The 72,089-nt window shown below is 42.9% G+C and overlaps 1 long non-coding RNA gene across 2 annotated transcripts; it reads right to left on the bottom strand.

The window, feature by feature from the left end:
* Positions 1 to 35,015: 35,015 nt before the first annotated feature.
* LOC121823750 (uncharacterized) lies at positions 35,016 to 49,880 on the bottom strand. 2 transcript variants are annotated; one of them, XR_013045734.1, is made up of 4 exons: positions 49,593 to 49,880; positions 46,345 to 46,427; positions 38,218 to 38,372; positions 35,016 to 37,077 (listed from the first exon to the last, which is right to left on the bottom strand). It is a non-coding gene; the product is annotated as an uncharacterized LOC121823750 (long non-coding RNA). The 2 variants fall into 2 exon arrangements; XR_013045735.1 differs by lacking the exon at positions 49,593 to 49,880 and adding an exon at positions 48,884 to 49,069.
* Positions 49,881 to 72,089: the final 22,209 nt, after the last annotated feature.

The following is a 72,089-nucleotide window of genomic DNA, read 5'->3' as shown; positions in this document are numbered from 1 at the left end:
GACAATGTCTCACTGTATAGCCCAGGTTAACCTTGATCTTGCTATCCTCCTGCATCAAAATTTGGCACACTGAGATTAAAGACATGCGCCCATATGCCTGGCAACATGACATTCTTGCGTCAACTTGGCAGGAGGCTGCTTGTGAGGTCTATAGAAAGCCCAACATGCCTAAAATAAAGGAAACACCGAAACACACAATTTCCCCCATTTTGCTTCACAGGGATCCAAGATGTGTGGTTTTGTGGTTATTCTCTTGAACTAACCTAAACATCTCACAATGTAAGTTATACAATAAAATTGACATGGCGTGATGGAAATCTCTTTATTTTACAAGTCACGGCAAAGGTTATGATGGTTCAGGGGTGTTTGCAGTGGCACACGGATTAACACAAGTCCAGAGACATGAGTCATCCTTTGATGACATCACTATCACCACAAGGAAAAATGATTTAGAAATTCCACGTCCCACCAGCTCATTCTTCAAAATGTTCTGATGTAAAGACTATTTTCAAAAGTTAAGAATCTGGGGATTTTTAATGTTTTTAAATCATATCTTTCTAACAATTGCACCTGTTTAAAAAAAAAAATCATGTGAGCCTGACCATGCTTGTGCCCAGCATATGTCAGCTTAAGCTTGCCAACAATGTCACCTCCATAATAACCCAAAGCCATCTCTCGGCTTTCTTCTAGAAAACTCGGCTCCAGGCAGGGAACATGATTTGTAGTCTCCGGAGGCAACTGCAGAGGAATAGATTTCTGTTACAACAGCCCCATGACAAGTACAATGTGTTAATTTCACAAACACCTTGCTTGACATAAATGACCCTGTCCCAGGAGTCCTTTTAAACGGTCCTCTCGTGGCACATTGATGCCCAGAGCATACGGCTGAGAACAGAAAGAAAAATGCTGCTCAAAGGTAGTTGAGTGTATTTGTGTGGGGGAAGAAAACCAAAAAAACCAACAACACCCGTGACATGTTTCCTTATTCCTCAGAAAAGGTCCTGCCACTGTGGCAGCCTCAATGCCAGCGATGTTATCTGTGAGCGCTGCAGAGAGACATGTCTGTATTTGCTCCTCCATCATGTGATGTCTTCCTCCAGTAACACGACAAACCACTCAGAACTAACTGTCTTAGGGACGCTCAAATTATGCTGATGGTCTGATTCATCACAGAGAAGTCTCCCCAGCTGCCTCACACAAATGCTGCCAGCAGCAAGAAATATTAATACTCTGTGTAAGCCACTATGACACGTGAAGAAGAAAAAAATCACCGTAACGGACCTGTACAACGTGCACAAATTTAAATACTAATGGCCTTGCGACGAAGCCATTTGACCGAGGCTTTCCAATCCAGGAGTTGCATGTGGCATAGGAAAACGGAGAAGTTTTAATTAGAAAGAAAAAGTAATTACAGTGTTGAGAAGTGGGGGAATGGGAGGACTGTTGGGGTACACTCTGGGACGGGGTATCGGTTAGGAGAGAGTTGGCAAGCCCGGAGAGCAATTTAATAACTGTATTCATGCAGGCTGTCCTCTCCTAATAGATACAACAGCACAACATTTTCCCCAGCCTTTTCAACATATTCAAACACTTATTTTTTTCCACTGAACCCAGGTTAAGTCCTGCTCAGCACAAACAAGAAGAGGCATGGGTTTAGTTTGATTTGCCATTATGACCCAGACTTCAGCAGCTCTCTCTCTCTTATTTAAAAAAACCAGAGCTGAGGACCGAACCCAGGGCCTTTCGCTTGCTAGGCAAGCGCTCTACCACTGAGCTAAACCCTCAGCAGTCTTTCAAACTAAACTTCTCTGTTGTTTCTAATCCACATCTTGGCGAGTCTATCGCTTATGGAAGAGGCCGTCCATATGATTAATACATGTGCTGTTCTGTAAGCAAATGCATAATGGAATGCCCATGGAAGCAGTTTGCTCCTCAGGTGGCCATCTTGTTTTAGGAATGGTCCTCTCACTTGCTCCCAACTTGGTGCTGAAATGTCAGAAGGTAAGAGGACCCGAGTCTCCTAGCAACAGGTAGGATTTGCATGCATCAGCCCTTAGAGATTGTTTTAGGATGTTGTATTGAGTACTGATGACTATGGCCTGTGTGTAAGTAGAGCATCATTAGAGGTGTGTGTGTGTGTGTGTGTGTGTGTGTGTCCACACCATGTATACAACCATGCATATACATATTACAAAAGGCACTTAGCATCGATACTCTTGTCATTAAATTATATCTCTCCAGAAAGATATTTCATTCAGACTTCCAAATACACTTTATGGGGTAGACAGTCTTAGATGGCTGTACTAAGTGGTATTTCATCCATGTATTTATATCTAATCATTGCATACATGTGTCCATAAATAGTATGTTAGTATTTAGACCGATTTTTCTATTGTTGAAGAACCAGGCTCACAAAAGTTCTAAAAAAAAAATCAGCTGCCCTTGGCTTATAATGCTTGCTCTTCTCTCCAGATCACACTGTATTTAAAGGGTGAAAAGATAATTTTCTGTACAATAACTTGCTGAGTTTGGGGGAGTATGAAACCCTGTGAGGAAGATGAGTCGTTGGCATCACCAGGTAGAGTTGAGACTGCTTCACTTCATGGAAATTCCTTCCTTTCTTTCTTCTTGTTCCCATTTGCACAGGTGCCTTTCTCCACTGTTCCAGTGTCAGGGTTACGCGCTGCGATTATTTTTCATATCAAGAAAGTACAGCAAAAGATTTCCAGTGTTTGACAACGATTTATTTTGCAGCTGGTGGGATACAAAGAAATCTCTGTGGACTGTTTACATGACAGCATCACACGGGGAACCCAGAGGATGGAGCGGCTTCAGGGGCAGAGCTGCACTGGGTGCACTTGAGGGCAAGAAGGGTTGCAATGCATTTGCTCCATGCTGCATGCTTTCATTTGTGAAGAGGACATTGGTCTCTCCTTGGAAACAAGACATCATCTAAGGAGATGCTCTGTGCAGTTCATTCGGGGGAAAACAACAACAACAACAAAAAAAAAAACCATTTCCATGGGTCAAAAAAAGGAGAAAACTCGAATTTACAGTTTAAACACTCCATCTACTTAGAACAAAAAAAATTGTCTTCTCTTTCAAGAAAGAATGAGCAATAGAAGATGTTCTATAAAGTTCAAAAGAAAAAACACATATAAAAGAACATCAAACAGTCTTGTGTCCAACATCTCAACACTAGATCCGCAGACATAGAGAAAAATGCCAGTATTCACTGAGCCTGTTCCATCCATGTGCTATGAACTAAACTTTTGGAAAAGGGAATCGAATGCCAGAGCTGACCAGACTGGCAGCGTGTCTCCATAATGCCTTGAAATGCTTTGCCCAATCTGTAACAGAGCAGATCTGTTTTCTCACAAGGGAATATGCACGTAAGGAAAAACAGAAAACAAATCTTGTATAGTGTCTGGATTGTCAAATAAATTCTTCCTCTGGGTGGAATCTATGCAGTTTGGTAATAAAACCAACTAAACCATCTAAAATCTGTCTTGAGACAAGCGAGCCCCTGCAGGATGGCTTGGCTTCAACACAGCGCTCAGCTGCTACCACGCAGATGCCAGACGTAAAAGCCACCAGAACTCCCTTCCGGAGCACAGCTCTGTGCACGTGTTACTGAGAGTTCTCTGTTATTTTTGCCTCCGTCCCGAGGCCTAGAAGTGAAAAACTCTCACATTTATATTGTGCCCTGAAAAGGAAAGCGTGTAACCTTGAACTCCTGACCCCAATCCCAAATGCCAGGATCGCACAGCCTTGCTTTGTGTAAAGTTTTGGTCTAGCCAGCTGTACCTCCCTTTTATGTTGCCTTCTCTAAGTGCCCCATGAGCTACTTTTCCCTGCTTCTCACCCTCACTGAACCAAAGCGCCAAACGCACAGCCTGACTCCATGCCGTCTAACGCCGATCTCTCCAAAGCCTGACCGTGAATACCTCACTGTTATTTTACCCCAAAACTTGAGCCACCTTTCAAAACCCAGCACAAATACCCCAGCGAGATGAAACCCTGCGTTTTTCCTTCACTTTCCTGTGAAAAGTCCATGATTGTCTCCTCTCTGCTGCACAACCTCTTCTTTGTACGTCCACTGGGGCAGCGGCTCTCAAACTGTGCGTGGTGACCCCGAACAGAGCAGGTACCCTGCATATCAGATGTTTACCTTACGATTCATAACAACAGCAAAATTACAGTTATGAAGTAGTAATGACATAATTTTATGGTTGGGGGGTCACCACGAGGTGAGGAACTATATTAAAGAGTCACAGCGTCAGTAAAATTGAGAACCACCTCACCAGAGCATGTCATATTTTACTATGATTTTCAGTGTATATATCCACATTTTAATGGACTTCCGTTCTCAGGATTTATCAGTGCACTCTCCCACGTCTACACTTGGCACAGAGTAGATGTGCAATAAATATGTGTTGAATCAGTTGTTATTTGCAAAATGTTTCTATCAAAAGTTTCAATAAATGACCAAGAAGAATAAATGAGTTTCAAAAAAAATAATGTATAAAACTGAACAGATTCAAACAGCCTCACAGGTAGCGGTTAGACTATTACATATTAACTACTTTTTATAAATGTAGTTTTTTTCCCTCTGCATCCACTTTTAGACATGTTGTGTAACACTACTCCTGTAGAGACACAAAAAACATCCACTTAATACCATCAAAGTCCAATTTGGTGAATCAATGGGTTTATATGGGTTATGGTAGGAATATGGGTAAGGGATTGCCAAAAAGAACAGATATGACTCAAAGACAACTGTCTAACCGAAAGCCCACCCAGCATAGTGACAGCCCCTTAATGCTAGAAACCCGGAGCACACTGTACAGCCTGCGGGCAGCTTAACAAGTTGGAGAATGTCCTTTCCTGGCGTCTCAGCTGCTCTGTGTCTCTCCCAGGCAGCCTAGCTGGTCTCTGTCTTTCAGGTGGCTTGTCTCCCCTTAGAGTGTCTCTCAGCAGTCCTTATGGCTGATAGATGGGTGGGGAGGGAGGAACCAGTCAGTGTATCTGTTTAGTTTCAGGGACTTCCTGAAGCTTTTCGGTTGTTTACTTTCTGAGCTTAAGGAGCTTCCTACAGTGTAGAATGTTTCATCTCCCTTTAGAACATTCTACATCTTGAGGAGCTTTCCTCTAAGGTGGGAAGGTTTGTTTTTAAGAGGAAACAGCCGAACAACAAGATCCAACAAGAGTAGTTTGAAAGCCATCCCGTGTGCCTACTTCTGTGACTTTGTTTGTCTGTACCTTAGCCGCTGTTCCAGCATCTCATGACCCCAAATCTAACACACTCCACAGCTCTGCTCCTGCATCATCAGAGCAAAACCTGATGATCAAACAATAAAATAAGTTCTCCTGTGGGCCTGCCTTTCCTTTACACTAACCAATCCACAGCTCCATGACAAAGCCTGAGGGACAATCTTGTGGACATCTATGTCCATAAAAGCTCAGATTTATGGGTCCTTCTTGTCTCTCCCCTGTCTCATAGGTGGAGCTCCCTGCTGCCTCCTGTTTTCCAGGTGATCTCCTGCACGTACTCTTAGCCTCCCCAGAGCCCGTGAGGCACAGCTGTCTTCTCTGGCATGCACTTCACTTTTCCCATCATGGTTCTCCCGGGGAGTGGCCACCTCTATCTGTAGCAATTCTCAGGAGGGATATCTCAAGTCCAAACCAGAAAGAGATCACATGGTAGGAGCTATTATATACCATGCGCAGTAAAGGAGTTCACAATTATAAACTTTCAAACACGTCTTTTCTCAAGGGGTTAGTTCCATATCTTACATGTATATTGACATTGGCTGAGTGAATGCTAGCAAGTGCAAACTTTATTTTCAGCCTTATTCTGTTTATGAAACCATTGTTTTTATTGTGTGTGTTTATATGGTATCTATGTATGTATATGGTATGGGAGTAGGGTGCACAAATGCCATGCTGGACATGTGGAGGTCAGAAGGTAATATTTCTGGGCATCGGCTCTCTTCCTTCGCCCTGTTTGAGGTAGGATCACTCTTGTTTCTGCTGCACTGCATGATTCAGGCTAGTCCCCTCACAAGCTTCTGGTCTCTTTGGTTGGTCTCTGATGGTCAGAGTGTTGGGATTACAGATACACACTTCATCCTTCTCATGCTGACAACTTCAATTGTCAGGCTTGTGTACAGTGCCTCTACCTGGTGAACCGTCTGGCTGGCCTTTGCTTAAGAAAATACTGAATCTAGTGATCAATAATAGTTATTTCTCAACGAACAAGTTTCACATGGCTTTTGTTTTGTATTTACACTCATATATACTGAGACACATTGTATAGAACTATAAGCGCTAAAATGTCCCCTTTGCGCTGTTTAATGGCACACCTGTGAACTGCAAAATTTTAACTTATAAAGACAACTAGTGAAATTTTACAAGCCTATCAACCAGACTCAACGTTTATCAATTTGGTATATTGAGGACCATTTTGTCTTTACTAAAGCACTTAAAAATATGACGTTATTCTTCCCCCAAGTCCTCCATTTTGCAAATAAAAATTTGATTTTTGTTCTGTATGTCAGGAACATTCAGAATTTTTAAGGAAGAACAAATAATCCTTCAGTGTCATCTATTATCCACAGATATAGTTTATCAATTCTGTTAAGTTGGCTAACTTGAAGCAGGATCAACACAAGATCCATACTTTACATCTATATGATGGAACCTTCAAGCCTGCATTAAATAAACCCACCTTCCACTCCTATCTCTTTTCCATTCCTCTGTATAGTTTACTTGTTGCAAAAACAAAACATTCAGTGCCCTAGGTTAGCTGTTTGGTTCCTCCTGGGGTCACTTAACTTCCTTCTCCGTGACCTGTATTTTTACTTTCTATATGAAGAAATTAACTTCTGGAATTATGATGAAGTTTAGGCTCAATGTTTCTGGTAAGAATGGAGTTTTAGATGGTGCTACCTGCTTCAAACGTATCACATCAGAGACCTACAATGCCTGGCCGTTCCACTCTCAGAGATGCAGGGACTGACCAGCCATTTCAGACGGTGACAGTCTGCTTCTGTTTGTCTTCGCACAAACTGGGATCTGACATCGACATCCACCAATGACAGTGGCCTGGGTTAGCTACATCGTTGGTTGCAAAGATGGTGATTTATTTTCTTTCTAATTTTATTAGGCTTCCAGAAATTGATTACCTAGAAGATTGTCCGCTAAGAACTTGGTGTCCTTCACATGCAAGGAAAGATGTCAACTTAGTTCTTTCTTTAAACTCTCCACTTTCCAGGAGTCAGTCCAGTTACCGCCAGTGATGTCAGATCACTTAAACTCATCACCTCTCAGATCTCTCACTCAGATACAGCTTAGTGCAGCCGATGTTTTAATTACAGCAGTAGCTCTTGCTCAGGTTGCACCATTGCTGTCTTGACTTGGCATGAGTTCTTCAGGTTTGGCCCAGTCACCAACCAGCCCTTGTTATCTTTGCCATAGACTCTCTCACCCTCAAGCTGTAGGCTCTCTGTGCTAGCACTTGACTCAGCCATTTTCTCCAGGATCTCTGGCTCCTCTCTGTGGGGGGTGAGATGCTGAGGCCAGAGTCCAGTTCAGTGAGTTCATCAGCATTGAGCCTTTATTTTTCCTAGGCTTTCTCCAGGACCAGAGATAGGAAAACATACTTTTAAAAAGAAAAAAAAATCATATAGGTAGCTGGAAATTAATTAAAGAATGAATAAAGAAAATTTAAAAATGAATTTTACACTTACACAAATGCACCCCTGTTTGTAGACAACTGTTGTAATGGAAAATAAGTCCGCAGCATACTCAGCATGCTTATCCCGTCACAGCTTGGCAGCCAAGCACAGCACGCTGTACAACATCGGTTGTTCTCCTGATCTGTGGCTGGATGGGAGCTGTGACCTAGGGCAGCATCCAGCAGTGCAAGAATACCGTGTAGCCTGTCGTCGGCCTGGGAAACCATCCAGATTCACGCCCTGAAGTATTGTGTCTACTGAATTCACACATTTTGCACCAATGTAAAATTAAAAAAAAAAAAATTAGTTGAACCATTTTAGTTGGTGATCATCCGTACCTCTTTTCTGCTGCTTTCTAGATTTTGAACACTAAAAGGTTAATGTCATTTGTGTTTACATTATTCTATAATATGTAAAATGGCTGATAATAATGAATTATTATTGCTATTAACAAGTATGTCATTAAGTTCAGCATTGTTTTGTAACTCTACTTGGCTTTAGAAGTAACTGTGTCACAAACTGGATACCCATAGTCATTCAATTTATTTTCAATGCTAAGTTTGACTCAATCTTCTATATTTTTTGTCAATTTTAAACTTAATTTTGTCTGATCCTTAAAACATAAGGGTACATAGTCACAGGGCACCATGTTTTGATGCCTATAAGTATTTTATAATATCAAATCAGGTTAATGTCTGTCCTCTCAAGTACTTATCATGGAATTATGAAGGTAACATCCAAAATTACCTTTTCCAACTTGTTGGAATGTAGTTACTCTTCTGTTACCCATCGTCAACCTACTGACTGAGACCCATATAGTCCTAATTGGAGCTTAGTACCCTTTGGTCAGACTCTCTCATCTCCATCCACACTTTCAGTCTTCACCAACTATCATTCTGCTATCAGCTTCTACAGAGTCAATTTTCTTAGATCCCACATGTGAGTGTGCTTAGGTAGCATTTGTTCCTCTGTGCCTGGCTGATTTCACTTAGCACGATGATTTTTCAGTTCTAGGCATAAATGACAGGACCTCAATTTTCATGGCTAAATACCACTCTACTGTGTACACATAGGTACTGTATTTTCTTCACTCGTCTGTTGATGGAAGTTTATGCTGGTCCACACCATGGCAACTGTGAATAGTCACTATAACAAACACGAGCATATAGATGCTTCTTCGACATACAAATTTTTTTAATTGCATGTACTTATTTGGGGGGCTCAGGTGTGCGCCTCAGTGCACATGGGGATGTCAGAGGACAACTTGCAGGAGTCAGATCTCCCTATAATATGGGTCTGGCAGATCAAATTCAGGTCATCGGCACGGTGAAAAGTGCCTTTACTTGTATCTCATCAGCCCATATACAGTTTCCCCCCTTTGGATATACACCCAGTTCTGGCATGCTGAATCATGTGGTAGATCTATTTTTTTCTCTTGGCAGGAACATTGACTCCTTATGAATAAAGCACGCATGCACACACACTCACACACACACACACACACACACACACACACACACACACACACATATTGGGGAAAATTATTAAGGCCACTCCACGTAGTTAAAAGGAAGATTTATTTAGTGGATGACTTACAAATGAAGGAATGGATAGGTTGCAGGGGTCTGGGCTACCCACTACACACACACACGACACAAATACATATAGATAGCTTATTACATTCAGTGCTTGAGCTGATTGGCTGGTGAAATATCTCAGCAGGTAAAGATAATCGCTGTCAAGCAATAGATCTATTTTTTTTTTTTTAAATTTTTGAGGACCCTACAAACTGTTCCCATAATGACCGTGAAGATTTACATCTCTGCCAAGAGCACAAAGGGGTCGCATTCCTCCTCATCTTTTCCAGAACTGGTTACCTTCCCCTGCTTTGGAAAGATAGCCATATAGTCCTGTTAGTAGAAAAGAAAAGACAAAAAAAAAGGAAAACAGCGTTCTTCCTGATGTGATCTCTCACCGCGATTCTGAATTGTGTTCCCTTGATGAGCGCTGACACCCTCTCCTGAATGTTTGCCGGCCTTTTGTCTTTCTCTCTTAGAGAAATACTCATGCACAAACCGCACCCTAGTTTACTGGTTTGTTTCTTTTAGCTTTGAGCTTTTTGTGACTTTGTAAAGAAGGATCATCCACGTTGTATTAAGCTTAAGGCTTAAGGTCCTTCCAAACACGGATTCTGCTGTAGTTCCGACGCAGAGCTAACTGATCACCAATACTAACATGAGAGCCCGAGAAAGGAGAATGAAGAAAAGACACAGAGACTTTGGGGGGGGGGTAAAAGAAAAAAAAGATAAACAACACTTTCCTGGAAAGCTACAGAGTCGAGCGTGCACCTTTGGAGTCACAGGGATTCTGTTTACTGAAACACTTTCACGCTCATTACAAGCGAGCAGTAGATTAATACGGTGGCCTTGAAAGCACAGACAGTTAAATAGAGACAGGCTTAAAAGTCACAAGAGCAATAACAGATTAAGAATATGTGGTCGAGTTTGTGGGATGGCTCAATGGGTAGAGCTTCTTGCCATGCAAGCCTGAGGACCCGAATTCAATTCCTGAAACCTGTATAGGGAAAGGAAAGGACTCTGCTAAGTTGTCCTTTGACCTCTACACACTCACCCTGGCACATGTGCATATACATGTGCACACACACACACACACACACCCCACAGAACCTACTGCACAATAATTAATAAATAAATAAATAATTTTTAAAAGACTACAAGATCACAAAGCCAAAACTCTTTTCAGGCCATGGGAATTGGCATAGGCCTTTCCCTCATTGCCATTCAGACTCCAAACTTCTTCACAGTGAAGGCAGGGAAAACATAGCATACACATAACTTTCCTGTCAAAATCAAAATCAGATCGCTCCCCCCCCCCCAGGCATCCCCACTTCACAGGGTACTCATGTTTACAGGGACACTCTAATGGAGAGCATCCCAAGTGGCACAGCACATGGAGGTTTCCACGTGAACCCTAACTTTGAGTTGCCTGTGTCTAGAAAAGTTCTCCTGTGTGCTTGTTGCCTTGTGAAGGTTGTGGAGAGCACCTGCAAATTCGGGTGCCCAGAATGGATTTGGTTTTGGAGGGTAGTTCTTGTTCCTCGTGTTTTTCTTTGTATTGTTTTGTCTGAGACCGGGTCTCACAGTGTAACACAGGCTGGCCTCAAACTTAATAATCCTCCTGTCCCAGCCTCTCTCCTCTGTAAGTGGACGTTTCTGTCCCACCAGCAACTCCCAAATACCCAGCACCTGTTTTCCAAATAATTGACTCAGAGGCTTAATATTATTTGCAAATGCTCGACCAGTAGCTCAGGCTTATTACTGACTAGCTCTTACACTTAAATTAACCCGTAATTCTTATCTATGTTTAGCCACGTGGCTTGGCACCTTTTCTCGGTACTGAATTCTCATCCTGCTTCCTCCGCATCCAGCTGGGGATGCCCGACTCCGCCCTGCTCCTTCCCAGCTTTCTCAGTTTGGCTTTCTCGCCTAACTTCCTGTCCAGTTACCAGCCTGTCAGCTTTTTATTAACCAATGAGAGTAATGCATATTCATAGTGTAGAAAAGGATTGTTCTACAGCACTCCCTATGGCTTGGATTAGAAGCATTCATAACCATAACTGGTTTCACAATTTGAAGAAATTTCAACCTTCTGTTGAGAACAGTCATCATCTCTGACGTCATGTCCTCTGTAGGTTGGGTGTACATGTTAAGATCAATTGTAGGCAGAAACCCTCAAAATACAAGACACAGCTCATTTATTTCCCTCTTTCACAGCAGTAACCATTAAAACTGGCAGATCCTTGTTGTTACAAGACCATCCTTGGCGCCATGTCCTTCCACATCATTGCTCTGTGGTCCTCGAGGGTACCATCATCACCTGCTGTATTACCAGTCACAGCTCACATGCACCGTATTTTCATATTTCTGTACATGAAAATTTAAAAAAGCAAATCCTGAGAGGAAGGAGCTTTATCTTTAAGAAACCAAGAAATTGTCTTTTTCTGTTACCAGGAACTAACAAGGTCATGTCTTGACTGAAAAGAACATGTCACCTGTGGCCTCATAGCCAGTATCCAGGGACAATGCAAGATTTCTGCTTTGGGCAGGAAAGAGGAATAAAATGACGCAGACAGTTGGCACTCGTCACCACCTCAAGGAAAGGATGCAAGTTAATCGGAGGGAAACCAGCTAGATACCCCTTCTCTGAAGCTTTCGGTTAGAAAACCCAGAAAGGTTGCAGAGTTTCAGCACTTGGGTGCATTATCAACCAGCTTGTCAAACATTGCCACCAGCACCCACGGGGTTGCCGAAAGTCTGGCTCCTCGCGAGTCTTTTGAGTTCAGGTCAATCTCCCACACAGTCCAAGAAATCCCTGCCAGCTGAAGAGAGAGAGGCAGTCACCAGCAGCAAGACCATCTCAAAGGGCGAAAGGACAGCCCATGAAAGTACTACACAGGAGGAAATGTGTATTTTTTTCCCCTTTCATCCTTTACAAGGGACTGGATTTTGTCCTAGAAGAAGGTTGGCTCTATTATTTTAAAAGTATCATCATTTTGATTCTTTAACATGGAAAGACACCTAATCTTCTAATCTTCTGCGCCATCCCAGACAAACCACAGAGAAAATGTTTTCAAGTGCACCCCCCCCCCCGGACTCAAGAGATTCTGAGCTATTGATTTAAATGGCGAATTAGCCAAGAAGAAGGGGATAGCCGAAGAGTTAAGACAATAGTGGCCAGAATCTCCAGTGACAAATACGCACCAAAGCAGAACTGATTTTGGAGACTAACTCCAGATACCAGGCATTGTGCTTCCTCAGTTAAGATTGGTTCACAGAGTTGGATTATTTCACACCGTTCCCCTAAGTAAGATATTCTCGGCCAACAATGGAAAAGCAAAATTACAAAATTTTTCAGCTACGGCAGCATCATGTTGAGGTAAGTGACATGTGAGAGTCAGATGACAAGACTTGATTGTGGAAGGTAAATTCACTTGAAAAAAAAATCTTACTTCATTTACCTGTGATGAAAATTACAGTGTAAGAGATAAAGAAAGTCAAAACAAGCCTGACATCCTCTCACTAAAGTAGCTATTTGAAGACTGTTTCCCTGAGGCTGAAAGAGAGTGGCCTGTGGACCACGGTCCCTTGCAGCTCATGCTGTGGACAAGAAGTGATGCCCTGGCAAAGAGGATGTTCTCAAAATTTCCACCCAAGTAGTCTGAAATAGTGTATCATGATGAGTTGCTCCCCTCATTCATAGCGGAAGTGGCTAAGAGGAATGAAATGTTTTTCAAGTGTTGCTACTTATATCCATATGAACCTCAAAGTATTGTTAATGGGAATGAAAAGGAGAATTTATATATTAAATCTGATAGCTAATATGAGCTCTGTCTGATTCCTTTGTTTTAAGAACATCAATAGTTGTTCAAAGTATCCATCTGTCAATGACATGAGTGAGTATCACTTTCCTTTGAAAGTCTATTTGGCACAAATTTAATTTTTACAACTAAAAATACATAGAAAATTAAATGCACATAGGGCCATTCTGAGGAGAGCAGGGTCTTTGTTTTCAGTGGCCAGGGCTATGTAGTTGAAGTGGACAAGCCGTATTTCCCAGGCTGAAACAATACACATCTCATGATTTCAAGTGGCCTACAGATGTCTGCTAATTTGAGTCCGACGCATTCCGAAGACTATTTCAGACCGTTGCGTTCAAGTGCTGCTTGATAAACAGTGAGCGCTGAAGAGCACTGATGAGTTTAATTATACGTGTGCTTTCTGAGCATAGCCAGGACGCCCGTAGCCCGTCTCTCCTAGGAAATCTTAGCTCTGCAGAGAGCAAGCACCCGCATTCTCTCTGCAGCCTTTGTGTGCCATGAAAGCTCCTTGAGGACCATGACTAATACTTGGTTGCCCCTTGTGATGACTAAAAATGCACAGAGCAATGCCAAGTTGCATTTGGGGAACAAATGAATGACTCGCTGCCAACCTTACTCCAAAGCAGAGATTCTGGGAAGTCATGTGGTGACTGGAGGATTGCGCACAGCTGTTGGCTCACTGAAAAAAAATAATTGGGAAGCATCCCACAGGATGAGCATTTCATCTTATCCTTGGGGCTCTGACAAAGCAATCCCATACTTCGTGATTTAGATTGAGATCAGCTGACCCACAAAGACCTCTTGGACACACGGTTAACATGGAGGAGGTTCAGAACTAAGACTTGACAGCGAGAGGGGTGAACCTCTTCCACTTCCATCTGGGATCCTAAGCAATTCCTCAACCTCTACAAGGTTCCATTACTTTCAAAGCAGAAGACAATGAGAATAATGGCAGTGTATGCTCCACTCGGTGTTTGAAAAAATGAAGTGATCTAGAATGAAGAAGTACCAAGTACTGGAATTAGTTTAGTACTTGGGGCTTAGTAAACGCCTACTAAAAGATAGGCACTACTCAGTGCTGGGTTTTAGAGACTAGAAAGAAGCATCAGCCTAGAGTTCTGCTTGAGACTTAGCTATCTGATTTGAATAGGGAAGGTTTGCACACATGTAAATACAAACTCCAAACAGAAAGAGAAAGCCCTGTGTTCCAGCATAGAGGAAACTATGATATAAGTTTAGACAAAAGAAAGATAGAAGAATATAGAAAGGCACAAAGGAAGGAAGGGGGAGACAAAGAAGAATGAACAGAACCCCAACAAGGAGATAGACAAGTCCAGGTTCAATCCAAGGCACCCAGCAAGAGCAGTGAGTGCGTGAGCGAGAGAAGCCGCAGTGAGTCTGGTGAGAAGGAGAATGGGGAGCAAGGAGAGGGTGGGGGAGCAGAGGAGGCTGAGAGAGATCGAGTCAGGCCCTGGATAACGGGAAGATGAGAAGCTGACATTTACTGTTTCATATTAGAGTAAAACAATGGCATGAAAACACGTTGACAGAAAACTAATGTTTTGTCTATTAGTCCTGTGAATACCCATTCATGATGCTTGGGTAGCGGAAGACGTTATTGCAAAGATTCAGTCCACCGTAGACGTCACTGAAGCAGGAAGACACTTTAGAGTTGTCCCCAGTGAGGTGATGGGACTAAGACGAATGTCTCACATGGATGAGCCGGTAGATACAGCCCACTGTGGGAAAGAAGCATGTCTGAGAGGCGGCTTCTTGAGCTGAGAGAATGCCGTGAAGGGGGCTGACAGCTGAGAGACACATCTGGCTGCAGAAATAAAGTCCTGCAACTGCAAAGGAGAATTGGGACGTAGCCTGGCACCCACTGGGACTCAATACACAGCAAATGGGTACATACGCCATTCTTATTAGAATGGTGACTTAAAGCCTGCCTGGCCCCTACCCATGTTCTCAATGGAATACTCTTCCACGTGTGTTTACAACGGGGAAAAGAAATTACCACAAATTTGGGGCAAATAAAATGGAGCAAAATAATAGCACCTCTACCATGGGTTCTTGAAATAAACAAATAAATGAATAAATAAAAAATAAATAAATAAAAATAAACAAACAAATAAGTAAATAAATAAATAAATAATAAACAAACAAACAAGTAAGTAAATAATTAGATAAATAAATAAATAAGTAAGTAAATAAATAAAACATAATATTGATCCATAAGATTAAGATTCTATTGTGGGGTTGAAGAGATGGCTCAGTAGTCCTCTGCATGTCCAGAGGACACAAGCTTGGTTCCCAGCACCCACAGATGACTCAGTAACTCTAGCCTCAGGGAATCCACACCCTTTTCTGATCATGGCCTAGACCGACTGACAGAGAGACAAACAGATACAGGCATGCATGTACACACAAATAAAGAATAAAAATTATCTTTCAAAAGATTTCATTTGCTACAACAACAACAAAAGCCAGGTGGTGGTGTAGCTAGAGTTTTCCTGCCTGGCCCATGGTCAGGACACATCTTTGTCACCTGCCAGTCCCACAGCTGCTCAGACCCAACCAAGTAAACACAGAGACTTATATTGCTTACAAACTGTATGGCCGTGGCAGGCTTCTTGCTAACTGTTCTTATAGCTTAAATTAATCCATTTCCATAAATCTATACCTTGCCACGTGGCTCGTGGCTTACCGGCATCTTCACATGCTGCTTATCATGGTGGTGGCTGGCAGTGTCTCTGACTCAGCCTTTTACTTCCCCGAATTCTTCTCTTCCTTGTTCCGCCTATATTTCCTCCTGCCTGACTACTGGCCAATCAGTGTTTTATTTACTAACCAATGAGAGCAACATATTTGCCATACAGAACATCCCACAGCATGGTGGTGGCGGCACATGCCTTTAATCACAGCATTCAAGAGGCAGAGGCAGGTAGATCTCTGTGAGTTCAAGGCCAGCCTGGTCTACAAAGTGAGTTCCAGGACAGCCAGGGCTGTTACACAGAGAAACCCTGTCTAAAAACAAACAAACAAACAAAAACAAAAAAAAATTCCATTTGGTTTTTTTTTCTCCCTCTTGTTCATATCAGCATTAGGCCCCTCTGTTCTCTCTCTCCCACCAGAATTCAAGGTCAGTTTGTTGATGAGGTTTCACTGCCTACCTCTCGGCAAACTGATTCCATTTGTTTTTTTTTTCCTCCCCTTGTTCATACCAACATTAGCCAAGCAGTGTAGACCTCGAGATAAGCCAACCTGTGTAGACGATCCCTCACTGAAACTCTTCCCAAGTGATTTCTGGTTGTGTCAAATTGGCAATTAAAGCAGACCATCACAACTTTCAAAGAAAACGATCTGTACAGAATTCTTTTCTCAAGCTCTGTGTATTCGAGCGCACTGAGGATGAGGGAAAAAAATAATACAGTGAAGGGATGGATATAAAAGAAAACTCTTCCCCACCCTTCGCAGGAGACCTGGCCCTGCCCCTTAGGAAGAGCTGACCCCACCCCCCACATGGCAGGAGAACTCTTACACCTCGCTGTCCCACAGCCCTGTGGTGCGGTGGTGGAGTGGACACAAGAGAGCTGGCTCCGGCCACCACAAGGCTCTCCTCACTAGATGTGTCCTCTGGCATGGCTTTAGGCAGAGAAAAGACTCATTCTCCCTTAGGAGGTCGGCCACTAGGAATTTAACTAAACTCCAGTGAATACACACAGAAAACTATTGGGGGGGGGATAGACATGGGAGGACTAGGAGGTGAGCGCCGTCAGGGCGCATGGATGGCCTTCAAGGGATCTGAAAATTACCCTGTTAAAGTTTTTAGGTCAATTACGTATCTTGAATAACTTTTCGAAAAGCAAAAAAAAAAAAAAAAAAGCAAAAAGAATTCAGTAGGAGAATCAGGATAGACACCAAAGATGTGTACATAGCCAGGTGGTGGTTATATCAGCCACATTGCCCTGAAGCCCCCCCCCCCCCCCCCCCCCCCCCCCGCCAGATATTGTTCTGTTAAAGAAGGTAACTGTTAAATAAATGTGGATATTAACTGGAAAGAAAAGAGAGAACGCTTGACTGGACACATTTCCCCCCAAAGTCAGAGAAACTCTATAAGGATTAATTCCTTGTTATTTCAGCCACCTGGAAAGAGGATTGTGCTTCCTTTGGTCCATCTAGCACTTTAAATGGATATGTGTGAGGACAGATCTCTGTTACACCACCCCCCACCCCCGTGTGTGTGCGTGTGTGTGTGTGTGTGTGTGTGTGTGTGTGTGTGTGTGTGTGTGTGTGTGGTGTGGTATGGTGTGTGGTGTGTGTGTGTTCCAATGTGCTCTGAGACTCAGGACAGAGTTTCAAGACATCAAGATTGTTTTTGTCAAGTCCCCTCTGTCTGTCTGCCTCTTCCTCTCTCCCTGCCCCCTACCCCTCCAGGTGAACAAGAAGGAGACAGACCACGGCTCCCTTACGAGGGCTCTGCAAACACTGGTAACCCCCAAGTGTAAGTGGAATCATTGTCCATGCTGTTACTGACCCTTCAGTGACACGCTAGGGAAGCAAAACACTTGGACTACGTAAACCCCTGTCATTCTGATAAACCGCTAACGCTGAGCATGTGTATGGAAAACACAAGCTCTCTGTTGATAAGAAAGGCTTATAAAATTGTTGTAGCCCCTTTTAGTGCTCTTTTTATGATGCTCATTTAAAAAGACTTAATTTCCCCAAGCCTTTGAAATGGGTGATGAGTGAGTGTGAACAGGTCGCCTACATCCAGAACCATACCCTCAGTGTGATCACATTTGATACCGTTTTCCAGGGCCAGCCACCACCCCTCCACTCCGTAAGTCCTGGTTTATTTATACAATTGCTGGCAATCTTTCCTGGGCGCTTGTTTTAGAACACTGAATTAACACACACACACAGAGAGAGAGAGAGAGAGAGAGAGAGAGAGAGAGAGAGAGAGAGAGAGAGAGAGAGAGAGAGAGAGAGAAATATTTTCAAAATCAGCTTAATTTAACGTGCTGTTAAAATGTATACTCAGTAGACTGGAGAGGTCTAAACGGGATTATAAGTTCCTGTCAGTATTGGGTTAGAAGGGAGATGCTCAGCCTTGCCTGATGACAAATCCTCAGACATGTGACAGTTGCTCTGGGTGAAACACTGTGTCAGAGTCACGACTACCACAGAGATCCTCCCATCACTGTGAAATCCTTTGTACAAAATGCAAGCAGACAGAGATTTATGGAGCCTTTCTCTTTGCTCAGGGCTAAGGACTCCTTCCCATGGCTCCTGCTGGAGTTGCTCAGGGCTAAGGAGTCCTTCCCATGGCTCCTGCTGGAGTTGCTCAGGCCTTATATTGTGGTTCTGCCTCAGATTGAAAGTGAGGGGTGTTATTCCCTCCTCATCATTACCTCCCCCATTTTCTCCTCCCCATCCATTTCCCTTCCTCTTCATCTTCTTTTACCCTTCAGCCAAATCCCTTCTTCCTAAGCCTCTTACCTACATTCATGTCTTTTTGTGTGCCACCCATTGCATTTAACCAGGGCTGCTGTCGTGAACATGGATGGAGGGCTGTCTGTTTGAGTATGGGCAGTGATTTTGTTTAATTAGGGTTGCTATCATGAGGGCTGTCTGTTTGAGTATGGGCAATGAATTTGCTAGTATTAACAGGTTTACTTCTTCTCATGAATAACAAGTGTGTGTGTGTGTGTGTGTGTGTGTGTGTGTGTGTGTGTGTGGTGTAATGGAGACTAGATGTCAACTTGAATATTATTCCTCAAAAGCCATCCATCTTATTTTTGAGACAGGGTCTCTCACTAGGACCTGGAGCTTACTGGAATAGGTAGATTGGCTGGTTACTGAGTCCCACAGAAAGCCTGCCTGTGCTTCCCAGTGTTATGATTACAAATGGCTGCACCAAGCCCTGCTTTTTAAATGGATACCAGGGATGAACCTCAGAGTACCACATTGGTGTTGTGAACACTTTACCAGCTGAGCCATTGCCTCAGCCCCTTAAATGTTCCTAAAAGTGTTTAGAATGATGAACCCTTTTCAGAAGGATTACAATTTACTTTACCCAGATCTACCGAGAACTCATTCATATGGTCTACGACAGCCTTAACTTTGTCAAAGGCATAAGTTTAGACGACTCCTTGATGTTTGAGCTGAAGAATAGATGCTGTGGTACCAGGCATGAAGACAATACTAATGTCTCTGTGTACCTCCATCATAGTTCTGGAGTGCCCCAGCACGTTGTCAATTAGGAGACTAAAAAGGAAAGGAATCTCTGTTGGAGAGGGAGATCTCAACAACATGCCTGAAGTTTTCAGTAGATCATGTTGCGAGCAGATGTGCCTCGTGGTTCCATTTACAGAACACAAACAGATTATATTTAGTAAAATTCCTCAAAGTCTTGGGATATTTTGAAATGGCAAGTGAGTGCTGACTTTGCATTAAAGTTGCAGCGGCATGAACCCTAAGGAAAGACACTGCCCTTTGGAACTTGGAAGTCCAGCACTGAATTCTCCCCTCCAGCTCTGACAGTCTTAAATGGCTTCTTCATCCGATGTAAGGCTGCTTCAGCCACACTGAGAGCTGTTGGCAGCATGGCTGCCTTCACCAATCATCTCAGTTGGGATGCTTTGGGTGACTTGCCCACGTGTCCTTCAAACCTTGCTACCTTGCCACCGTGCTTTTGACATATTTTCTTCAGTGTTAATCTTTCCTGAATTTTATTTAAAGCGAGATGTGTGGCAATTTTCTTTCCCTTGGTTGCTAAGGGGCCCCTCTGGGGTTACTAATTGACACAATTTCAATATTGTCATCTCTCAGGGTGTAGTGAGGCCCAGGGAAGGGGAAGAAGTGAGAACAGTGGTTGGAGCAGGCAGAGCACACAGTATTTGCTGGATGTGTCGGCCATCCCATGGCGAGCATGGGTGCACCCAAATCATGGCAATAAGCAATAACACATACTGTAGAAAACAACTATAATAATAATAAAAAGGTTTGGAGTCTTGTGAGAGTTATCTTAGCGTGACATAGTGGCACAGTGAGCATTAGCTGTTTGAGAAACAATGGTGAGAAACCCGCTTCACGCGGGGTTGCCTCAGCCTTACATCTGCAGGAGAAGTTAACATCGACGAAGCAGAACGATGTGAGTGCAATGAGGTGAACTATCCCAGGATACTGTTCTTTTTCTCTTAGTCTTCTGCCCTGACTATAGATATTGGTTCTTTGTGGTGACCACAGAGCTGGCATAAAACAACAGTAGGAGTCTATTTAAACCTAATAAACTCAGTCACGTACAAAACTCCCATATGTTTTCTCTCCCTGTATCTTTAATGTCAATGACACAGTTTACTTTTTCTTTAATACTGTGGACCCACTGATAAAATGCCATGGCTGCAGTTACTCCTCATGCCGTGTCTTTTTTCATGAGTAAATATTCAATCTTAAATTAATGGTTTCAGGGCTATTCTTTAACTAATGATCGGAAGACCTCTTCCCGCAGACCCAACACCTCTGTGTTAGATCAGATTTTCTCTGTCCTTCCAGGCAGAAACCACAGCATAGACGTCACTGTGGCAAAGCCCTCATTTTTTCCCCCAATCTGCCTCATCATAATCCTTCAAATTAAATCCCAGCGAGGACACTAATGGGACCACGAAATATTTATAATCGTATCGTTATCTATTGAACATGAAATAATGAAAATGAAAGCAAGATAATTTTGAAATTTAACCTGAACTGTGGGACCATAATGAGCTCTGAAGGCAAAGGAAGAGGTTGATTGCTTTATTTATTTATTTTTTTGAAGCTTCTAAGTTTGAGTAATCGGCAGCAGCACCAAGACACTCGTGATGGAGGCTTTGCAAACAGTATCCCTTCTAATGACTCTAAGTCCGAGTCCCTCTGATGGATGCTTCCTAGAGCGTCCTGCTGACTCTGGGCTCTGCATCATTTCGCTTAAGACACGGTACCAAATGAGACCTTAGAACAAAAATCTCCCAATGAAATAGTCTTGAAATACCTTTGCTTCGGTCTCTACAATTGGCATCCCTATCGGTATCCCTGAAGTTTCTGTAACTGCACACATTGCTTCTCGTTGTGATTCAGCGTCGTAACAGCAGTGACCTTTCTCACAGTGGACTCTGCAATCATTTCCAATTTGCATTTCGTAAGTGTGTTTTCACAACATTTCAATATTTCACCGAAACCAAAGGGTAGTGATCATGAGGTCCTTGGATAATGTCCTGAACTCAGTAACAGCGAAAGAGGTTTTGTTGTTGTTGTTGTTTACTTCACTGTTTACCACCAAGGTTAAACAACATAAAAAACAAAGATTTAGAATGCTTCAGAATTAATTTTTCAAGGACATTTTGCACATATCATTCATTATATTTGGATCCTAACTCTTTTGACTTAGATTTATTCTATTATTTTTCTCCCTCAAACAAGACACAATGTTGCAATATTACAGTTTGTTAGTGTTTGTATTCTACAGGAAAGTTCTTCTTTTGTGCTCTCTAATCCGACTTTGTCCTTCTGCTAAATGAGTACAGTTCCTGTTGTCAGGCATACAAGTGTCCTGGATGGCTTTCTGTAGAGCTGACCCCTCCCCTACCTCCTTGCCCAAACCTGAATCATGTATCATGAGTTTGAAAATGGTACACCAATATTTTCTATCATAGTGTATGATGTCTTTGTTCCACCACTGACAGTTATAGCTGTGGAATTATTTCAATGTATGAACAATAACATTAATGAGTATTTTTGCTTTGCTCATGTTTACTGGTAAACTGTAAGCACTATCAACAGTGTGTTCAATTTCTGTCTTGGCTTCGATTTTAGAAGCCCAAGCAATCGATGTTTAACACCTTCAGAATCACTGGAAAGAACTCATCATGCAGATCAGGATGTCATGGGCTTTTCATCTCTTTTAAGGCTTTATGTGCAATAACTTTCTGTGAGCTCCTCATTAGTACAGTCTTTGGCACAACGAAAATTTTATCCTGGTTCTGCAGACAGGATATTTGTATAACAAATCCTTCATGATGTTGGGAAGGTTCTTCATTTTCTTGAAGTCCTGCTGTGGTGGTTTTTGCATAGGGTGACAGTAGGTTCACCCAAGGTTCACACATGCTCTGACTGTGATTGCATGCTATATACACCGGGAATCTAAAGTGCTACTCATTAGTTAGATTTAACTTTCTATTATGGCTTGAATCTGAAATGTCCTCCATATGCTGATATATTTGAACATCTGGTCCACAGCTGGTGGTGATGTCTTAGAAGGTCATGGGACCTGGTTGGTGAAGATGAGTCACCAGGGGCAAATTTTTGAGAGTTGTAGTCTGGCCCTGCTGTGGTCTTGTCCTCTGCTTCCTGATCTGATCACCATATGAGAAACAGCAATCACAGAGTCCAGCACTACAGAGCCTCTCCATGACACCTTCCCAACAATGATGGACTCAAACCACAGGCCAGGTAGGTTTCTCCTTTCTCAAGTTGACTGCTCCAGGTTCTTAGAGCGATGAGTGAACATTGGAACTGAGAAGTGAGGTTGGTACTGTGATACTGGCATTCTTACGTCTTCAGAACTGATTTGTGGGAAGATGGTGGAAAAACTTGAAGCAGAAAGCTAGAGAAGCCCAAGGGTGTTGTCAAAGAGCTTAATGGGCCAATCTGGTGGGACTTCGGAAGACCAGAACACTTATGGAAACATGGACAGTGAATTCTTGGTACATTCTGACAAAGAACCTGGCTAACATTTTTGTCCTGCTCATGGCCTGAAAATCCGAGTGAGCTTTATTCCAAAAGTAAAATAGTCTAATTATTTTGACAGAGGGAATTTCAAGACAAGGATTCAAGATACTTTCAGCCGGGATTATAGTGAAAATGAGGGCCAAAAGTAGAATAAAATATAAAACAAAATCGCTCAGTTTTGGCAAGAAAGGGAGTGTGACAAATTAAAGCTGGGGACAACGTGGGTTTGGATGGTATAGCTCTGATTGTTGCAGAGATAAGCATTACTAGAGCAAAAGTGAACGCCTTGCACTAGGCTATGGGAAGGTGCACTAGAGACAAGACAGGGTCCCTTCCATCAAAGTCTCCAGTGAAAGCAAATTTGAGAGCTGTCCTTTACACAGACCAGACCTGAGAACATAGCATTCCAGGGCTGTCTTTCTGTCTAGGGAGATATTTTCTTCCGCTCAGCTGCACCGGTTGCTGACGTCTGGTCTAACAGGGCTTGGGGACATCTCAAACTTGTTTTATCCACATGGCACCGTGTGCAGGATACAACGGATGATGTTCTTCTGAAGACTTGCACCAACGTTCTGGAGGAAAGGCTGTGAGACCAGCCCATGTGTGACAAGTCCAGACTCCCTGCCAGAGTTGCCCTGGGAGGCCAATGTGCACAGTTTGAAGAGTGGGTACCAAACTACAATAGACACATGAAGATGCTCAAGATGTCAGGGGTGTGGGGCATCTTCTAAACAGGAACAGTGAAGAGTCTGCATGAGAGAAAACCCATGCATGCTGTAGACCGCAAGGCCATAGACGCCTACAGAAGCCAAGGAGAACGTCCTGGATGCCAGACACAGGCTGCAAGCTGTGTTTACCCTGCTGGCGTTGGAGTTTGCTTTGGTTCAACCTTGGAGCAATGTTCTTTGCTATGTCCCAATTTATCTCCTGTGAAATGGACACGTGTGCCCTGTGCCTTTTACATCACTGTGCTAGCAGTTAAAGTTTGCTTTAAGTCTTAGAAGAAACTAAGGAGGTTTTTTACAGTGTTAGGATTACCAGAACCATGAGGATTCTTGAATTTGGACTGGCGTATTTTGCATTATGAGATGGCCATGAGCCTGTGGAGATTAAGGGCAGAATATTACGGGTCGAATCTGAAATGTCCCCTCTAGGCTGTTATGATTCAATATCTGGTCCCTAGCCACTAGTGCCGTTCTGGGAGTTTATAGAGCCTGGATGGTAGAGGTGGCTCACTGCCAGGAGGCCTCTGAGTTACAGTCTGGCCATGTTTCTGTTCTAGCCCCTCTACTTCTGACACTGCACGATGTAAGAGGCCTAAGCCACATGCTCCCACTGTCAGCTCTGCCTGGCTGTCTACGACAGACCAAAACCATGAGCCAAAATAAATCTCCCCACACGGCTTGCTTCTCTCGGGTGTTTTGTTACAACAAGAAAGGACGCTCATACACAGTTCGTTCATTTTCTTTGAAACTTTATTGGATGGTTTCAGTACTTCAGTTATTTTTTTTTTAAGCATAATGTTTTCTATTTTCTGACAGGATCCACTTAATTTTTTATACCTAGTACAACTTTGGCATTTTATTACTTAACATAACTTCAAATATGTCCAGGTAACACACTGCTGAATTGTATGAGAAATTAATTTTGTGTTAAAACTGATGAATCTTTTTGCAGCTATCATTTAATTTATAGATTCTCCCCCGGACATCTTCATCTCTAACTTAGTGCATGCAGGACTTTAAAGATTACTAATTGCATGTGAATACTGATTATTGCATAGTGCTTTATAAAATCCATGTGTATGTGCATGTCTGTGTTTGTGCATGCCACGTGTGTGCAGGGCCTGTGGAGGCCCTCGACTCCTGGAGTTGGAGTCACGGGCAATTGTGAGCTGCCCACCATGTGTGCTAACTGAATGCAAGTCCTCTGAAAGAGAAATAGGCACTCATATGGCTGAGGCATCTCCCCAGCCCCCGCACAGCCATCTATAGTGGAGGAAAATAGTTGTATACACAAATCAAGAACTCACCAATATCATCAGGGTACAGTAAATGGACACCAGATGAAATAAGCCAAAATATAAAATGTCAGACTTGAACATGGACTAATATTAATAAGAGGTTCATATTTTAGATGGATGTTCAATGGGTGTATCATCTGCCAAAATAGCTCCTTACATAGAGGCAGTGTGTATTTTAGATATGGTTAGCTCGTCTCATAGATGATTACAATCCTGTCAAACTGGCAATCAGCACCAACCATCACACATGGTGTGTGCCCATGTGTCTGACATTGTGTTTGATTCGCCTCCGTGAGCACAGAGTTGCTATTATATATGTATTTATCTTTCTAGTGTAGTACCCTACAACTATCAGAAAATTACCAATGTAAATAAATAGCCCAACTCTGAAGCCAATAATTATCGTAAAAAAGGGTGGTGCTGCCACTCAGGAACGGAGACATGTGTGTGAAATAATCTGATGTGATGCTCTTTTATAGGGAACAACCTGAACATGACAGCCCTGTGGATTCATATTGGAAACTTAATTTAAAGCTGGAAATAATGGGTGTGCATTTTAAACAGGGTGTCCGTGACTCTGAACAAAACAGACTGAGGCTCAGATGAACAACCCATCGTTATCTGTAATTAATCTACGCCAAGAAAACGCTGAGGGAATAAAACAAGTAGAAAAAAATAGATTTTTCAGAGGGTAAAAACATGAAGAGTGTTGATGTCACCCAGGGCCAAGGTCTCTCGCATACAAGGTCTGCCTGCATTTCTGTCTCTCGGCCCCATAATCAACCTTCCAGTTGCTGATAAACAGATACATGAAAAGACGGAGAGATACATATATGCGTGCACACACACACACACACTGTGCACATGACATACAAAACACACCACAAACATGTACACTATACACACAGTACACATAAACACACTACACACATGAACACACACACAAAACACACCACACACATGTACACACACATGCCACACACAACACATGCATACCACACACACACATAGACCATACGCACACAACACACATACCCTCACCATACTCACATGCACACCACACACACAACACACACACACTTACACATCATTTCATTTGATTGCTTGTAACTAAGAAGCACTGTTGGCCACAATCCTTTTTCAGCAGATAGAATTACAAAGAGGAATTTTTTTTTTCTGATTTTTCCCCCAAATACTTGAGTACTGATACTTTTGCTGTGTTTTCCTACTGTTGGTTTTGGTTGTTGGAAGGGCTGTGTTGTTGTTGTGAGAGTGTCTTAGTTTGTAGTATAGGCTGGCCTTGAACTCATCATCCTCAGTATTCTCAAATACTGGGACAGAGGCATATGCTGCCGCACCTAGGTAGAGCATTGACTCTTTATTATTAGGATCTAAAACCACTTGAGAAGTGCATACTGTTATGCGATCCAGTCAAATCAGATCGCCTTAAACGTGTTCTCTGCTAAAATGCCAGGCCAGGTGTGGGCTAGGTCAGGCCCCGGGGGCAATATGCACATAACGGGAATCAGAGTGTGGTGGCTTCTCTTCTGAGGTCTCACATAACTGCAGCTTTCCTGGCCAACTTAGCTGGTGCCTGGAGAGAGAGCCCAGCTCTTTGGATGGAGGTGGAATAGCAGTGGTGGAGAAGGTATTTCTTCAAGGAGAGGGTCAGACTTTCTAGTGCTTGCAGGGATAGACAGAGAGCTGAACTGAAAAGTAAGAAGCATATCCTTGCTCCCACCGAAAGAAGTTCGTGTAAGCCACAATCCAGACCCATTTCTATTTTGGACTAAGTTACTTACAGTAATCTTCGTTAGAGGAGACCGCGGAAGTCTCCATTAGCATAGAAAAGTTGTATCTAGGGTACAGTAAACCCATCCCAGTTGCTTTTTCTGTCAGAGAATTCCATCCCCAACTGTGAACACTTTGCAAGTCTGTAAACTGAGTCTTACGTTCAGCAATGTACCAAGGAACTATGAAAACGTAAAGCCCTGAGCTCCCTCTTACCCATATCCCCCCTTGGAAATTGAGAGCCAACTCGAACATCTCCTGTAAGCCGCCAGCAATGATTTCTGACTCCAGCAGCATCTCCGATTGTAAAAATAAGCGCACGGCAACACCTTGTCTGCAAGGTGGCTGTTTCAAACCTACTCCTCTGTTTATTCAATGATTTCCCAATAAATCAACGGCCTTCCCCAGGCAGGAAAGGAATTCTGTTAAGTACCAGGTCGATTGCCTAAGCATCACTATTTTGTTGTTCTCCGTAAAATGTTACAGTGAGTAAAATTATATCTTTATGGTTACGCCTTTAAAAAAAAAAAAAAAAACACTGGAGGAGTCACTCTGATTTACTAACCTAATTTACACGTGTATGAACTGCTTCTTCCAGCAACGTTTATCTTTTCCCCTAGCCACTTCTGTCATCTCTAAATACCACAGCTATAGCTCCCCGTAAAACCATTATTTTTCTTTAATCTTGAAGGGGACCGACACAGCTTCACAAATAAGTTTTATATATATATTTATATTATATATATTTATATTTATTTTATATTATATTTATATATATAAAACTTATTTGTGAAGCTGTCTAGGTATATATATATATATATATATATATCCGGAGAGTCATGAGCTGTGAGCAGAGCTGTGAGCACAGTATCTCGAGGCTGTTCGGAGCCCCATGCTTGTTTCTGGGCTAATGAAAGGGTCTCTTCAACCGAGTTGCTTCCCATAAGACCACACTCAAATGGCTTGTGTGCCTTTCAAACATGAGATCATCCTTTGTAGGTCTCCCTGTGGAAAGCAAACCATTGGGAAGGTCACTGCGAGTAAGTTTGATATTTATCTAAGCAGCGGATATAATGACTTTTATCTTGCCGTTTTAGTCCTCTCATAAGAGGAACGGGATACTTCCCACACTGACATAAAATGGTAGTGGCCCTGGCTATGGGCTTGATAATGTCTTGGCAAGTTCTGCTAAAACGAGGATGTGTTTCTGGGTCAAGAGACCCAAGGTGTATTTTTTTCTAGCACCCCGACGCCACCTATTGGTGGGAGATTCTCTGCAAAGCACAACTGAAGGAACAAAACAGAACCAAGTCATATACAGGCAGGGTAAGTCATCGACTTTTCTTTCGCCAGACTGTAAACCTTACATGGTCAGGAACATTTGTTCCACTGGATGTCCTGTCTTCAGCATCTAGAAGAGGGGTTGGCACACAGGAGGTGTTCAGTAAGTATCTACTCAGTAAACAACTATGAACATTCCATTTGTTCTCCGTGTATGTATTCAACAGATGTTGATAAAGGACCCACTAGGGAGTGTGTCCTCTTTCACCCAGCTACCAATCCCCGAGACTTTGTCCGGTCACAGGTACATTAACGGTCATTCTTAGAGCAAGGGACATCTTAAGGGAGGGACAAGTGGATTAGGTTCATGGTTTGAGGGGGTATAGACCATCATGTTAGGGCAGACATGGCCTTGTTGAACATAATTTAATTTACAAATGTGCATGGCCATCTTTCTATTGACCTCTTTACATGTGGAAAGTCAAGAGCAAGGGGGAAAAGGTGCAAGGCCACAGAAATGCCAGCCAGGTGAATTTTTAAAAGACCAATACAAAATCATAATTCCTTCATCCTAATGGATTGCACTGTGATGTGCAAATAAATGCGGTCAGGAGACGTAGACAGCAACCTACAGAGCCTAGCATTGTATCTATTAAAGATGGCCTACTATTCACAGCTGGAGTTCAATAAATGTTAGCCATAGCTATTTTCTATGCAAACCCGCCAATTCCTTCCCTTCCTTCCTTCCTTCCTTCCTTCCTTCCTTCCTTCCTTCCTTCCTTCCTCCCTTTCTATAATAGGTCTCATGTAGCCTGTGCTGGCCTCAAACTTGCTAGGAAGCTGAAGATAATCATGAAATTCTGACTCTCTTACCTCTACCCCAGAGCGCAGAGTACAGGTGTCTGTTGTTATTTATGCCTGGTTTATTCAGAGCCTCTTGCCTGCTAGGTAGTCCCTCTACCAGCTGAGTTACACCCACATCCTGATGTGTTTCATGTCTGTTGTGTTCCGTGCATGCATCACACATACAGAATCGTTTGATAAATGGTGGGCTGCTTACCATGGTGATAGACACTCAACTGTAAATAGAATTATATGGGTCACACACAAGGGCACTATCCTTTGAAGCTTAGACTTAGAAATCATTTTTCCATGTCACCTAGGACAATTACTATTTTCAAATTCTATCTGACAGCCACCCCTTTAAATGTGGCAGCTCTTTAAATGTGCTGGGTGATCCGGACCAGAAAAGGCAAGACCACACTCACTCCAAAGCAATAAGGAATCACGTATCTTCTTTTACACTCCACAGACTGGATTTTGCGGGAACAGAGACATTCCAGACAGCACCCTAGACTCATGCAAAAGTATTTTGCTCTTCCTGAGGGTTCTGCTCTTAAGAGGAACTCTCAGTGGAATCCTGGGGCAAAGAGCAGAAGGAGACTGAGTTCTGAGGATCTCTATCCATCTGTTGCCATGTTGCCTGCTGGAGGGAAGTGACCATGTGTCTGAGGGAAGACAAGAAAGTTCTGGCGAAGGTAGTCACTATTCATCTTCCCTAATCCCTGTCCTGGGAGTGCCCAGAGGCAGAGCAACAAGCTGCTGACTCCATCGCTCACCCAGCAGCCCTCTTCAGTTGGGTCTGGACCCCTTTTCTATATACTTTCTACTAGGAATTGTGTGATAATGAGAGGCTATGCTGTATTTTAGACACCATAATTCTGCCCACACATCCAACCAGCAATTTGCTTGCCACAAATGTGTTTGGCCTACATATGACATCGGTAAATCCTCTGCCATTATTTAGAATTGCGACATTAACGCAAACCTACAGGTAGTGGTAAGTCTGTCCTTGAGAGACTTCTCTTCTAAAGCCATTTGTGATGAGGAAACAGGGCTCCTTCTAGTGGGGCAGGAATCCCCGGGATGAGCAGGGCCCTGGATATAATTATTTGGTTTCTCTGATCCTCCCTCTCTACACACTAAATCTTGTGCTGTGGTTATATGTGGAAGTCCGCTGACTGTAGAACAGTCAGCGTCGTTAGAAGAGTGTATTTCCACACTGCTTCAGGGAAGTAAAATAGGAGCAGAATAAGGTCAAAGTCAGAGTCTAAATATGATTATATTATTATTACATAAATATTATTTCATATTTTTGGTTTAAATATTTAAATTACCGATTGTCACCTGAATGCCTTCATTGATTTTGTCTTTTTGATAAGAACATGGAAATTAAAATGAAAATAATTGCAGTGCTGTTAGCCTTTGGGATTACTAATTACTAATTAAGTTGTTAATGAGATTATGCCAGTAGAGATACACATTTTATTCTAATCCATAGATGCCAAAGGGTCCTGAAAGCATTTCACCCAGTGATAAGCTTAGGAAGTAATGTTAGCAGCTGGATTTGGGTATTTCTCAGTACATTTGTTTCTATGTTGAGTATTTTATCTTGCTTCTAAGACTACATTGGGAAGTTCAGATTATTGTTGAGTTCCTACATGGATCCTTTGGTTCATTCACTTATTCATCCTCTCTATCAGTTAACTTTCTTTGGCTTCAGCTTGCAGAAATCAACCTTGGAAGACTAATTAATTAATTGAAACTATTATTACCATTATAATATATTAATATAATACTATAAGTATTAATTATAATTAATTGAATGAACACTGAGCAGCACAGGAAAGATGATCAGCCATTGCTTTTCAATTTTCTTTAAATCAGAACCAGAGACTCCTCACAAACAAATGTTGGGTCGTCTCTGTAAGGTGTCATTTACAGCTGCTACCTGGGCAGGGCGATGGGGGGAAGTGAGCGCACTTGGGAGCAAGCCCACTTTGACTTCTTAGTCATGTATGTAAATGCTCTTGAAAGCGCTGTCCAGTGAAGGAGAGCAGTCCCTCAAAGCACACTGGGATGCAACTGATACTAGAACAGAGGGCTGATGCTGTATGAAGTAGAGCATCAAGTGACCACTGCGTGACATCTTTTCACGGTGTTGAGCCCCATCCTTCCTACTGCATGCTGAAGATGCGCAGGCGCAATAGAACTGCAAGCCCTCCTTTCTAGAGGCTCCTAGGCGGACAGAAGAGCTCGTTGCATTTTCACAATCTCCGGCCCATCTCCCTATGTGCTTCCCCTCCTCTGCCGGGAGCCACGCTGTGGTAACACAGGCTCTTAGACATGCCAGCAGGGCTTGTGGTGACTCTTTCTTGTGCTTACATCTTTGTTTTGGTTGATCCACAATAGCAGTGCATGCTCACAGGGTCCGGTATGATATTTTGATTTATATTTACCTTGTTCGATGATTAAGTGCGCTTAGCACATCCAATACCAGAAACTGACATCACTTCTCTAGCTGAGCATATTCAGCTCCATCCCCTCACTACCTGAAGTATGAAGGACATTAGTGTCATCCATATCCACCCTACAGGAGAAGAGAAGAACATTAAATTTTATTCCTCTTGTTTGATATAGCTCATTAGCCAATCCCTCCCTATAAGTCCCCTCCATTGTCCCATCTTCTGAAAACTGCTCTGCTCTCAACTTCCTCTAGCTTCTTTAGATTCCACAGATGAGTTAGGTCAGGTGATGCTTACCTTTTTTTTTTTTTGCCTGGTTTATTTTACTTCCCATACATCCTTCAAGATCACATCCTCTTCGTGGCTGAGCAGTATTTCTTTCAGCAAATGTTTGATGTTTTCTTCATCCATTCATCTATTGATAGACATTTTCCATAACTTAATATGTGGAATATTCTTTAGTTCAAAGATCCTCAGATTTTATATCTGAAATATATGTATTGAAATATAGAAAAATATCCAGAAGGATCTAAAACATGACCGATACCTGCTTCAGTGTGTTTCTGTTTGTGAAAAGGACTCTCATTAAAGCAAAACTGGATATGTACTAGAGAAAGACTCCCACACAAATCTAGACCATCTCTAGATTCTGCAAGACTAAGGCAAGATCATGGCACATTTCTGCTGTCCATGACACTGACATTGATGCATAAGAAGCAATGCACAAAGCTTTGTACTATTTATGGTTTGGAAACAGGGAAGTTCTCTCTGGAGTCAGGCTTGCTTGGGATCTTGCCTAAAAGAGATACCAAGTTCCCATCTCCCCTGGGACAAATCTGTCTCTGCCTCTCGGTGAAGTCACCCCGTAGCCTCAAATGCTTTTTAAAAGCTATGGCTCTAAACGTGGTTTCCAGTGATAGTGACATTGTTACAAGAGTCTGGACTAACAAATGGTTTTCTCGTTGCCATGGAAACCATTGGGATTTTTTTTTAAGTAAACATGTACTCCTGCCATGATCAGAAAATAAGCAGAATAAAGTTATGTCCATTGAAACAGTGTGCCTCATCAGTCTTGGTACTGAGACCCGCACAGGTTTTGATGTTTTGGGTAGTACTGGGGATATAATTCAGAGGTAAGACATGCTAGGCAAGCCCTCTGCCACTCAGCCACCTCCCTAGTCTGAAGGCAGAGTCTTGAAAGAGTGGAGGACACCTAGTGTCCTTCTGTCCCATTCAGGTCTGTAGTGACTGTGGGACCATTTCACCCTCTCTTCTCTCCTTCCCCTGGCATCTGACTGAGCACGGTCCTTATTTAGATGCATGGCAGACAGTAGTGAACAGAGCTCTTCCTCAGGCTTGACGGCTAACATCCAGCCAGGCCCTGCTCATCCCTTGTGCGGATGTCGGATGTCTGGCTGAGTCCAGTCTCTGTGGCCCCCACTCCCCTCCCCAGTTGTGCCCGAGGCTGTTGGTCACACTGAGGGTCCAATGGGGGCAGACCCCAATAATGATAACCCTCCTCTATCTCCCAGCCTTCGATTTGTTAGATTTATTAAGAACTTGGTCAAAAATGGCTTTGTTTTTATATTCATATTTAAGTATGTTTATGACAAATTTCTTAAATGTGTCTGTACAAAGTTGTTTTAAAACAAAGAAAAAACGTTTTCCAGGGCTTGCGAGATGGCTCACTGGGCAAAGGCATTTGCCAGGCAAGCTTAGACGCCTGCGTTCAATCCCTGGAATCCACGACAAGGTGGAAGGAAAGAACTGATTCCATAAAGTTGTCCCCTGACCTCCATATGTGCATCATTGTACACTCACACCTGCATTCATCACACGCACACGTGCACTTGCACACACACACACACATATATGTAGTGTGTGTATATATATGTATGTATGTATGTATATACACTTTTCCTCAATTTTGAAGTCCAAGGCATTATTTAGTTTTATTATATTAGTTTATTTACTGTGGCACACACACACATACAGTAGCACTCTGTGTGGAAGTCGGAGGACCACCTGGGGGAGTTGATTCTTTCCTCCACCACATGGGTTCAGGGAATGGAACTCACAACATCAGGCTTATGCATAGGCACCTGTATCTGGGGAGCCATTTTTTCCACCCCTAAAGCAATTACTTAAAGATTTGGGGCCTCATGTGATGTCTCATGCCTGTAACCCCAATACTGGTAGGGTACAAGTTGGAGGATTTTGGGTTTGAGAGCAGCCTGGGAACTATAGTATGATCCTACAAAACCATCTTGGGCCTAGTGAAAAGTTTTACACTAGTTCATAAAGAAATCGTTTTACACGTTTCAGAAATTCCAGTGCTAGCTGCCACTTTCAAATTCCCTCAGATAGCATCCTGACCACATCTGTCCCAAGCTCCGGTTACTTTCGGTAGGCTATTCAAAGTTTTCTTCCTTCACTTTGCTGGGAAAACAGTCGGAGAAGAACGCTGTAAGGTTTGTATTTCATTTATCTGATTCTTGATTTACTGTCGGGTCCCTAGTGAAGGTCCAGGCATTCCAATGCCTCCCTTGGGATTTCCACTTGCAGCCACGACACACCACCGTCTTCCATCCTATTTATCCCTGCCTCATTTCTCACACAGGACTCACTTTTCTATGTAAACCCTACATCCAGGCCATTTTCCTTACCACCAACCTGTTCCTGTAAGTGAGCTGCTCTGGGGTGTAAACACGACTTCTCCCCACACATGGCTCAGCCTCGTTCTGAAAACCTGCCGGTCGGTCCATGAGGTTCGTGGGAAACTTCCACCCTCCAGCAGAATACGGCAGAAATGGAAGCTCCCACCCTGAGAGCAGTGAGCGTGTTGGCTGGACCCCTAAGAACACCATCCCCTCGCAGATCACTGTGGCCACTGCAGAGGCTGACGTCACATGTCTCACGTGCACCCCAACGCGCATCCCTGCTTCCCTGGGAACGCCTCGCAGGGTGCCCCCTCACTCCGCAGCACACGCCAGCCAGCTCGGGAGACTCGAGACAATCAATAACTTGTCCTCGGAGTCCCTAAAGCAGCTTTACCACCACCATGGTTCCAGCAGGAATTCAGAGCGTGTTTAGTTACTCGTAACACTCAGAGAGAAACTCCAACGAACTGCTGAATGTTTCTCTCAATATATGCAAACCCCAACCATAGTTACGATATCATTCCTTCAATATTGAGCATAATTAACATTTTTTTTAAAGAAATGTTTATCAGCATTGAAAATACTTAGGCTGGAAACAGCACATTGACACCGAGGGGAATGAGAAGCAAGAATGAGTCAAGTCAGGATGGGTTGTTGTTTAAAAAGATGGAGTAAAAGTCAGGGGTGGGGAAGGGGAGGAGAGGGGAAGAGAATGTGATGCGCACTGTGGATCCACGATATTTCAATGTATTCTGATATGACTGCTTGGCCAGCACAGTATCCACATGATCTGAGCACTAATTTGGTTAAGATATGAGACAAACCGCTTCATATTAAGATGAGCTTTTCTATAATTTAATAAGAAGAGAAAAAAATGGCAGAGGAGGCAGGAGAGGTGGGCAGGGGACAGATCCTCAGAGCTTCCTACATCTTTGCCAAATGACCAACCTTCTTCAAGGGAAAAAAGAGAAAGTTGAGAAGTTGGTGTGTGTGTGTGTGTGTGTGTGTGTGTGTGTGTGTGTGCGCGCGCGCGCGCGCGCGCGCGCTTCCTTTGGGCTGCAGACCATTTGCAAATGGTGAGGTGAAAGGGAGACAGCTAGCTTTAGGAAGACAGAGATGAAACCCTCAGGAGTTGGCGCCCTCTCAACATTCTCCTCCTTAGACGTAGGGGAGGGATCAGCCAGAGGGAGGAACTTGAAGAGCTGTGGATCAAGGCCACCATGGACAGATGACGCCAGAGGAAGACGAGCAGGCACGGTGCACAGCTTTGTGTTTAAACACATTCGTGTTTGGGGCTGCACAGAACCTTTTCTTCTGTGGTCGCACTGAGGATCTGTCATGGGCAAACAAAGGGAATTCTTAGCGTTCCTTCAATTACTGTCAAACTGTAAGCAGACTGGAAGGAACATTTTGTTAAAATTAAACATATTCTCCCGTCTGAAGAAAATTATTTTTATATTTTTCTCTCTTAACCATCTTTTGGACAATTTCGTCAGTGATTAAAAAAAATAATAATGACATTTAAAAACAGTGTTTTAATTATTTGGTAATTGAGCTAACATATGGGACTGGACTGTCAAGTTTCACTGCCAAGGGTCAGAGAGGTTTAAAATTAATTTTCTTTATTCTTAAGAATTTCCTACATGTATACAATGAAATGTGATCACATCCACTCCCAATATCCCCACTTCAGCTTCCCCCAAGACTCTTCAATGTGGCACCCTGACAACTTCATGCACTTTTATAGGTGGGGGGGAGGTGGTACTAAGTCCAGTGTTGCTCATATGTGGGGGGGGGCAGGCACCCACTGCAGCCCAGGAAATCTACCAGCAGGCACACATTTACATAAAGGGAGAACGATCTTCAGTCCCAACAGCTGTCTATCGCTGGTAGCTCCTCGGTAAGAGACGGGGACTGGAAGGCACCACCCTCATCTATGACAGAATTTTTCCTGGACTGATACTGTAGAGGTGGCCACAGCAGCTGTGATGTGAGCTCATGAGTACCGTATCCATGGCAAGTCTAGAAGTTTCTCTTTCACAGCATTCCTCTCAAAGATCAGAGGTCTGGCCCAGGATCCTCTTCATGACCTTCCTGAAGGTCTCAGATCGGAGGGAACCTCACCTCTCATGTTCCTCTCAGTCTGTCCATCTTTCCTACAGTGGACATGACAGTTGGATAAAATCTCCACGAGACTGTATGACGCTCTTCACACAGCCAAGATGAAATATTTCCATGCTTCCTTCAGAGGATGGGGCATAGCTTAGGTGGAATTCTCCGGGGAGTCATTTCCTCGGGTTTACCTGCTGGAAGTGGTTCTCTGGGTAGAGCTAGCCTGCTAAGAAAGATGTCTCCCTTCCAGAAGACCCAATGCCACTGACATATTCACCTGCAGGTCCAGTTAACAAGGACCATTAGTCTGCCTTATTTCCTTATACCTCAGGTTCTTTCCAGTTCCTATTAATGAGTTTGCTTCTCTGACTAGCCCTTGGGATTTCTCCTTCCAGTGACTCCATTTATCAGACAATGGGAAAATGAGCCCAAACAAAAGTGGGGGTCCTACCGGAAATGACCAAGTTAAAAGAACGGAGTCTACTGGACGAAAAACGTCCATTCCCGGAAAGACTAGCAAGGAACGGCCAACAGAGACAGTGGATAGGATGGGAAAACGATAAAACTGGCTGAAATTCATTAAAACCCCAATTTGCTATAAACACCAGCTATTCTGACACTGTTTGTGTTAACGGCTCTCAAATGTCTCAATTCAAACTATTTCCATGAAATGCCTTCGTCAGAAAACTCATTAAACTTTTCTGTTATTTACTGAAAATGTTTTGGACTTTTTTCTTCTTGAAAAAGTAATCGTAGAAAGTGATTCAAAGCAAACTGACACCATTTGATCCATTGTCCTAGAACAAATGACTGTAACAGCTGAAGTAGACTTTAAAATATTTATTTTTCTTTTGTTTTGTGAACTTTAGTCACTTGGTGTTTCTTGGTCATGAGAGGATCTGAGTCTGCATATTTTAAAAATTGAGAATTCCCGCAAAATATTTTAAAAATTTGGATTTCTGCTGGGCTCTTGCAGATCGCTAGAAAGTCTGCCAGGTTTCTGCAAAACAAAAGCCACAAGTTTATTCAAAATTCTTTGTGTTCCTCCCAAAATCTGCACTGAGATTTTTTTTTTAATAATAAAATAAAATGTAGTGAGATAAAACAAAAGCTAACACATCACCATTGGACAAGACAAACCCAAAGGAACAGAGCCCAAGAGCAGGCACAGGAATCAGAGATCCACTCCTTTGCACTCAGGAATCCCGTAAGAACCCTAAACTGGAATGCAGGCCCTGTGCGTGCCTGCCTCAGTCTGTGAGTTCACATGAGCTTTGCTGTGCTCATTTAGAGGACCATGTTCTCCTGGTGTCCTCCAGCCCCTCCAGCTCTCACGCTCTTTCCAACTCCTCTGTTGCAAAGTTCCCTGAACCCTGAGGGGGAGAGATTTGATAGAGACATCCCATGTAGGGCTGAGTGTTCCAAGGTCTGTCTGTCTGTCTGTCTGTCTGTCTGTCTGTCTGTCTGTCTGTCTCTCTCTCTCTCTCTCTCTCTCTCTCTCTCTCTCTCTCTCTCTCTCTCTGTGTGTGTGTGTGTGTGTGTGTGTGTGTGTGTGTGTGTAAGTAATGTTTGACTGTGGGTTTCTGTATTTGTTCCCATCTGCTGCAGGAGGATGCTCGTCTGGTGTTAGCTGAGCAAGGCACTGATCTATGAGTATAGCAGAATGTCACTGTATTGAGTTGTATTTCTTTTATTTTTTATTTTATTTTTATTTCTTCTTCTTCTTATTATTACACTGAAGTAATAGTCCATGTGAATATCTGCTAAAAAAGTAGTAAATTGTAATTAAAGCAAATGCTGGAAGAGATGGAATGCAAGCAACATCACTTCTACCAATTACGGGATGTTCTAGTCTCTTACTCCTTACTTTTAAGACACTTTAAGTATATATCTCATATACTTAAAATGTATTTTATATTTATGATACATATTCTAAATGCCTTAAAATTCTTCATGTATCAGGCAAAATTGTCCAAAAACAGCTAAAAAGTCTTTATAATAGTAAAGTGATTGTTATATTAATAATTTTAAGAAAATTAAGTACAGTTATGCTATTTCCTAATACTCCTGAATATCTAAGATATAAGATACCCTACTTAGGAATTGCCACTAATATTCTTGTCATCAAAATAGTGTTTACCTGAGGAGTGGGGTGAAGGCCCAGAGGTTTAGCGCGTGTATTGCTCTTGTACAGGACCTGGATTTGGTCCAGGAGGCTCGCATCAGCCTGTACCTCCAGCTCCAGAGGATCCAGTGCATCTTCTGGCCCGCAGACGCAGGTGGCGCACACTCACACTTACATATGCACATAAGTAAACATAAAGTAAAGGTAAATCTTTAAAAATTGTTTATGTGGAAGAAACACAGGGGGAACATTTGACTTACAGTGCATTCCAATGGCCATCTAAGCACAGGATACTAGTCCAGTCCCCAGGGACAGGTGTTTCTACCCATAACACGCAGACATCACAAAGAAGCCTACATCCCAATATATACTTTCTAAAATGCTTGCCAAAACCCACATCCTTCTGCCTCACTGAATACGATTCCTATGGGTCAACACTCTCAGTCACATCAACGGGGTTCAGCCTCAGCTGGCTTTTCATATTCACACCCTTTAAAAAAATCCATCCCTCTTTTGGTTCAATAAATGCATTTGGTATCACCTTCTAAATACCAAGACTACAAAGAGAAAGGATGCTACTCCTTTCTTTAATGTGGTGTTGTCTGGGTGGAAAGACAGACAGATAAAGAATAAATCCTGGCAGATGTCAACCTAAAGAAGCCGGAGGAAAAGGCAGGTGAGCAACTATCAGAATTTGACTGGACAGTTGAGGAGTGAACTGGAAAAAATCATTATAGCCTCAAAATTAAAAATTGAAAAGTCAGTTAAGAATCTCCGGTTGAAACTTTTTTCTTTCTTCCTTCCTTCCTTTCTTCCTTCCTTCCTTTCTTCCTTCCTTCCTTTCTTCCTTCCTTCCTTCCTTCCTTCCTTCTTTTTTCTTTCTTTTTTATAAAAAAGAAATATAAAGTAGTTAAAAATGGCCGATTGGCAGAAATAACTGTCAAATGCTGTGACTCGTGATTATTTTTTTTTTTGATTATTCACAGAGACAGAAAGTGGAATCCTCACTTACTTATTTTTGTTTACCAGACCACAATAGTGAAAACATTCCATTAAAAAAAAAGAAAGAAAGAAAGAAAGAAAGAAAGAAAGAAAGAAAGAAAGAAAGAAAGAAAGAAAGAAAGAAAGAAAGAAAGAAAGAAAGAAACTCTCCAGCTGGAGAGACGGCTCAGCGGTTAAGGGCACCGCTACTCTTCCAGAGGTCCTGAGTTCAATTCCCAGCAACCACGTGGTGGCTCACAACCATCTGTAATGAGATCTGGTGCCCTCTTCTGGCCTGCAGGCAAACATGCTGTATACATAATAAATAAATCTAAAAAAGAAAGAAAGGAACTTGCAATACTTCTGAAAATAAAAACTTAAAGTAAAAAATTCTGAATTACCTGCCCCCCATTAAAATCTACCCACAGTGAACAAATACAGGGAAAGAGCTACATTTGTGCATATCCTAAGCAAAAGGTTTCTCTATTTATTCACCCTTTGTTTCTTTTAGATTCAGTGAGAGTCACTAAATGGCAGAATAATAATTATAAATCGCTAACAAAGAAAAGCCAAAACCCATAACCCTTATAATTGGCAACCAAGTGACCCAGACCAGCCTGAGTCCTCTGATGAGGGTGCAAGGACTCTGGTTTATTGGACACTAGAAGGAAAATAGTACAACGTGCTGCTTTAAAGCAGCATGGTGACCATGGCAATGGCTGCTGTTTCTTTCCTGTGGTTCGGACCCTTCCCCTAGTCCTCTGAACATTATTTTAAGGGCTGCAGTACAAAGAGGGATTGCAAACAGAACCTCTTGTGGGGTCTAGAGAGCTCTGGCAAGGGGGTCAGACCCTTGCGGTAGGTGCCTGTGCTGATGCGTTCCCAGCAGGGAGCGGAGGAGGGAGGGAGGGAGCAGAGTCCAGCACAGAGGTTGCCTGTGACCCCCCAGGCTCCCAGCATCCCTGCCTGAAAGGAGTGAGCAGGGGGAGTCAGCAGAGGTGGAGGGTGGGCAGGCGAGTTCAGTGGTCTGCTAACAGAGCTTTCAGAGATGGTAACTTCGGAGCTTAGGGACCATCTATGACACTTGGTTACCATAGCATAAAAGTTCCCTGAAGGGAAGGCCCTGGGCTGCTTCAGCTGTTGAGTTTATAGGTCCCTTGGCACCAAGCTCAGCTGAGTTGAGTATATGTAACAGGGCATAAGAGAAAAACATCGACGGCAATGATGGCTATGATTTAACCATGCAGCTGACATCACAGTGTGGGGAGCTTCGTATGAGAACAATTCCCACAACCTCGAACTATAAATAATATGATTCCCAGATTGTGGTAGCAAAGTCCTGGCATGTAGTAAGTATTCTAGAAAGGAGGGAGACTATAATTACAATTTATTTCCTTCCTTCCTTCTTCCCTTCCTTCCTTCCTTCCTTCCTTCCTTTCTTCCTTCCTCCCTTCCTTCCTTCCTTCCTTCCTTCCTTCTTCCTTCTCTCCCTCCCTCCCTCCCTCCCTTCTGGAAGGGAAGGAAAGTGTTCTAACTACTAGCTTAACCCCTCCTCACTGACACCAGAAATGTCAATTTTGGATTTTCTAATTTTCCAGGTAAGACTGTACAAACAGGAGAGAAAGACCGGACACATTTAGTAATGTCTGAAGATCACAAACAGTAAAGCAGATGCATCTGCAAAAACCACCTCAAGCCAAGAGGACCGGCCTGGGACAAAGACCAACACAGTGTTCGTGGCTGTGCGTGGCCACGGCAGCCACGCTGCGCCGCTCTGAAGCAGAGTCGTCCCAGGGTGATCTGTGGCGGCTCTTTTCACGTCTGATTTTGAGTCCATAGCACTGGGGATATTTCAAGTAAGCAAGTTAGTCTCCAAGGGAGCAAGCAAGCAGTGGGTCCCGAACTGGTCACCACAGGGAATAAGGGTTTGACTTAAATGTTTCTAAATAATTGTTATTCTCTCTCTCTCTCTCTCTCTCTCTCTCTCTCTCTCTCTCTCTCTCTCTCTCTCTCTCTCTCTCTCTCTCTCTCCTCCCTCTTTCTCTCCCACCCAAGAGTTGAAGCAAATATTCTACCACCAGGCAAAATTTGAGTGGGTATGAAACAAGAAACCCCAAAGCCGATGAAGCTTAATTTCATTTTCTTTGAAATACAACATGGATCTGCAAGCAGGAATCACCTGTTGATTGAGTTAAGATCGCAAATAAAGATATCACTTGGAACTCCTTAGAAAACACACTTAGTGAGAATGAAAGGCTGAGTGGAATAATGAGATTCATGACTGACTCACTCACAATGTGAATGTCTTACCACAGCTTAAAACCCCTATATTGCTACCTCCCTTTATGTTAATAATAAATTCATTTTTTTCATTCCCCAAATCCTGAAGTGCAATGGGAATCTAAGATGTCATTTCCATACTTTAAAAGACACACATGAAAGTAATGAATCCTGGCAAAGGCATATGTTTAGAGATCTGGAAAGCTCTGTTTTATTTGTCCCTCAGTTACTTACTGGAATTAACAAAGACTATGAAAGCACCAGGACAAAAAGAGGTGAAGAGGGGGAGATCCAGACTCTGGATTTGAATCGACACCCTGGTGTGTTTATCAAAATTCCAAGTGCAGTCTGCACATCCATCATTTCAAGCAAGTTGCTGCAAACAGAGCTGAGAGCCCTGCTGTGTTCTCACGCAGCTGTGCCGTCTAAAGGGAACAGATGTGGCTTTCATCAGCTCTCTGATTGTCTGAAGCCTTTTTAACACCTGGGTTAGAGAACACGCGTCCACCTTTACAGGCATGAGATCACCTTAGTGTTTTCTGTGTGTGACTGGATAAAGGGCCAGCCAACCCTGGGTGGGAACTGACCTCAAGATTTCGTCATTTTTTCCTGTAGCCACCTGCATTTAAACTAATTCATCTCTATCAAGTTTAATACGCTGAGGGAATGGGGGAAATCAGTTAAAGGAACTAAAAGTTTTGTCTTCTAAATAGAGCTTGTTAAGAAAACCGAGTGATCTTGAAAGGCAAATTCACACATGCTCACGTAGACGCAAGGTTTGGCACAACATAAAAAATAATGAGGATGGAAATGTTTTTCTTCAGACTCTCGTGCTTATTAAACATTTAAAATAAAGCTAATGAAAATAGTTCAGGTGTGACTTTGTGACTAAATAGTGAGGTCTGTTCTTAACTTCAAGACATGAAATACTGCACGACATTTTTCATAATGCGTTTAGTCTCTGGAAGGTGTGAGCGGCAAGGAATTATCCAAATAGGATGGAGTCTGCTTTTGAAAAACATCTGTATTTATTTTTAATTTACTGACAGTGAAATTCACTCTTTGGCGATACATTTAGTGTTGGGGAAAGGTGTAGAGTCATTGCCACAAGCAAGACGCAAACAGCTAAACTCAAAACTCCCCCTGTGTTCTTTATTGTCCAGTCCTCCCCTACCCAGAGCCATGGATGAACGCCACAATTCTATCTTTTTAATAAAAGCATGAAATGTCCTTGGGTAAATTATTAAGTGTGAGATCATAGGGTCCTATGTTAAGTAGATTTTTTTTTTTAACTTGCTGTAAAAAAACCAACTTGCCAGATGACATTCTAACATGGTCCCAACATTTGTGCTCCCTCCGGGAATGTACGGAAACTTCAGATTTTCTCCGTCTTCACTAGGACTGGGTGGCAGTGGATTTTATGCAGCTTAAAGTGTTTTTCTTTTTTCCTCTGAGAAATATCATTAGTAAGTAAGTAGGGATTACCCAAAGTGACCAAAACTTTGACTCAAGAACCTGTACCTACCTCAAAAGGTTGCCAGAATAGTTGAGGGCCTACAGTACACACTCTCATGGCTAAGGAGTGAATGAGTGGGTCTATACTTAAGAAACCCGTGTAGACCTGAAATAATGAACCCTGTAGCTGAGCCGTGCATGACGCCTGCAGCACAGATATTGGAATAAGGCAACTCAAAATAACTGGAGAAAGAAAAGAAAGTAAGAGCAATGTGAGCAAAGCCAGAGTTATCAAAGGAAGCAGAATGGCACCACAGGTTATCATAGATGTGACCATCCAATAAAGGGGTCAAGATGAAGACAAACACGGCTGAAGGTAGAATCAGCAATTTAGAGAGCAAAATAGAGGTGATAATGTAATTCTTGTTTCTAGAATTAGAGAGGTTTTCCAAGGTCATCACTGGTTTCATTTTTTAATATATGGTAAATATTCATTTTCTGCCACTTGACAAAGCCATAGACTCCATGGCATAGAAAGTAAAGATTTCCAAATGACCAGATGACTTTGGCTTCGTGATTTTAGATAAAAGTGTTCACGGCCAAATAATGTATTTCATATTCTGTTTTATCTCTTCATTTTTTTAAAAAATGTATAGGTGTTTGGCCTGCATGCATGTCTATGCACCATATGTGTGCAGTGCTCACAGAGGCCAGAAGAGGGGAATCAGATCCCCTGGAACTGGAATTACAGACTGTTGTTAGCTACCTTGTGGGAGCTGGGAACTGAAAACCCAGCTCCTCTGCAAGCACAATGCTCCTAACTGCTGAGCCGTCTCTCCAGACGTCCCCTTCAATTCTTATTTTTGCCCAGGCCCCATTAGTATGAGCAGCCACATCTTTACATCCCTGTGGCTGACTGAGAGAGGGGGAAGTCAGGAGCCTGATAGTCTCTGAAGCTCATAGATTGACTCTCACGACGTTGGGGAGTAAACTAACCTCGTTGGGCCTTGGTTTTCTCATCTTTAGAAAGGGTCCAATATCGTCTACCACAGAGGACCTTCCTAATGATGATACTGGATGCTGAGTACAGAAGGTCCAATCACATAGCAAGTATTTGGTGACCAGCTCCTGTATGTTTTTCAAAACATGGATAGTTCGTATCACCTGATTTTGGAATTTATGCCACTTGGCAAAGACACTCTGGCTAACAACTGGAAAAAATCCCTACCAGTCAAATATATTTGGGGTAGATTACGTGTGGATTACACGGCCAATTAACAAATGCACAATAGTGCATAATTTATTGGTACAATTCTATTTCCAGAAAATAGGGGCTGTTTAAAGACAGCAATCGAAAAATTAAAGTACTGGATATCGACAGGTGGTGGTGGCACACGCCTTTAATCCCAGCACTCAGGAGGCAGAGGCAGGCGGATCTTTGTGAGTTCAAGGCCAGCCTGGGCTACAGAGCGAGATCCAGGAAAGGTGTAAAGCTACACAGAGAAACCCTGTCTCACCCCTCAATAAATAAATAAATAAATAAACAAACAAACAAACAAATAAATAAAGTGCTGGATATCTATCTGAGGGAGGAAAATAATAGACCGAGAAAGACATATAAGGACTAGCCAAGGTGTACAGAACAAGAGACAGCAGAGAGATTAGCCCTGTAGGAACACATACACCACACCCTTCCTCCCAAAGCTCAGGGGCTAAAGAGGCACAGATGGTAAGTGACTACAAAGAAACATCTGGAAACAGCAGCACAGCTACACATGTGAACCCACAGCACTTATGAGAGCGTGCAAAACCGTGCACGGGCCCCAGCTTGCAAGCCCAATGGAGAAGGGAGACGGACACACAATACCCGCCCCCCCCCCCCCCAACACACACACACCCATGCGGCAAACGGCAGTTGTTCGCTACTGGAAAAGGCAGTATCGTTTTTTCCTAAGAGTAACTTCTGGTAAATCAAGTGCTGCGGTGGAAGATCACACATCCAAGAATATTTGGGACATGTACACATTAGTCTTGAAGCTTTTTTTTTGGGGGGGACAAGTAAAATAGGGAAGGGTGGGTGGATCTCAGTAGAGCTGTTGTAGCACGAATCTGAACAGTTCTTATTCATGAAAACAAACCTGAGGCCAGGTATTGGGGTGAGTGCTGGAAGATCAGAGAAGCAGAACAAGCCACAGCTTCCTCACCTCGCCAGTTCCTCAGCTGATCCTGTTTCCTCAGACTGGAAGCCTCTCAGTCCTCATCCCGAATGAATCTCAGCTGAACTGTGCTGCTCCAAAGCCTGAAAGCTTAATCGGCCAAATGCTTCTAGTTCCTGGTTTTCACGTCTTATATACCTTTCTGCTTTCTGACATCACTTCCTGGGATTAAAGGCTCACTTTCTGGGATTAAAGGCGTGAGTCACCATGCTTGGCTATATCCTTGAACACACAGAGATCCAGGCAGATCTCTGCCTTTAGAATGCTAGGATTAAAGGCCTGTTCAATATTGTGGCTGTTCTGTCTCTGGCCCCAGATAAGTTTATTAGAGTGAACAATATTTTGGGAAACACAGTACCACTACAAGCTGTGGAGGTGAATATCATCCAACCATGTTGTACAAAAATAGAAACTCTCAAAGAACTAATAAAAAAAATGTTTTTTTAAGCATATGCATGGAATGGGACCTGGGCTTATAGAAAGTTAAGTTCTACTTGTATTAACTTTTTTGCCTGAGAATAGCTATATACTGCAGATACAGATTTTAATCTTATTCCAGTGGAGTCTTGGTTTGGGGGCAGCATACCATGTTCATCAACCATGTTCTAGATGAATCTGTCCTAAAACAATAAGGCCATTCTTTTGCTCTGAATGACAAAGATGAGCTTTATTTTGGATTCTATCCCTAGACAAGTGTGCCTTAGTGGTGTTTCATCATAACCCATGAAAACTTTCCATTCCTAACCTTTGTCCCTTTGGAACCAATCAACACAATTTCTGGCTCAAGAATCAAATGAAAACAAAAAACAAAAAACAAAAACAAAAGGAAACACTGAAGTTGAATTTGATTTGGTGAGTGTGCAGCGGTCTGTCAGTAGACCTGTCTGAGTCTACCCAATGCACAGAGGCACGCTGACCTCGGAAGGCTCTAAATCTGATAAGGACACACAAGGATACTCTGAATTTGAGGCAACAGCCTGTCTTGACCACTCACTTCCACAGGAACAGCTGTGCCACCCCAGCCCACCATAAGTACAAAGCGATCCTCCAAAAGCAAACTTTCTGCATGTACCAAGCTTTGCATTGTACAAGGATTGAGACTAAAATCTAAAGATGCATTGACACCCAGTTTAAAATCTGCCTCCTGAGATGAAGGCAGCGGAAATCTACAAAGAATGTTCCCGAGGAGTGTTCTAGTTTTCACACTCACCTACTTCCTTAATCTGTGCTGGGGCATTCCTTTCTACTGTGGTTGCGGAAAGACATGAGCAATGAACATTTTTGCCTGTGTTTCTGGAAAACAGAAAGGACATGTTATTTATTACATGACCCCTTCATCAGTGAGGGATGGTTATTCAATGCCAGATACATTTCAGGTTTGCATTATGTCAAAGATTCCATGATAATATAACTTATCTGTCAGCACAGAGGACAGTGGGGAACCAAGGATAAACTAACTCTGGTGTATCTGGCAGACTGGCAAATTTCTAGACTCCATCCAAAGTCTACTGAGTCAGAAAGTGTGATGGGTGTCCTGGGACGTGCGCCACGTAAACTTTTGTGGGTTAGAAGCTGTACCCTGCTGTCGTTTTTTATTCCCAGGGCTAAGCACAAATCTTGGGACAGAGCAGACACTCAATACCGATTTGCTAAATCCAATCATTCCACAAATATTTGAGTGCCTTCTCCGGGCCAGATGTTGTTCCAAAGGCACTTGTATCCAAGAACAAAATGGGAGAAAATTCTGATTTTTGGAGCATTTGGGAGGAGAAGGGCGGGAAATTAAACCATAACCATGGCAAACTATACAGCAAGGTTGGAGCTGAGTGACTGCAGGGAACAGAAGCCGTGAGGGGTGAAGAAAGTGAGGTGGATCTGGTGACTCGGGAGAGGACGCTCAGCAGCATTCATTCAGGTGCCAGGATAGGCTTCTCTGAGAAGGTGGCATTTGAGAGGTGAGGAGAACAGCCTACCGGTATCTACAGGACTGGGTCAGATTGTACCAGACACGTTGGACTGTGCAGAGGAACCCCTCCTGGGCCTGGGCCAGAGAGGCAGCCAATACTGTAGAACTCTGTCCTCTGGGAGTGAGTCGGGCCACGGTCCTCTGGAAATTGGTGTGCATGGGATTACCTGCACAAAGCCTCTCAAGGCCAGCAGGCATTCCCTCACAGAAGGAAAGGAGGAAGTTCACCAAACCCCCAACTGAGAGACCAGGCACTTCCTCCCTCTTGCTCCTCTCCCTGACTGCAAGCAACCCTGGCCAAGCTGTCCATGGTCTTGGGGACTCTAGACACATAGATAGGGTGTAGGGGTTTGACTGGGGTCGGGGCTCCACAGATGCAGCTTCAGGAGGTCATCATCCGGGTTGGGGTTGGCTTTTGGGGTATGCTTGTGACTGAGTTATCCATGCTCCTGTAGGTAGTCTCAAGAGACTCACTGGTTTATCAAGCTGGACTGGAGTGGGGTATTTTCTTTTGGTCCGCTGGCTGTGGGAAGCAGTGTTTGGGTGAAAAGATATCTGTTCCTGTCTCCACAAGAAAAGAAAAGGAAGCAAGATAAAAGGCTTCGGGTCTGCTCTTCACACCAAGAACTTCTTCCCTTATTTTATAACGTGTCAAGCTCCACAGAACATCAAACAAATCTGCTCTGTGAATACAAGACCCTTAAACAATTGTAGCCCTAGTACAAATGCCCTCACTTTCACCCCTCCACCAAGAAAACCCAGTTTTCAAGGGGCTTTTGTGATACACCGAGCTCAGCGCATCGGTATTTGCTACGATTCCAGCTACAAATTCTTCCTCCGCTGCAAGCGACTCAGCTCTGTCTGTGAATATCTCTCCGTGTGATCAGATTATATAAATTCCTTGGCTGTAGAGAAGCGAGTGCCAAACAATCAAATAAGCCAAAACGCTGGATGAGTGAAAGCAAAGCCATATCCAAAAATATAAAACGAAATAACTACAAAGAGCTAGATTTTGAGAACATGGTAACAGGCAAACAGAAAGTAAATACGGATAATGTTTCTCAGCCTGATTTCCCCCCCACCCCCGTGAAATCATCAAAACTATTTCAGAAACGATACATATTTTCAAACCACGTCCAGGAGTGGATTGTTATAGTCGGTGGTACTGTAATTGCACTTGGATTATTGAAGGTAGGCCTGAACTGTGGAATATTCCTAAGAATCACCTTTCAATATTTGGCAGGAGTTCATTGAAGGAGCTCAGTTACATTTCAAAGATTTCTATCAACCTCAAGTTTTGAGGATGCTGTTCAAAAACTAGTTTGGACTATTTTGTAAACATAGTTGCTTGTGTTTATTTCACTTAAATCAGTCACACCATAGTCTTCATTTTGTTCTCTGTCCATGTGCAGCGTCCTCCAATATTTAAATAAGATTATTTAAATATTTACATAGCCTGCATCCTCATAAGGTAATTTCTTGATTGTACTGGGCCAAGGAAGCATGCCAGTTTGGTCAGTTGTAAAACCATCCATACCAGTAGAGAATGTGTAAATCAATCATAAACATGTAGCAATAAAACTGCCATAGTCACAATTATTAATTAACATATTAAATATTATATAACAGAAAACATATACTACTCACGCATTTGAAATTTACACTCTTCTAGAGACCAATTCTGGAAAAAAAAATGCACCACCAGAACTCCACATTAAGAGTGAGAACACATTTTGTTTCTTGTCTGTGTTTTGGATTTTGGTCACCGACATTGAGAACTTACAGTGTAAAGGGCAGAAACTCAGGCAGAGAGCAGACACAGGGAGGCTTCACTGTCTCAAGTCATCCGCTCATGTCTGTGCTTCCACAGTGTCATGAGCAGTGCACTTCAGCAGCTAGGGAGGCCCTGTGTGATACCCCAGCTTTTAACCTGGCAGTGTCTATAAAAACAGTATGTGGCCAGAGAAGGCTGTTGATAAAAAGAAAAAAAAAAAAAAGAATCTTAACAGTGATATTTAAAATGCTATTTTAAAAAGTGACCTTTTAGCTGAAACTATTTTATTTATCTCTAATAGACTGTACAACTCATCGATCTCACAGAAAACAGAAGTTTTGAAGACACAGGCTAGAGACTGCCCTTTGAAAATGATGCTCCTGGCAGTGGGGGGTGGGGAGGTGGAGGTATGCTAGGGAAGGAGGGATTTCCTGTGAGGATGTAGTCACTGCGAAGCCCCACGAGTGTTCATGAGAGCAATCCTGATTAAATTCAGTGGATCACCAACAAACAGAACAAGCGAACGAACACACATGAAAACAGGAGGGGGATTTGTCAAGGTGAAAAACAAAAGCGGATGGGTAAAATGACCGAAAGCGTTATAGACACATGGGAGATTTTCAAAGACTAATACGTTTTAAAAATAATGACAACAGTTCCAGGAGACAGCATTTTCTTTCTTAAGGTCTGCCCTTCCTGCCCTCCCAGGACCTCTTACTTTGCTCTCCTTCCTTCCCACGGGACAAGGGTCATCTTTCACACTCAGGTCTTTTCTCCTCTCTTTCCCCCTGCCCGCTCTTCTCTGTGTCAAGGCTCCGCTCACGGCCTTGACTGGCCATCCCGCCCTCTCTCGCTTTCATTTGGTTATATGAAAATGCCTCTTGGCAAAGTCTCTCCTTCAGATACATGGGGCTCTTGCAGAAAACGCCTGGAAAATTAATTCCATGTACATTTTAGGAAATCTTGCTCACAGCTGCATTTTTCCATTAGAAACGGTTTCAAAAGCTACAGAAAGAAACCACAGCCAAATGAGGCAAAGTTTAAGTGAGAAAACATGTGTGGAACATTAAGCCAAGTGACAGGAACCGGGTTACATTTTCAGAGCAAGGGGGAAGTTCTGCAAATGCCCTTCAACTAAAACGAGGGTATTTTTTTGTTTTGTTTTATTTTGTTTTGTTTTTTAAGTTAAAAAGGAATCAGCCTGCCAAGGAAGAATTTACAAAAATAAAATTCACATTTAGTTTGAAGGATAATTAAAACTCAACTTCATAAATGATTAGTAATCAGGAGCCACATGTGTGAAAATAACTTGAAATGTGTATGCTAACGAAGAGAGAGTGTGCATTTACAGTTTACATCATTGATTATTATATCTCTTGTGACTGACACATACTTCTTTCCGCATTCTGGCAATAATCATTTCCTACTGATTTTTTTAATATGGCATCTATGCAAATTTGACATAAGTAATACAAGATTAATAGCAATGAACCATTAAAATATTACCTAATCTTCTACTAGGTAGAATAATAAATACTAGGTAGAAATAATTTTTAAAATGCTATTTTTACAGCACTCCCAATTTCGGAAGAATCTGCATTCATAGTCTTGTTTCATAGGGTGGTAGCTCCATATTTCTTTGAGAGAAATAAGGGTGTGCTCTGTTGCTTAAATAGCTCGGAAAGAAAGGGGGACGTTGATGGGATTCGGCAGCGGCTGTGATACTGAATGGCCATTTTGGCTTTGTGAGGCTGAATGCCCATTTGTAATCATGGTTTTCTCAGTCAAGCAAGGAACTGATGTGAAACAGTAACGTGATCTCCAAGGATCTCTACTGATTAGAGGGGAAGGCTCTCAAGAGAAGTGGGTCATGGGGAAAGCTGCGAACATCACTTACCCCAAGGCCATCTTGCGTCTCTGCCACCCTGCAGAGGTCATCTGGGAAACACAACTTCCCTTAGTTCAACCTCTCCAACCTCCACTTCCCAGCCAATCAGCTTGACTTGGAAGACGGACACACGCACAGGGGAGACGCCTCCTCACCAAAGACTTCTGTTGAGAGTGTCAGAGACTTCCGGTCAGAGCTCCAGAGACTTCCGGTCAGAGCTCCTTTGCAACCGTGTTCTGAAATGTCACAGGGGCTGGAGATGTTGAGACAGATTCCAGTAGCGAGATAGATTAGATAGATAGATGATAGATAATAGCTAGATAGATAGATAGCTAGATAGATAGATAGATAGATGATAGATAGATAGATAGATGATAGATAGATAGATAGATGATAGATAGATGATAGATAGATAGATTAGATAGATAGATAGATAGATAGATAGATAGATAGATAGATAGATAGGTAGATAGATAGATTAGATAGATAGATTAGATAGATGATAGATTGATAGACAGATAGACAGATAGATAGACAGATAGACAGATGATAGATAGATAGATAGACAGATAGAAAGCAGATAGATAGATAGATGATAGATAGATAGATAGACAGATAGATAGATAGATGATAGATGATAGATAGATAGATAGATAGATAGATAGATAGATAGATAGATAGATAGATAGATAGATAGATAGCAATAGATAGATGATAGATAGATAGATAGATAGATAGATAGATAGATAGATAGATAGATAGATAGATAGATATAGAAATGTTTCTAGAGTAGAGCTAAAAAATTCTTTGCAGAAGCCAGCACACTCTTGAGAGTCCACAGGCTGTGTAGGGATGGAGAGCGCAGGGGGTGAACTTCCTTCAAGCAAAGGGTGGGCACATCATCCCTAAACATAAAGAGTACTGCCACTAGATAGCAATACCACACACAATACACATGTGCAATAAGTACTCACTAATAGTGGTTGGCTCTGTTTTGATGAGGCACCCGGTAGTCAGGCCTATCTTTCTGTTATATTACTTCTTTTATTTTAAATCATTTCTTCAAAGTAATATTTCCTTAAAAATCAAGTAACATTTTAAAGTCCCGAGCCTAAAACAAACCGTTCATGACATTCTGACCTTTTCTTGTTTTATCTAGGCACCAGGGACAACCCTTTTAAACTCATTTAATGGGTAGTATTTTTTCCCATACAAATAATATTTAGAGTCTAGTTTCTTAACTAGACTTATTTATCGCTTTTAATCAGGGCATCTGAGTACTTCCGGTCATTCCCTGTGCCTCCTCTACTCTCCAGCTGAGATTTCATCATAGTTTTTGACTAAGTTAAAATTCTAGTCTCTCTTAGACACTTTGCACATTGATGTATGTATTCATAATGGATTTTAAAGATTTGGTCAGATTTTGGCTTGACTTGTTTTGAAAGCGGAGTGACTTTGTGGGTGATGTCTGTGCCTCAGGTTTGATGTTAGTAGACATTGATGGTCTATGATATACCTATTCACAAAAGTTTGCAAAGTAGTGATATAATTCTGCAGTTTCTTACCTCAAATATATTCATTAAGACAAGCTTACCCCCATCAATTACTATTTTTCTACAGCATAGTTTAAATATGAAACTCCTAATTTCCTATTTATACAATTAAGCAACACTTAATTGCACTCTGTTGTAGAATTATTCTATGACATGTACTCAGTTTTCTTGTTATAATTGCTAATTAATTCCTCATAATTACAACTTTCAATTTAATGTGTTAGTTTGTTTTTTCCATATAATCAATAAAATACCTTTGGTAACATTATCAGTATGGAGTTAAACATATTTGTGAGTTTGAACTATAATCCATAATGCTATGGGGAACAAGGATAACACTCAAACTCAGAAATTTGACAGGGGGAAAAAAAACTGTCTTCTATAAAAAAAAAAACACACTCAAATAAATAAAAAGAACATGAAAGAACCTACAGAAGTAAGAAAAATAGGTAGATGACTGCATTGCAATGAATGGTTATTGTTTAAAATCTAACTTTTAAAAATCAAAAAGCAAAACTATTTTATAGAGAGAATGGAGAAATGTAAGCACTGAATGGGTTACTAATGAGTCAAGAAATGGCTATTGAGACTGAGGGTGTAGGAGCGTGCTTGCCTAGGAAACCCAAGGCACTGGGTTCAAACTCAGTAATACCAAGGAGTAGGAAGAGGAGAGGGAGGGAAGAAGGGAGACAGGGAGGGAGGGAGGGAGGGAGGGAGGGAGGGAGGGAGGGAGGGAGGGAGGGAGGGAGGGAGGGAGGGAGGGAGGGAGAAGATGAGGGAGGGAGATGGAAAGGAGAATGGGGAGGGGGAGGGGGGGAGGGGAATGGGAAAGGGAATGGGGAGGGGGGAAGGGGAAGGGGATGGGGAAGGGGAGGGGGAAAGAGTGGAGAGGAGAAGGAGGAGGAGGAAAGGGAGAGGGGAGGGGGAAAGAGGGAGAATTTGTGGACTTGAGGACTAGAATGATAAAAATGTGGGTTTCCCCCCTCCAAGGAATGATAGTTTTTAAAAGGTTGATAATGACTGAAGTTGGGCCATCATATATATTATTTTTCTAGTTTTACATATGTTCCATATTTTCCTTAATAAAGATTTTAAAATTATATTCTGTTAATTACAGCTGTACATTTTTTTTTCTCTGAAAATATCTTTATTCTGTCTCCTGACCAGATGGACAGTTAAACTAAACACGGTTTTCTAGATCGGCAATCATTCCCTCCTAACTGAATCCCTCCTGGGGGTGGGGGTGGGGGTGGGGATCTTGCTATGGGGTACAGGCAGGCCTTGAACTTTCTTTTCTCTGACCCCTCCCTCCTGAGTGTTGAGAAAACAGGGGTATAGACAGCCACACCTTGAATCTATCCTTGCTCTTACCCTTTCAATTGTTTTCATACTGATGTGTTCCTGTGTGGGGAGGGCACATGCCCCTGTGCCACGGAGTGCATGCTGAGGGCAGCGGTCAGAAGTTGACTCCTCCCTGATCCCGGGCAGGTCTTGGGGAACCTAGAGGCGCAGCTGCGGGCACCTTCACCCGCTGAGCCCTCTTACAGGCCTCCTCATCCCAACTCCTCGTATACAACCATTTTATTTCCTTAGGAAAGAAATAGCACAGCTAGACTCTCCGTGGCTCCCGAGATGGAAATCGGCAAGAATTATTTCCTCTTTGTCATGCAGTTACTCAAAAATTTTATTCCGCTGTCTTAGTACAATGACTTTAGCACTTTTAAAATGTGATTGTATTCCACGCATCCATTTTACATGCTTCCCGTGAGTTTATTCCCTCTCCTTTTCCTATATCAGCGTCTGTCCTCCGACTCCGGCTGACCTCTGACGGCTGTTCATTTCTGCTCTGCAAAGGTGACCGGGAAACTATTTCTGGGAAGATGGAACTGTTAGTTCTCACTCCAGCCGGCTGGCGGGCTCACTTGCCAGATTCAGATACAGGCATCAGCGAAGCTTCTCTTTGAGAAAGTTCAGTTTTTCAGGGGAAACACTTGGCCCTCTCTGGGGATGGGAATGGAGGAGACACTCGGGCCTTATTACCATCATTTTGGTGAGGACTATGACCAGGCTGGTCTTCCTGCTCAACATGCCAACTTCCAGTTTTTCCTCACTGCCCATCTATCCAGTATCTCACCCATAAAATGATTTGGTGCATTTGATTTCTGTCCATCACATTTGGCTAGATCATTGGTAACAGACCACTCAGTACACTCAGGGGTAGACCACCGGTGTCCCTCATCCCAAGACTCACGTGCTTGAGCACCTGGTTCCCAGTTGGTGGCACAGTTTAGGGGACATTATGGGATTTTTGAGCATGGAGCCATATAACAGACTGACAGCCAAGACATGGAGCTTGCAGGTTACAGGCTGACTCTGGTTCCAGCTCAACCCCTCACCAGCAGGAATGCAACAGGCTATGATACCAGCAAAGTCCAGCACCCAGGGAGGCAGTATTTGCTGTTGATGCCTTCTTACCATGCTGGGCTGCATCCCTCAAGCAAAGGATGTCTTTGCCCCCCTTCACAGTGTCTCAGCCACAGGAAAAAAATCCCTAGTGCATCATCCTGTCTAGGTTTTCAAACGATAATCATGATGTTCCTAGGGAAGAATAACTATTTCTTCACACACACACACACACACACACAAAAAAAAAAAAAAAAAAAAAAAAAAACATTCAGACACTAATCTGTTAAGTGGTGGGAAATACCACAAAGCTTTAGAGTTTAAAGGCTTTTCCGTAGGTGTTTTATCATGAAACTGATCAATGAATTCAAACAATATTCACTTTCGTAGTGGGCAATGATAGTGTTTGATCGATTAAGACAGCTAAGGGTTTTTTTTTTAATAATATAAAAGTCAATTCGAGAGCCAGAGCAGCAAAACGCTGCTTCTGAGCACAAGCCAACAGAGCTTGTTGTCATCAGGAATGGCACAAGAACCGGACCTCCTCCTTACCGGCATCGCAACCCTACATCTATCTATGTAGCGCACGTGAAGACTGAGCCCGTGGGAGCCTGGGTGAGAGAGAACTTGGCTCTCCAGCCACTGATTTTCACCAAGACACAAGGAGGGCAGTGAGCGGGGCTGAGTGCCCTCAGCCCTACCTGGCTTGTAAAATATGGGGGGAGATATGGGGAAGGATGGCTTAAAAGGCTATCACAGCAGGGTGACAGTGAAGGGCGGGGATTGGAGAGGGCAGAGCTGGGCACTCGGATAAGAACCGGAAAGGAAAATAATGTGAGTGGCCTTGGGATCCTCACTGCCTCTCAAGAGCCACGGCACACTTTTGTTCCCACTCTGGGTGACCTCTCCGGAGGCATGGCTATGAAACAAGAAAGCAAAAGCAAAGGCTGATTTCAACAACCTTTCTCATGAGCCATGCACCATTTTTACCACCGTTTTAAGGCGTTGAAGTGGGAAAACGGGACAAAAATACTATTTATAATGCCATTTTGCTATGGCCTACATGGATATGATTGATATCTGACATGGGGTCTCTGGGTCCCAGTACATGCTGATTGAAATGAATCTCCACATGCAATCACATGTTCAGCAAAAACCATGAATGCGCCCACCCACGAGATACTTTTTACCATAGCTAGTAACAATCCTCATTATTTTCTTTGGTGAATTCGTCTGATCACTGACTGGATTTCTGACAGGGGATGTCAAGAATCAATCCAAGTGTCGCCATGTGGACCAGTGAGTCAGTGACTAGCACATCCCATGCATTCCCAGCAGACTTCAGTTTACCCCAGAATATGATTCCACTCCTTCCACAGGGCATTGGACCATAGATGAGAGAGGAGACAACTGCAGCTGTAAAATTCTGTATATTTCTTGGCTCTAAATAATACTGGGGTTTAGGATAAAAGCTGAAATCGCTCTAAGACTAAATGATCCACTCCATATCTCTAAGTGAAAAAAAAAATTCTAGGAACGAAGAGGAAATACTGTTTAAAAGAGGTTTGCTTACTTTATTAGATTTATATTTGTATTGTATTTATTAGAATCATAATTGTGTTCTTTGAAAAATTACTTTATGTGTGTGCCTGTGTGCACACATGTACATGAGGCCCATGACCGGTGTTTTTGGAGCTGAGGAGTTGGTGCCAGACCCCTTGGAAGTAGAGTTCAGGACAGTTGGAGGCAACCGCGTGGGTGCTGGGGGGTCAAACTGTAGTTGGCCGTAAGAGCAGCACGTGTTAGCTGCTGACACCTTGATCCCACCTCTAAATTACTGTGTTCTCCATTTACCTGTGTATCCATGCCAAGTAATTTGGACACACTCATCCTTTTATCTTATAAATATCAAAGGGATGTTTAGTATATGCCAACAAACCCCCCCCCCGAATATGGTAATGAGTAAGGTGGAGAAGACCCTTGCTCTTGAGGAAGTCACACTTTAGTGAATTTATGATCACAGGGATGAAGACACACACACACACACACACACACACACACACACACACACACACACAAATGAGAGTAGTATGCTACAGAGGAAAACAAAGTTGGAACCCTCAATGCAGCCCATCCCCCCTCCCCCGGCAAGTAAGAAGGATTTAAAGAGACAGAGTAGCCATGTTAGAAGAAGCCCAGCGGTGGCACTTGGATTCGATAAAAGGCAAAAGAGAAGTGTGAAGTGGAGAAGGATGTGATCGGTGGGCACTGCCGACGAGTCACACTGCCTGGGGTGAACACCTACAGGAGTGACGGGGACAGGCAGGCTCAGGAGTGATGCGATGGTGGATGAGGCAGGCAGAGATTCAATTGTACTACAGCAGAGCTGTCAGGGATTGGAGAAGAACGCGTAAAATGTCTAGGCATTCTTACATATACATGGATATATATAATATCTATATTAAAGGGAAGGAAAATGATATAATTATATTATAATCCCCAAAATAAAAGAAATGAGAAGTTCCAGTGAAGGAGTCTTATGATTTTACAGGACAGGGGATGAGAGAAGATGGGGATAATGCCAAGGTTTCTGGTTTCAGCTGGAAAACAGAATGGTAAGCATGCCATTCCATCCATCACAGTGTAGAAAAAAGAAGCAGACTTCCGGGAGAGGGATGTTGGTGCCAGGCACTTGGTGAACGAAGCGTTGGCTACAAGGGATCTGGGTGCAGATGCTCAGATCCCCTTGCTTCTCATCTTAATAAGTCTGGAAGGAAGTACAAGGAGGATGGGGCAGGGAGACCTATTGATTGCCTGGAGAGAGGGTGTAGAGTTCCCCCCCCTCCGCCCCCCAGGAATACCTATGCTAATAAACCGGAGAAATGAAGAACCAGCCAAAGAAAAGAGGTTCAGAGCTTCTGGAGGGTGGAGACAGACAGGAAGGCATGGGGGCTTAGAGCCAGTGGTGAGGAATGTTGGGAGGGGTGAGTGTTAAATGCTACTGAACGAGGAAGTCCAACAACTCCAGGAAACAGTCCAGGGGCTCCACAGGGCAGGGCAGGAAAATACAGAGGTGAGAAACGGGAAGTGAGTGTAGACGCTTGACGAGGCTCAGAGAGACCGGCGTGTCAGGGCGATAGCTGCAGGGCCTGGCCAAATGGTCTTCCTCCTGTTTGTTTCCAGGTGGGAAATAAGGGTAGTTTTAAATGCCAGAAGAGGAAAGGGAAGATAACCTAAGCAGAAAGAGGGAGCATAAAAAGAAGAAAAGCAATTGAGGAGAGGAGCCAGTGCCCGGAGAAGATGCGCTCCTCTCAGAGCCACTGGGGCATCAATGCAGAAGAAATCTACCCAGTGTTTTCTTGGTTCTGAAGGACCATGGAAGATGAGGAAATCGGGGGCAGGGGATTGGAGTAAAATGATCTTTGTGGAGAAAAAGTGTAAAACAGTTATTGAAGCTGGACATAGTAAACACCGGGCTCGTTATCAAAGGAAAGGGAAGACCTCCCATTTAATATACTTGTCCAGCTTGAGCTCCTTGTAAAGTTTCCACTGAGTCGTTTTGTGTCTTTATCCCCAGCACCTGCTGAGCCTGAAACTCAAGCAAGTCTGTGTTTTCTCAGTTTTCTGTTCTAGAGGGCAGCCAGCTTATCTGGAGGCAGAGCTTGTTGCTCGGCCAGATTTGGCTCTCAATCATCCACAGGGAAAAAAAAAAATGACCCAGTGAGCTCATTTCCAATCACCAAATGCTGCTGCCAGGAAAAGTTCCAACACCAAGAACACAAAGGAGAGCGCGCCATGCTTCCTGCTTCCGGGGCTCTCCTGCTTTCCTTCATTGCTAGGCTATGGAGTTATCAGTTGCTGCCATAGAGGCTAACTCCAAGATAAAAGGGAGCATGCCCTGCACAAAGCAAGAAGCACACACAGCTTTGAGTGCTAAGGAGAAAGAACCTTGAGGAGAGGAAGATGATATGGTCCAGCTTGTGTACATCAACTAGTTAGGTCTGAGCTCCAAAGAGTCAGACTGAGAATTTCACGAAGGGTTCTAATTCAACCATTCATTTATAAAGACACTTAAAGGAGGGGGGGGGGTTGTGGTGAGGGATACTGAAGGGGCAAAATGTTTCTTTCAGAATTCTTTCAGAATTCATCTTAGAGCAAAGAAGAACCATGCTGATATACAAAGTAGTCACGAACTTTATGTAAACATCACGTCAGAAAAAGGATGCCCCAAACTCCCCATCAGTTGTTGACCAACTCACCTGTGAAGGATGTCTCTCAAGTTGCTCTAGCTGGAATGCCTGCACTGACGCCTAAGCCCAGGGAAGGCTCCATTCACTGAGGTCTAAGGAGAGAATCAAGCAACTGGGAGTGACTTAGTATCTCACTCAGTTCACCAAGCAGATAGAAAACACCTCCAAGGATATAGGAGTCTGAAGCAGAGAGGAACAACAGATGCTCAATCTGATCACAGCCAACAGTTTCAAGTCCAGTCAGCAAATGCACTGGATTTGGGGTGAGAATCCTTGTGTGGTCCCCGATGAGGTAAATGTTTGCCTGTGAGATGGCAAACATGCCATTTGAGTTTTCTACGTTGAAATAGAGGCAGCGTCTCAGGAATAAATTGCAGACTGGTGAGGGCTTCCAACAAGATATGGACCCCTAAGACACTGTGTAAGCTTGAAAACATTTCAGAAGGTAGATTTTATTTAAAGGGTTCATGATGAGGCTCAAACATGTGACAGCATATTAAAATCTTAGAACATAGTATTTTAGGGAAAAAAAAGACAATGATGGAAACATCACCAATGTGGCTGAGAGGTAATGGGTACCAATGCAAAGAAACTGAGCAAAAACCGAACTCATAGAAAACCTTGCTGGCAATCCAGAGGCTGACGTTGTGACCTGTTCTAAAGACCAAAGAGAAAGGGTGACACAGAAAAGGACAAAGCCAAGTCGGGGCTCCCAATCTGATCCCTGCTTGGTTTATGGGGCCTTTTGACAAAATTTGTAGTGCACACTGTTGAGGCCTCTTGGGCTCGCCTTCAGGTTCTGCTTCAAGGGTTGAGGTGGCCTGGTGCCCTTGTCTGTCATTTCTGATGCACTCAAGTTCAAGTGCAGCCTTTACCCCCACTGACATAAGATTGGCATTGGAAATCAGCCTGCGATTTCACTCATAACAAGGGCTAGGCACATGGATACCATACCATTTTCTACCCACCTGATCATCAAACAAATGGAAACTTCGAGGAACATACTGTGCTCACAGCGAAGGGAAGACATGGGCTCCCCAGCATGCTGGCGGACACTGGAAATGGCCTGCCTTCGGTGTGCCACAGCTGGTCAACAGCTGCCAGATGCAAGCTCAGCAACTGTGCTCATCCCGGCACTAGGGATCTAGCCTAGATTTACATGCATGGGCTGATGCAACGGCCTAGGTAGAAAGCGCTCTGTTCGTTATAGAAAAAAGACAGAAATTCAAATGTCTCTAGGTTGAAAAAAAAATTATGGCAGAATATCAACACAGTGAAAAATGTAACTCTATCAAATAAGAATTAGGATTTTCATGTGTTGAGATAGGGGAGTCTTAAAGATGTGACACTGAGTGAAAACATTCGTGTGTGTGTGTGTGTGTGTGTGTGTGTGTGTGTGTGTGTGTGTGTGTGTGAATCTGACATCTGTGAGAAGGAAGCGGGTAAGTGTGTGGCTGTGGGGAGCCGCTCACAGGACTGAAGGTGAAGGAGAGTCTCCTGTGGACGAGAGTGGGCGGGAGACTTCTTCCTTTGGAACTTTTGGCTTTCAAACTATCCAAATGCACCATTCTACAGTGAAGACGCCAGTGTTTTAAATAACTGTTCTCTCTCAGAAGTACGTTTTCACCACCGGGTGTGGACCGTGTCACGATCGATAGTGTTCACAGCCGCAGCGCTGAGCCCAGGACGGAGCAGGGAAGGCTGGTTCAGCAAGAGCCACGACTGCCGTGCATTGAGCTTGCTTGACAGAGGGGCAAACGCCCCGTGCCCCGTGTTAGTGCTTAGCAGAGTTCTTTGTGTGGTAGACGGCAGCGCCATTTGTGAAGGGGACATGGAAGAAGGAAAAAACAAAATGAGAAAGCGAGGAGATGGGAAGCTGGGGCAAATCCGGATTCTGGAGAGAGGGCCCTCATTCTCTAGAGCGTTAGTTAGAGAGCAGGCCGAATAAGGTTGGGTAGACGGACTGAAGACAGCGAGGGAAGGACAGAAGGAAGCAGAGAGAGGTGGGGAAAGCAGGTTTCCAGTAGAGTCAGCTGCTTTTCCATAAAAAAATAAAATTAAAATAAAGGTGATTAAAAAATAAAAAATAAAGGTAATTTAAGATTTATTTGGTTTTAAGTAAGCCATTTTGTTTTTAAGATTTATTTGGTTTTAAGTAAGCCATTTTGTTGGGTGGTCTTTTTAAAACTGGTTGCAGATTTCAAGTCTTTATTTCATGCTTTCCTTTAAATATTTGACACTGTTTCATCTCCAGGGTTCAAAGGAGCCAGGCCACATAGACTCATTTGAATTAGAAGCGATTAACGCTTCTTAGATCCCATGGCTTAGAGAGCTAACTTGGCTGTGGATGGGGTCTCCAAGGACGTGTAAAACTCCTATGAACACTGGGAACCCACTCGAGTGTTGCCTGGTTTAACTGACCCACAGAGTGGTGTGGGCACCAATCTTTTAAAATCCTGCCCCCCACCGCCAAGGATAGCTAAGCTGTAACAAAATTTAAGAGAATTTTTCTTCTCTTAAATCAGATTTTCTAGCCTTCATGTGGAGGGAAACTATTTTCAAAATCAAATGAGTGCAGAATATATTTGAATAGTTTTTCTAGTGGAGACTGTAAAAACAGAATGCCATATACCATTGGATCTTTTTCCTGTGGGAGGGTAGCCTACAAGGCATTCTCTTTACTCACGTTATAAGAAGCTTCCACTTGCTTTATATTAATGATCACAGGTACAGCTGACAGAGAAGGAGGTCACCCAGACAAGGACAGTTTGTGACTGGCGCCCAAGACCCCCCACTGCTGTTCAGAAAGACTTTTAGGTTGCTCACTTTGTTTGCTCCAGAACGGTTGTCAGGAAATTGGAAATTATTCACATGATCAACCACAGCCCGATGGAGACTTTGCTTTTCCTCACACAGGCAGCCATGATGCCTTTGTACCCTCACACGCTGGCATTGACAATAGTTAACAGTGACTGCAGGCAATAATAGGAACTGGCCTTAGTAACATATCACCAACCGCCAAAAGAAGGTCCCAGAAGAATTACACAGCTTGATGCTCTCCTTAAAACATATTTTTTTCCAAAAAAAGCTGCATGATATTTTATTTACACACACACACACACACACACACACACACACACACACACACGCACACACGCACACACGTACATGCACACACACACACATAAACACACACACACGTAAACACACCATGAAACTGTGGAAGAAAGCTACTAGTGAAATTCAAGATGGCCATTGCCTCTAGAAAAGGGATGAGGAGAGGGGTGGTTAGTGGCACACGGGTAGGTTAGAGGGAGTCTTTGTTTATGTTCCAGCCTTGTGTCTGAGGCACACAATTTTTGGCATTCATCATAGTATTAAAATAGAAGTATTTGAAACTAAACCAGAGGGGGGATATCAACCAAAATAAAATATGAATGACAATTCCATAAGAAAATATATCACTTTGTACGTTAGTTAAAGAAAAAACCCAAACATCCATGCTAATGCCTATGTCCCAAACACAAATAAAGTAAATGGGACCTGAGAAATGCTGAGGATCTCTGTGTGCTCTTCCTTGATGAGCAAACATACTCATATTTAAAAATACTTTAAATAAGCTTTTCTATGGGTGGTGGAGTTTATTGTATTAATGACTTGTGTTTCCAGCTAACCTATTGCCTGAGACTGAAGTTGTGATTGTATTGATGAAGAAACATCCTCAGCTTGTCAATCTGACGAGACTGTGATTCTTGGAATAGCTTTGGCTCTGAGCATCTCTGTAATGCCTGTGAGTAAATTCAATTCTCTGGAGCAGTCACAAGTGAAGGACTCCCTGGAGACTTCTCTCAGCCTCACCCATCACTCAATGGCTCTCCCAGTGGAAATAGTACAACCTATTCCCACTTGCTCCCAAGGGAGACTCTTACTCCATAAGGAGAGCTTATATGTGTCTCCTGTCTACCTCAACAACACCCTGAAGAATGTTAGACAACCATAGATGATTCTAAAAAGATGAAAATGTGGTTCCAACATGAGGCATGCACATAAGAATGTGCCCAAAGTACATGCAGATTGTATAATATTAATACTCATGCATGACTCTTAATGTTTGCATACTGCTTTTAATTTGTACCAATCTGTACTGATAGTTATGACAATCGTTGCTTTTTTGCTTATAGGAATGGCATGGATTTGCCTCTTAAAAACCCAACTTTTTTTTAATGCAATTTTAAAAATTTGAAAATAGTCTTAAGCACAGGTGTGGATTTAAAGCCATCAGAGGTTATGATGAGAATATGTGAATAGCTTAATGTAGAAAGAACTCATTCCAGCATGAGTTCAAGACTGTCTCATTGACCACCACCACCCCCAGAAAAGGGACCGTGCATGTGTTTATAAGTTACCCACAGCTAAACTAACTTGATAGTCCTCTTATGAAGAAATAATTACCGGTTCTTCTGTCTTCCGCCTTGAGAAATAATCATGAAAAGAACATTCTGTGTCATCATGGAACCCACAGCTGAAGGACAACTCCACAAGCTGAACAAGCCAATGGAACAAAAGCACAGCCATGATAAGAGGGTGCCCCGTTGTTCCAGGAAGAGCAAAGGCTTTCTGAAGGAGAAGGCATTGACCTAGAGCCTGGAGGAGGGTGCTCTGGGAGGAGGGACTAGCAGCTGTGGAGACTTGAAAAGAGCAGAAGTAGATAGTGAGCCCCATGTAGATAGGACAGGGCTAAACACAAAGAACTGGAAGCCTAGAGAAATGAGACTGAAGAGAAAAACAACAGACCATGAAAAAGCTTGTCTCTGCAACTCAAACTCCCCGCCAGCAGGAAACGGAAAAGGACGTAGAGTGACAGAGAAATAAAAAAAGAGGTTTTGAAAGACTCTTGAAGAGAGGCAATACATGGCATGCCACCAGAGCACACACAAGTAGATTTCCCAGCGAAAGATGGAGGATGACATATAGTCTTTAAGGAGACCACAGATGAAGACATTAAAAAAAAAAAAGACACACTGTCACCCTATCACCTGGATTTCCTTCTGTAGGCAACCAGGAAGGCAAGAAAGATACTGTGATGCTCATAAACTGTGATGCTCATATTTGCATTATAGATGGAGATGCTGTCAGGATGTCAGGCAGCTAAGTATGGGGAGAGGTGATTAGACCAGTCTCCGTGATGGACTGTGGAGATAATAACCTGTGGAGAAGAAAACACTGAAGAAGCACCACTCTGAGAGCCAGGATTCCAGACAATGATGGCGGAGCACGGCTCTCTCCTGACCTCTGGAGCTGCTGACCTAGTTTTTAGACTTGCTGAAAAGCCATGGAGTCCATGGCTGAGCTTCAAGGGAAAGAGTCCCAGATGCTGCTCCATTTGGAGAATGGTAGATTAGCCGCTACCTCCTGCAGAGTTCTGTGTGGTCCCAGAATCCGCAAAACAGAACTGCTCACCAATGCCCATTTTCAGCATCAGGAATGCTGTCTGTTTCATTTTCAAATACTTCCTGTTTGGCCATGACACGTAACTTTGACTGTTCCCACAATAGGATGTAAATTTATTAACACCTTTTAGTTAGTTCCCTGCAACTATATGTCTTGGCCGCCTCCCAAGCCTTTCATTCGTATCCATTCATTTCATGCTATTTGTTGCTGTTCTTTAAAAGCTTTGTGCAGCCCTTGAATTTTTGGACCCCTATCTGTTTCTCTCCCATCCATTCTTTCATTAAAATTGATTTCTGAATGAGGCAAAGAATTTTAGACAGATACCAGAAACTAAGTACCAGAGGTAGTGATGGGGATAGCCGAGATCTGAGTAATGTTATTTTAATTGCAATTTAAAGCCAAAAGGCAAAGACTTAGCAAAGAGCTGTTTTCATTACAGTTGTTCCATGCATGAAATGAACCATTACACACTGGAAAAGAGGAAATCGTTCCAGAATGGCTTAGTTATAACAAACAGAATGAGTTCCAACAAGCTGTTTTTAGTCCCATGGCCGAAAAACGCATTCTGTCGACATTTAGGATTTTTTTTTTTCTGATGTGGCATTATATTTTGAAATGTTATTTCATGTTGTGCTCTCTTTCTAGAACATCTTTGCATTGAATAATGAGAGAAGTGACCAGCTGGTCTCCAGTAGTTACAAAGCTCTTTATTGGAGGCAGCAGAATGGTGGCAGATGGCAATTTTAGGTGGGGGGGTCTCACTAAGAAGAGGTTTGTGGTACCTTGTTGGTATAGAATATACAACCTCCAGTCTCTGAGAGTCAGGGTACTGCAGCTTATGGAGATACTGATGTGTGCTCTGGTCTCGATGTGTTTTTGTATTCCTCAGGAAAATACTTTGGGTTTAGTGGATGTAAGGTCCAGGGCCAAGACAGAGAGCTCTCCTTCTTTACTTTTGATTTTGAAATTCTGAATTGAGAATATTCTGGGATGGCAAAAGGAAAGAGGGGGGGAAAGAAGGCCTTTGGGAGTTGGAAAATGGGAAGAATAGTTCTACATCTTTAAAGAAATTGAATCACATTTATTTAGTGTGTGTGCGTGAATTACATTTATTGTGCGTGTGCGTGTGTGCGTGTGTGTGTGTATGCATGTATGCCACAGAGCATGTGTGGAGGTCAGAGGACAATTATAAGCATCAGTTCTCTTCTTCCACAATGTGGGTCCTGGAGATTGAACTTGGGTCAGTAGGCTTAGAGAAAAGTGCCTCTAGGCACTGAGCCATCATTTTAAGAAGCAGGGGTTCTACAAGCCTGGGAAAGGAAAGTGGTGTGTGGTAGAACAACAGAACTGACCCTGACTCTTTTGTGAACCCTGTCATGAGGCTGTAGACGATGCAGCAGACACCAGGCTCCTACTTCTGCTCCTTGGCATGGCTGGATCCAAGCCACCTAGACTTCAAGGGGACGTAGAAAAGAGTCCTCTGTTTGTTGTGAGTGTGCACATCGAATGATTTCTTTTTCTGTTCTCATCACATTGAATATAAGAAATTCTAAAAGTTTTAGAAACAAATAGACCTCTGTTGCCACTTGAACCTTGGAAGGTCTGGTTCTAGACAACTCCAAAACCAGGCTCACACTCCCCAACGCATCAATTTATCACCACGCTGATAATTAGTTATTTGAAACCTGGTTCAAAATGATTTGAAATTCACCGAAGGGTAATAGAGTCAAATCTGAACCCCTCACAATTTTTATTTGAGGTAGGAAAACAGAAAGAGGTGGGCCCTGAAGATATGATGTCACTCTGCCCTAACAATGAGAAAATGGAGGTAGTAGATAGACACAGATTGTGGAGGGCCGGGAGGAGCAGGGTCACGTCCTCACAGGCAGTTCATCACTGTGTCACTGTTCTCAAGAACATTTTCATTTCTGCCCTAAGTCCTCCTTCATGTGGAGACAGATGTGAGCCTCTGCTGTCCATGGTCCAGTGTATCACTGTCTCCCAAAACTACCTCAAGTTTCGGTTAGGTTTATCTCTCAGTGTCTCCTTTGAATGGTGTTGCTCTTATTTTCGTCCTTCCTCTTTAAAAGAATGTTTTGTATTCCTTCAGTCACTGGGCCAGAGATCATGGTGGCTTCCGGGCCACAGTCAGAGGACAGTACTAAAGCCAAGGTCTCTCAGGAGCTACACCCATAGCTAGAGCTGGCTCATGTTCAAGTCCTGCCCTTTGCTAGCAAAACTCTGTCCCTCAGCCATGTCTTGCCCCACTGTCCTCATCTGTATTAGTCATGTTAGCTATTTTTCTGTATCGTCAGACGTTTTGACATCTTTAGTGCCCCTACAAAGGCTTGAGTGTTAGTCAGCTTCAAGTTACTACATAACCGATCAGGGACTTAATATTAATTATAAATGCTCGGCCAATAGCTCAGGCTTGTTATTAACTAGCTCTTTCAACTTAAATTATATTAATATACCTTTTGTCACATGGCATTATCTCTCTTTCATCTTGTACGTCCTGTTTCCTCTCCATGTCTTGCCAGGGACTCCTCTTACTTTGCCCTTCCTCTTCTCAGGGTCCTTAAATCTGGTTCTCCTGCCTAAACTTATCCTGTCCAGATATTGGTCAGTCAGCTTCTTTATTAAACCAATCACAGTGACATATATTCACACAGTGTAAAGGAATATTTCACATTTCCCCCTTTTTATCTAATTAAAAAGGAAAGTTTTAACTTTAACATAATAAAATTATATTCAACACAAAAGGGGGAACTGCTATGGAATAATCTTTTTGTACACTGTGAAGATGTACCTTTGCCAAGGCTCCTTCTGATTGGTTTAATAAAAGAACTGACTGGCCAGTAGTTAGGCAGGAGAGCAAGACACAGCAGATTCTGGGAAGAAGAAAGGCAGAGTTTCAGGAGTCAGGAGAGACTCAGAGAGTCAAGATGAACATGCCATGTTGAAAGAAGGCACTGCTACATGGCAGAGGGTAGATAAGAAATATGAGTTAATATAAAATGTAAGAGTTAGCGAGTAACAAGCCTGAGCTATTAGCTGAGAATTTAGATATGATAGGATAAAAGGGTAGATTATTGAATCCTCTTTTAAAAAGCAACTACTTGTTTTAAATATTTTACATTGATATCGATCTTTGTGTATTGATACAAAGTTGAGATTATTTTTATTAGAACACACTGTACACACATCTCTAATCTTGTTCAAGGTATTATACCTATACATCTTATTTAACAATGTAATGCAAATTGCTAATCCTTGAAACTTATTATTACAAACTATTTATGATAATAAAGAAATGAAAGTTAATAATTAGTCACCTATTATAATTAAACTTGTAGTCATGTGAGGTATGTTTTCAAGGTCAAACATATATTTTAGGTAGGCAGGTGGCCTTCAGACACTTCAGAGATCTACAGAATATGGCATTTGAGATGTTTTAATAACATAGGCTCTTTTTTTTATGACAATGAGGCATGTCTGCTCATGGCAGCACCAATCTACTTCAGAGAAGATGATGGGCATCGAAGAAACTCCATATGGAGTTCACTTTCTTTGTGGCAAAAGTTAGCCACTGGGTAAAAAAAATGCCCTTGCCTCAACCGCTGACAGTCTGCTGTCCAAATGGACAAGCAGGACACAAAAGAAAGGACTGCTGAACTTTACTAAGACAAGGCAGGAAGGCCCTTCAGGAAACCCTGCTTCACAGGTAAGTCTGTCAGATATGCTAGGCCTTTAGCAAAATATGGATGTCCCAGCATTTCAGAGGAACCTTGGGTGACTGTCCAGGCAGCCGGCTGTTTCTGACATTTCTCACATTGTTTGGAGGTCGCTTACTTGCACTTCCTGTTTATTCCGGTAACATTATTTCCTTCTCAAGTCTCTGGAGGAGTTGAAGACTTCATAGTTATAGTTTTCCTGGCTATCGTATTCAGAAAGGAAATTCACTAAAGAGGTGTAAAGTGTATAAGGTTGAGAGACATAAAAAGATAGTTTTGGTAATGCAAGCTAGAATAGGAATAGGATAGATAATGGAATATTTTCTCTGAATTTGTCAGCTATTTATGGGCTAGACATTGTTGATGTAATTATTGCTGGTATATATTGTATATAGTTATTGTACTTACTATAACTAGTTTTTCTTATATGAGTTATAACCTTTTTCATTTGAGACAGAGAAGGGGAAATGTGGTGATATTTTGTTTGTGTTCTGACAAATAAAGTTTGCCTGGAGATCAGGGGGCAGAGCTAGCTCGCCACTAGTTAACCATAGAAGCCAGGCAGTGGTGGCTCACACCTTTAACCCCAGCACTTGGGAGGAGGAAACAGGAAGTGATATGGCTTTGCAGAGAGAGGAAGTGGTAAGGTGATAAGGCAGGTGGAGACAGGAGCTCAGTCCCTTTTGGTCTGAGAGGTCATGGAAGTCAGAGGTAACCTTGGCTGGCTCCTTTACTTCTCTGATCTTTCAGCATTTACCCCAATATCTGACTCCAAGTTTTTATTATTAAGACCAATTAGAATTCACACTACAGACCCCACTTTTCAACTTTTCGTCTTAGACAGGTTTGATTATTTGTCCCACAGCTGTGACAGAAGGAATAGAGGAGCTAGAAAAACAAACCCCACGCCCTCTATTCCATGGAAAGTTGGGGAAAAGCTTTCAACAACTGAGCGGAAAAGGAAAGACAATAAATATAAGTCTATGTAAATGTTAAAATGGTGGACACATTCTAAATGTTGGACCAAGCTGTTACAGCTTTTGCCATAAAATAAGTTACAAATGCATTGATGAAAAATTTTAAATCTGCCTGAAAAACGCAGAAAGCCTCAAGCAAAAAAAAAAAAAAAAAAAAAAAAAAATAGAAGATGTAAAGAGGAACCATGGAAATGTTTTAGAACAGAAAAACAAATAAGGAAACACAATGAATGAGATCAACGGTGAAATGAGAATAGAAGAAAAAACAGTGAGTTGGAAGACAGAATAATCAAAATAAATCAGTCTGAAGAGACTGGGATCTTAGAAGTGAACCCAGTCAGTAACAGACATCCCAGAACACCAGACACCATTGAACAAAAGCAAAAAGTCTATGGTTTCTGTCGTTCAAGTCTTTCAGGAGAAGAGAATACCACTTGAAGAAATAATTTGATACTTCCCCAATTTAGGAAGAATTCAAAATAAGACAAAAACTAAAAAAAGAAAAAAAGAAAAAAATCCACACAGAGGCCTACCACAGGCTTTTAAAACAAAAGATAAGTTCTATATAGCAGCCAGCGGAGAAAGGCATCCCCTCTGGGAAGAAGCAATTCCAATGCCTGCAAGTTTCTCATCACAAACCATGAACACCAGCAGGAAGCACCAGGATGCTTGTCAGACTTTTCAAAAGTCCATCTAGACTTCTATTCCAAAAAAACAAAATACAGAAAGTTTTCTTTCAGGAAAATTCAGCAATGGAGAAATCAAGACATCTCAGATGAAGGAAATTTAAATGAATTTGTTTCCAGTTTGGCCTGCAAAGAACAGCTAACAGATGCCCTCTAAGAAAGAAAATAAAATTAATTAAAAAAAAAAAAAAACTTTGACACATCCAAGAAGGCAAAAAGAGAAGCAGGTAAGTGAAAACAGAAGCAAACATATAGCCTTTTCTTTTCACCCAAAATTTAGAGGAAAATTCATCTAAAATGGAGATTCTAAATCCTGTTGGAGGCTTGAAGCAAAAGTTATTATCATAGCCTGCATTATAGATGTGACAGTGAACGTGTGAGGCAAACAGGGAGGAAGAAAGTTTTCTATTCTTCACTCTAAATGTTAAAATGATAAGTTATGCAAATAGGACCGGAATAGAAAACACTGCACTCTGGGAAACGGTTTGGGAATTCCTTTAAAGATTAAAAACACAGCTGTAATACAAGCTCGCCATCCCCTCCGTGAGCATTTGTCTCAGAAACGGAGACTGCGGCCGGATGTAGTGGAAACGACTGTAATGTCAGCACTCAAGAGGCTGAGAAGGGGCTGTGCTGAGTTAGAGGAAAGCCTGGTGTCTTCGTGAGGGTTTCTATTGCTGCGATGAAACACTATGACCAAATAGCAAGATGGGCAGGAAAGGTTTTTTTGGCTTCCACTTCCACATCACTGTTCATCACCAAAGGATGAGGACAGGAACTCAGAGCAGGATCTCATAGGCAGGAGCTGATGCAGAGGCCATGGAGGGGAGCTGCTTACTGGCTTGCTTCCCCTGGCTCCCTCAGTCTGCTTTCTTATAGAACCCAGGACCACCAACCCAGGGATGGCACCACCCACCATGGGCTGGACCCCCCCTCCCCGCCCATGGATTGCTGATTGAGAAAATGCCTTACAGCTGGGTCTCAAGGAGGCATTTCCTCAGCTGAGGCTCCTTCCTCTCCGATGACTCAAGCTTGTGTCAAGTTGACACACAAAACCACCCAGTGCACCCGGACTCCGCAGCTGGAGAAAGAGAAGAAAAGAGAGAGTGTGTTGGCCGTGACAGGGCTGCGGCATACGTGATGAACTCACAGGGCTGTGGCTACATGCACGCCTCGTGTAACCTGGAGCCACCAAAATCTCAGTACGGGTCGGGGAGGGGCTCGTGACGTCTCAACCCTGGCTGAGAGCTATTGGTAATGGATCGGAATGGATGGGAAGGGGGAGTCGGTCTCTGAGTACGGGGGGCCCTGTGGAGCTACCCAGGGTCCAGCCCTCCTCAAGTATATAACCAGCAGCAGCAGTGGACTCCGTGGGTTCATAACAAGAGAGCACAAGATGTTGAGAGGGAGAGGAGGTGAACCGGGAGAGGAAAGGATGGGGCGAATTTGATCACGCTACATTATCTGCATGTATGAAATTCTCAAACAATAAATAGCCAATTAAAATTCTAGAAATGGTGTGGGGCAAGGGAATGAACGTGGCTAGGAAGAACAGTGTGTACTCATCACTGAGCTTCCCCAGATAAGATATACAGGGTTGGAGATGCCTTGTGCTGGAGAACAGCGATGGGATTAAGTGTGAGTAACTCAGGAAAGAAAACAAGAAAAACCGGCAGCACCAAGCATCGGGTGCCAGGGTCTCCAGAAGGCAGGCAGCCCTGTGCCTTCCAGACAGGACTTTCCCTGCAGTACCCCTGCTAGCCACTTGCGTTCCTCCTCAGACTCGGCCATGGCTCCGGTTTTGCCTCCGGTGGTGTGTTTAAATCCTCACAATCTTCACTGGAGCTACTATTATTCTCGTTTTATGTCTGAGGCGCCCAGGGCTCAGAGAAGTTAACAGTTAAATGCCACCCACCTTGTAAGCAAACGGGACTTTTGAGTCTTTCGCCCGGGTAACCTCAACTTTCAAACTCTCTTAAGAATCACGATGACACTTGGATTCCTCGGCACGGTACACGAGGGCAGAAATAATATAAGCAAAAGCAGGGGAGAGGTGAGTTAGAGTCAGCAGCAGGTTCGTAGGAAGGACAGCTAGAGGTGCGCTGAAGCACATTAATATACAGAAGTGGCTTGGTCTAGGCCAGGAGATTCTAAGAGCGCAGGCAGGGTGGGGGAGTGGAGCAGAGGCGGGCATGAGAGGGTGTGAGCGGACAGTGTTCCACTTACCACTAACGGTATGGAAGTGACTTGCTTTAAATCAAGAGGGAAATTTC

This window comes from Peromyscus maniculatus, chromosome 18 (genome assembly GCF_049852395.1).
Source record: "Peromyscus maniculatus bairdii isolate BWxNUB_F1_BW_parent chromosome 18, HU_Pman_BW_mat_3.1, whole genome shotgun sequence".
Classification (NCBI taxonomy): domain Eukaryota; kingdom Metazoa; phylum Chordata; class Mammalia; order Rodentia; family Cricetidae; genus Peromyscus; species Peromyscus maniculatus.
This window is presented reverse-complemented; position numbering and strand designations above follow the sequence as displayed.